This window comes from Ammodytes marinus, assembly GCF_949987685.1.
Source record: "Ammodytes marinus genome assembly, chromosome: 4".
In the NCBI taxonomy this organism is placed as follows: Eukaryota; Metazoa; Chordata; class Actinopteri; order Uranoscopiformes; family Ammodytidae; genus Ammodytes; species Ammodytes marinus.
Genome location: NC_137233.1, coordinates 14,468,125 through 14,529,072, shown reverse-complemented (window position 1 = coordinate 14,529,072; position 60,948 = coordinate 14,468,125). Strand labels below are relative to the sequence as shown.

Below are 60,948 nucleotides of genomic sequence, written 5' to 3'. Positions count from 1 at the left end.
AGATCCCTTTTGGATAATTTCCCCCTCTCTGCTCTGATGGAGGCTGTGAATCACCGGTGATGCAAATGTAGGCCTACACAATGTCAGACACATATTAAAGTGAGACGCACTGCTGTTTCAACGTTATTTCGCCTGACTATAAATCGCAGTTCCGTACATGACCACTGGGAGCGCTGTGGTGTTTTTCTACTGCATTTATAAAGACCAAGGAATCCAGCTGACTGGGTTCAGGAAGTGCAGAAGTTGTTGTGAAGCTGCTCCTGACTGAGAGCACCCTATTTTTTTTTACAGTCTATGAGAGCAACTTCGGAATCTAAAGTAGGCTTTTTTTTTTAAAGTTCTACCTTTAAGCATTAATGTTTGCTAAGTGTTGTTTCTTGCAGGGTGTTGTCGAGTAGCAGCGTTTCGTAGTGTGTTTTTTTCTAGTGTGTGTTAGAGGACTCACCTGCCCTTATCACTAAACATTTGCGGGTAGCCTCCATTTAGAAAATGCCTACCTTATTTTGTCCTTGACAAAACCTCTTAAAGGGACTCGCCCTCCCCCTGTAGTGAATCAGCCCCCACGCAAAGACACTTTTATTACGCAATATGTCAATGTCAAGGTTCACCTGTTAAGCTCACTCAGTGAAAGGTTCATGCATACTGTGTGTGGGGGTGAAGGTTGACCGTATTTATTGAGCAATACAGTAAAGATTCTGTCAAATTTAACAGCTTATTGTCGTTTTAACATCTGTGTTCATAAATAATAATAATGATAATAATCATTTATTACAAAAACTAACTAAAACCACTGGATCCTACACTTCCCATAATGCAAACCAAACATTGCCTGGTAGATGCCCATATCTTTTAAAGCCCCAAATTTGTTTCTTACATGTTCTGTTAAAAATGTGTGGTCTCCAAACCCTAGCTGACTACAGTATATTGCTCAAACTGTTCTCAAATGTTTACTTTTGCACTAAGGATTCAACTGCATGCTATATTTGGCTGCAGCTGATTTTCCAATCCATCATTTTCCATCATCACAGGTTATTTTCTCAAGCTTTCTTCAGGACCATACAATACATCTCACAACTGTTTTAACAGGCAAACTAAACTGATGTTGATGCAAATTTCATGATGTCAAACGTCAGTCACTATACTACACTGCGCTACCCCGAATCCCCTTTGTTTACCCCTCTTTCATCAGGTGATGACCGAGCCCAGAATATCCTCCATCGATGGGAAGTTAGCCGAGGAATTTGCTGTTCCCTCCCATGTGGATGAGGTCAAAGAGAAGATGACTGCTTTCGCCAGGCTTCATGCAGCAGCAGGTCGCAGGGTGGTCCTCATCACGTCGGGAGGCACCAAGGTTCCACTGGAGTCCCGAACCGTTCGCTTCCTGGATAACTTCAGCAGCGGCCGGAGAGGAGCCTCCTCAGCAGAGTATTTCATGGACTCGGGCTACGCCGTCATCTTCCTGCACAGGCATCACTCCCTCTACCCCTACACACGCATGTTCTCAACCATCAACATGCTGGACGCCTTGAAGTTCAACAATGGAGAGGGAGCCTCTGGTGAGGTGGTGGTTAACCAGCAGGTGCTTCCCAACATTGCCAAAGTGCTGAAGCGATACCAGGAAGTGAAAGAAGTGGGTCTCCTCCTGCCTGTGGAGTTCAGCACCCTGTCAGACTATCTGCATCTGCTCAAAGCAGCAGCACAGGCACTCAGCACAATAAGTACAGTCTAACGTCAGCTTACAGGTTGAAGTTGTGACTTGATTTAGGATTTTGTTCATATCTTGTCCTTAAATGTTTTTTTTATTTTGCACTTAGGATCCAAGGCCATGTTTTATTTGGCTGCAGCAGTTTCTGATTTCTATATCCCGGCATCTGAGATGCCTGAACACAAAATCCAGTCTTCCAATGGACCTCTTGAAGTGAGTAGAAACATAGAAAGTTCCAGAAAATGCTGCTGTACCTCCAAGATTTTGTTTAATCCTAGTTGCATGGCTTTAACGATTGTAATGAGTTCCAAATTGCATACTTTTTTTTCTTCCAATCCTCGATACTAAAAAAAGTATATACTGAACATAAAAAGTACGTAGTTTACATCAGGTGACATACAATTGGGGGACTTACTCTTATTTGTTTAATCATAACAATGGACCTTGAACTTTCCTCTTGCTTATAGTACATATTCATCACATCGCTGGCTAATTTAACTTTTTTTAAATTGTCGGTCAGAAATGCAAAAAAAGCTTGCCTATTTCCACACTTAAGTTACGACTGAATGTAGTAGGACATCCGGCTATTTTTCAGCGTGTTGCAGTTAACCACATATATTATGACATCCTTTATCTTTTTCTACCATGCTATTGGAACGCAGCCTCAGTCTTTGGTCCAGATTAAAAAATGTCAATGTTTAATGGGAATTAATGGCCGTAAATGTAGTACAGACGTTCATGGTCCCCAGGAGAGGAATTCCAATGACTTTGACCATCCCCTAACTTTTATAACTAAAGTGCCACAATGAGGTTGGCCTGTTTTTTATTTTTTTTTAAATGTAATATCTTCACTTTGGTGATTGCCTTAACTTTCCATCTATTGACATAATCGGTTTCACATTTTTATTTCATCAGCACTTTTAACCTGCAATAATTACATTCCCATCAACCTCAGCAGCTGTACGTTTTGTAGCTCATTTCTTAAACACTAAACTGACATGGTAAAACTATGAGCTAAGCACTAGCTTGATAGCATTTAGCTTTAAGCACTGTGCACAGGTACAAGCTGAACCATGGCTGTAGACTCTCATCCTTATTAATGTGAATAGAATTGTTTCTCCCACCACCCCTTTTTAGCTCAGCCTGAACATGGCCCCAAAGATACTTTCCCCTCTGGTGAAGGACTGGGCCCCTCAGGCGTTCGTCATCTCATTCAAGCTGGAGACTGACTCAAGCATCCTGCTGGACAAGGCTCGGCGGGCCCTGGATGCCTATAGGCACCAGGCTGTAGTGGCCAACGTGCTGGACTCTAGACGGGGCTACGTGGTGGTGGTGACCCCCGACACTCAAGCCGAGCTCATCCTCTCTGAGCAGGACGTTCAGAATGAGGTGGAGATTGAGGAGATGATAGTGAGCAACCTGACGTCAGCGCACTATAAGTTCATAACTCAACAAGCGGATGACAGTCATTCTAGTCCACCCTGCAAGATTGAGTCCCGTGATGCAACTTGAAGTTATATTGCGTCTGTGCCCTTAACTTGATCCTGAGCTTGCCTTTATACTTAATTCTGATGAGAAGTCACTGTAAAGTCAAGTCTGTTGTATATGGTTGCATTTACCTTAGTAACAACTAGCGCATAACATCTTCCCATGTCCTTTTTAAACCTGCTCTGTAAAGTTTAGTTTATGATGTCATCGCTGAACAGGGACAATGTACAAGTAACTGAAAGTTTATAAAATGTTTATTCACATTGAGCAATGATTCTAGACCAGAAAAACATTTTTGATGTACTTTCTTCAACAATGACACAGTTGAATAATTCCATGATATGCTGCTCTACAATGTTCACCAATAATAAAACATTTACAAGTACACTCCACTGGCATGTTTTCACTCCTGTGGCTAAACTTGGCAGCGTATTTTGGATTCTCCCTCTGTTACTTAAGTTTGACACTCTTCTTGACACCAGCACGAATACCAGAGCGCTCTCCGCCGTATCTCGCGTCCTCCCGACGAACCTCCCGAACCTGAGAAATATAAACAAACAGTCTCAAGCTGGATCTTGGGAATGTGTTTGGCATGTAAGCATACTCTGATTTCAAAAAAGTGACGAGCTAACAGTCTTCTACAGTGTGATAAAATGGTCTCAATGTGTGGAATACAAACCTGGCCCTTTCTGCGGATGTTGGCCCGTCTGAACTTCTCTCTGTGCTTGACTCTTGGATTACGGTCAATTTTCCTCCTCTTTGGTGTGAGCCCCCTGTTCTTAGCCATCTGTAAAATTGGAAGAGGCACATGATAAGAAAAACTGTTCAGAGGTGAAAGAGTCAAGTGAATACAGTAAAATGATTTTGCTTTAGTCTCAATGCCAAAAAAATAAATAAGAGGGAAACACTGATCATAAGCTTGCTCTGATGTATTTTCAAGTATACTGTAGACATTAGCAAATTTACATCCACTGTCATCCACATTGTTGTTCTATATAGATGCTGGTGACCAGAAATACCACTGAGTACAGTTTGCCCTCTGAGATTTGCCTTCCAAATGGAGGCACAAGATATTCAACATACAGAGAACCCACACTACTGTAAAACTAAATGTAATTGTTGGCATAATGTAAAGAAGATTTATTCATGGTTGTTGATCCAGCGTAAAAACCCTTTGGTACAGCTTTCACTTGTGGCCAATAATCACTGGGAGTGGTTATGTGTTCTGTTGATCATGAATAAATACTGAGCAGCCTTCCGGGTTACTCTGGGTGTGTGCATCGGACTGTAAATACTAATATTAATGTGTGAGTGGTTATTAACTCAGTACCTGCCAGGTGATTCCTCTCTTAGCATCTGGATCCAGCTCCTCGACCTCACCTTCATTCGCCCTACAAACAAATTGCCATTGAATCAAATCCCCATGTAGATTTTTTCCCACATGTACCATTTGGAGACTAAACCCTGACAGCACCATGCCATTTCTGAGCGTTTTTTGCTCCCGTCATATTTCTAGTCATGTTGGGCTGATTTTATAAACTGTCTACAAATTCCGCATCCTTCAATAACAGCATAACCATGGCTACAAGCAGGAATATCTTTTGAATGTCTTCATAGCAGTATAACATAGTTATCAATTCATAAATCCTTAAAGACTAATTTGATCATTATTTTACAAAAATAGACTGGGGTTGAATGATGGAATAAATAATTTACTAAAGTGCACCCAAGTATTTCAAATACAGGGGGAAAAGGGTTGGCTTTATATCCAATACATACAAAAACATATTTACATTTTCTACACACTATGCACTCTACACACAGTTGGCCTTTTCCAGTCTGACGTCTCTGGAGGAAATTAAAAATCTTCATTCTTTTCTTTTTTTTCAGCACCTTGAATACAAATGGTTTATTTTTGGCAAATATTTGAAAAACTACTTGTGGTAGTGCAATTTTAGCAAATCTTTGGAGACATTTTACAAAATGACGCACAGGGCTTTCAGGGTGCATTAATGGTCGAAAATATGAGAATCCGACGAATATTACGGTGTTTTCAGCTTCTGAATACGGTCAGACTTTTCTTTTGCCAATTGTTTAAACACACCATGCTTGTTCACACCGCCAGCGGATTTTTAGTTTAAATCATACTCACTCTTCAGCTTCTGGCTCATTGCCCTTTCTCTTCAATTTCAACTTTTTCTCTACGTCTCTGTAGAACTGCAGAGCTGCTTCCTCGTCCAGGTCAGAGTCCGAGTCATCCTCAACCTCAGGCAAAGTTTCTTCAGAATCCTGCAAACCATGTGCACCCATAACCATACAAGTTCCACGGAATAATTCAAATCAAGGGGTCTGTGAATGGAAGCCATCTCTAATCTCACCTTGGTCTTCTTACTGGAGGCTTTGCTTGTCTTGCCCACTGCCAGTCTGCCGGTGGGGTCATTTTTCTCATCTCCAGCTAGTAACAGGCGAAACTGTGGTGACAGTCGAGCGTCTACTGCACTGAGATCATTGATGAGCTGCAGCCAAGTATTGAAGAGTCAGTAAGATGGAGTGTCATAACTAATGTGGATGTGTACATATTCAATATATTTTATGATCTTGTGTGTACCACGACCAAAATAGCTATTGCTGTTAGTCTCAAACAGTAATTATTATTATTTATTTTTTTAACTCACACCGATGGATCCAAAATAAAAGAATACAGTTATCATACATTTACTAATACTGTTGTCGTAGCTGTTCCACTGGCAGCACGTGGTCATGTCAATGTGTGGACTTACATTTCTGTAGGTGAGCAGTCTTTCAATCACAGGATGGTTATGGGCCGGGATTCGCTTCGCTTTTAGCACCATGTAGAAACTGATGTTTGTGCAGTAACTGTGGCAGGAGAGAAATAATTAGTCATTGAATATAGGACGGTGACATGATTTTATAATATGTAATTACCATTCAATTACAACTTACTTGAGATAAATATGCCGTTTTGTCTTGAGATAGTCAGCACCCTTTGGAGAACCGGACAGAAATGTATCAGATACACATAGTTACTGCCGAAGCTACATGACATTTGACATTAATATGTATATATACACTCTCAAATACATATTCTACAGCTACACAAAAGGTACAACAAGTAATAAATTAATCAATCTAATGACATGTTTATAAAAAATTTAAATAAAGAAAATTAAATGTATAATGATGACCAATTTAACTCGTCAATTTAAGAACTCAACTGTGGTCATATAATAGATTTCAATGTATATACTACATACTGCATTATAAAAATGATAATTTTACTTCTATTATTTATAGGCCATAGATGGAATGTCGTATAATACAATTCAACAGAGTGAGGAAAAAGGCATTATGAATATACACTCACCGGCCACTTTATTAGGTACAGCAGTTCCATTTTTTCTTAACACATATAACTAATCAACCAATCATGGCAGAAACTCAATTTATTTAGGCATGGACAGGACAACTTATTGAAGTTAAAACCAAGCAACAGAATGGGGAAGAAAGGGGTTTTAACTGATTATTTACAGAAACAGCTGATCTACTGGGATTTTCACGCACAACCATCTCTAGGGTTTACAGAGAATGGTCCAAAATGAAAAAAATATCCAGTGTGCGTCATTTGTGTGGACGAAAATGCCTTGTTGAAGTCAGAGGAGAATGGGCAGACTGGTTCGAGATGATAGAAAGGAAACAGTAACTCAAATAACCACTTGGTATGCAGAATAGTAATACCATCTCTGAACGCACAACACGTCCAACTTTGAAGCAGATGGGCTACAGCAACAGAAGACCCCACCGGGTCCCACACCTGTCAGCTAAGAACAGGAAACTGAGGCTACAATTCACACAGGCTCACCAAAATTCGACAATAGAAGATTGGAAAAATGATGCCTGGTCTGATGATTCTCGATTTCAGTTGCGACCTTCAGATGGCAGGTTCAAAGCAATGATTTTCAAAAGGTACAGGGATGAGGGAGAGAAGTAAGAAGGAAATTATAAATAAATAAATAAATAAATAAATAAATAAATAAAATAATAATAATAATAATAATAATAATAATAATATATATATATATATATATATATATATATATATATATATATATATATATATATATATGGGTTGTATTGATATATATGGATATATACTGATTGTATAGATATGTATGTAGATATGGATATATTGATTGTATATAAATATAGATATATGGATTGTATAAATATATAAAATATAAAAAATCATAGTATATTAAGTTGTATGTATGTATAGATCGTAAATGTCAAATATGGTATCGCCAATTGTATAGATAGATTGTATAGAGATTATATGGAATACAAGAAGCGAATATAATAAATTTTTTATTTTTTTTTACTATGGAAAAGGGGTAGGATTAAATAAGTGTATACTTCTTCCTGCTCCTTTTCAGGCATATCACATCAATACAGATAATTTGTTTTCTTTTTTTTCCTTTTTGTGAAGTCATTTAAACATACATTTTGTTTATTGTATTTTTATGCTTTTCATTTTGTTTTGTATTGTTTTTGATATGTTTGAAAAAAATAATAATAATTCAAATTCAGAATTTGTCGTAAACAACATGAAAGTATGGATTCATCCTGCCGTGCACCATCAACCATGCCATGTTTAAAGCCCCTTTATTTCCCATTCTGATGCTCGGTTTGACTTCAGCGCTTTGTCTTGACCACATCTACATGTCTAAATGCATTGATTTTCTGCCATGTGATTGGCTGATTAGCTATTTGTTTTTATAAGCCATTGAACAGATGTACCTTATAAAAGTGGCCGGTGAGTGTAGTAAGTGGCCTGGTAAAAACGAACACCAAATTCCCTGTGTTGAAACTAAGGGCGCACTCACACTAGGCAAGTTTGCCTGTTCCGTACGATTGTCCCCCCTCCCCTGCGGTCACACTGCTCCCAAAGTCCGTGGCATGGGCACGATTGCTCCGGAATACATACGTCATCACGTCGTAATATGATACATACGCCATCACCAAGAGTTAGTAGAACAACAATGGAGAACAACAACACAGAGAACAATACTGCTGCCTCTCGCGCTTTTTTTTGCCACACATGGAACGCCTCAACTGCTGCTGCAGCGCTGCTTCAAAGGACGTCATCCAGCTCACATTGTGTATTCATGCGCGTGTCATCTCATTAGCATCTGTTCCGTGCCCGGGCACACCTCTCCCAAGCGTTCCGTGGCCAAGGAAGTGTTCCTGCTGGAATACGGATGGCGTGCTCACGCTAGCCAAACGCTCTAGACTTTAGGATGCAAATGAGCTCGGGCACGGAACAGATGGCCTAGTGTGAGTGTGCCCTAATAATCTCTGATTGAGCTGATTAAACATCTGTCTCAATTTAGCTCTTCTCCAGTGTCAAGAAATAAAACAACCAAAGAAGTGAAAGGATTCCCCTTGTTCAATGGACCATTCCATAAAAATATAAAAGCACATTGAAAAATCTTAAAATCGCCAAAAAAACATTTTTGACACTTGGGGGCAGCAAAAACAAGTTGTGAAATCATTACCGTTAAAGTGTATATGGTGAACCTGTTGCTTATTTAGACTTCCAGAAGTTATTTAGCCACGTGATAATTGAATTGGACCAATCTAAGTTAGTTTGTACTTTAATTAAGCTGTTTTAGTCTCCACCCGCTCCTGAAGGACTTAATGCACTCACCTTTCCTGGTGGAATCTTTCCGTCCTCAACCATCTGTACGAGGGGCTGAAGCTCCTCCTTTAGTTCAGTAAGCTGCACACATCATGCAATAACCAAAACAATTCGCTTCAATTACAAGTCCGTCTGTGATGACTGAGCACGTTTCTTTGGTTTATAAAATCTAAGGTTATTATTTTATGTGAAAGTTTTACCTTTGCCTTGAAGTCCTGGATAAGTTCAAGCAGCTCTGGCGACTCCTTCTTTAAAAGTTTCATTTTTTCCTTCTGGGTCATCTGCTTCAGATCTTTCACAATCCTCTCCTCCTTTTCCACAGTCTTGTTTTCATCCTTCTCCTCCACAGCAAACTCCTTCGTTTAGACAGCCACATAAAATAAAGTTTAAAAATGTAAAAAGAAGAAGAAAAAAAACACCATCATGAACTGCAGGTCTATGGGAGAGTAATGAAATAAAATACCTGAAATAGGTTTAGATCATAATCCTCCTCGCTCAAATTTGCAGCTAAACGATTTTGGATATTCTTAGCCTCTTCTTCTTCTTCTCGTTCCTCTGTTTCCAAGTCGTCTTGCGATTTCTTTTCTGTAAAAACAGTACAAAAAGGTTGCATGAGCAAGCATTAACCCACACAGAAAAATTCAATAAAAGTAAACGCTGCTGGAGTGAGAGAAACGATTCTTACTGGTGGTCACATGGTCACTTTCATAATACATCTTCTTCTTGGTGCCCCACGCCATTTCATTGGGAAGGTCTGAGGAAGGCAGACAAACGGACACTTAGATGGGATGGTATAACAGTTAAGCATAACTCTCGACGTACAACCCATTACTTCCGTGTACCTTGTTCTTTTTTCTCCTCTAGGTCACTCTCCATGTCTGTCCCCTCCTCTTCTTCCTCCTCCTCCTCCTCATCATCATCTGACTCAGAATCGTCCAAGGCCATCACCTCCTCCTGTGAAATTCACAGACCAGCTCATATTTGTAAATGACACAAAATGTATTCTTCTGAAGGTAAATCCAAATGAAAAAAAAACTAAAAACATAAGCCATCACCTCGTCATCCAGTTCCTCCACGTCGCTCTCCATTTGAACTCCGCTGGCGAGAAGTTTCTATGAGAAAAAATATATAAAAAAGTTAATAGAAGATAAAACTTAGAATGTCACAACAACATAAATACTAATGGAGGTTAACTTACTGCGATCTTTGCATCGTGAAACTCGTCGATTTTGTCCTTTGTGTAATTTGCTGATTTCTGTAAGGGAAGAGACAGGAGACGAGATCAACCCAGACTGTTTAAGGTGCACAACAAAAGAAAAGCAAGATTGATGTTGATGCACAACTGGCTCTATCAATATCACAACATGAGGCTAATTGGGTTATTGTGGTGGTTATGACAAGAAACTGTGAAAGTATTAGAGAAAAGCGATACTGGTCCTTTTATTATTTGTCAGATTTAACTGCAATTTCTTCATTCCACATTACAACAGATTGTTTTTTTCTTACACATTTTAACAGCCACTTCTAGTATAAATTTAGTGCAGTGACATTGAAGCCCCAATAATAAAAAGCTGTTTGACTGTTTACAAATCAGTTGGCCTTGAATTTGGGGAAATGAATACCGTTCCTTGTTGGCATGAAGATGCAAGTGTGAATATGCTTATATTGCTAAGCTATGATTGATTTACCGTCACATTTTTTAGCGTGCCCTGTATTCACTGTTTTTAATGTATTAATATGCAGTTTATTATAAAAAAATGTGTTGGTAACACTTAATATCACTAGCGACTTTTAGAGGCATACACTATAACACTATATAGGTTTGCTCTGAGAATGTTGAACCTACAGAAATGATACACATGAAAAACTAGATTTTTTTTTTAACTAGGCCTAATGTTAATAGGATCCCTTTAGTTATTAAAATATAAGATTGAAAGTAGAAGTACATTTAGAAACTAAAATATACATGACAGATACAAGTACTTCTCTTCACTAAAGCACAATTTCTCCCATTTCATAATGTGCTAATTTGTAATTGGAGCATTCATTTTCTTTTAAGCTTTTGTTACCAGTAGTTGCCTCTCTCCTGGGATTCATGTACTTTTTTAGTATTTATAAAATAAACCCTTTCTATCAGTGTAAGAGGTCATACTAGTAACACATAGTGTGTTGTTCCTTCACCTTATCAGGCACAGGCATGTTTTTGTAGCCTTCAGGATCATCGTCATCATATTTCTCTGTCTTCTTTGGCATTTTAAACCTCTTGGTTCTGAGTAGTGGAAGTAAGGAGACAACAGAGGGTTAATCACTGCTCTGCCACATTTCGGACAATTACACACAATACACAATTTTCTCTTTGACATATGCATACATATTTCTTTGTGTTATTCATTCAGAGGATGTTTTTATAGACAGAATTAGTTCATGTAGGTCCCGGTGGTATATGTTATAAGTCCTGGGTTCATGGCATGGTTCAGACCTAGGGACTTATGAACCTCCAAAATGCTAAAATATTTACCATAACACGTCGGAGTCGCAATAAAACAAGCAAACGTGCAGACTCGCTCGCTTAAGCAAAACTCACCTTTGAGTTCGAACCATGATGGAAACGGACAGAACAGGACGGTACAGTGATGGTTTGCAGAGCCAAACAAACAAATGTTTACTACAAATATCCAGTTGTGTTGAGTTGAATGTTCACATTTCTACGATTTTCCACATTTACCATGTGCTTCCGGGATTTCTTCTTCTCCTGCTTATTTGCGGCGGACTAAACAACGAACGACGTAACAGGCGCGTGCCGCCACCTACTGGAATATGTTAAACAATTTTATTTAGTGGCGTTTGAGTTTGAAATTGTTTAGAGGTAAAAATCGAACAAAAATACACATGTAAATAAATAAGAACGAATGTGCAGTGACTGAAAAGTGCAGTCGAAATCCTGTCAAACAAACCCACAAAAACAACGAAAAAAAAAAACAGTTTCGTTTTTTCTCAGCTAAAAATGCTCTGTACAAAATAGTTTTAACCATAGGAAAAAGGAACCACATGTCTGATTGAAAATTGACCTCTGCTTGTTCGATGTTTGTTTAGATGAAGATGTATTGTTCATAATTTTTTACTTGTTTAGTTGGTATAAAAAAAAATTCTACCTCATTACTATTGTTTGTTCGCTATTCCCATCCATTCTTAAAACATGATGATAATTTCAAATTATCATTAAAAAACAATGTTAATTTGGACATATGTCTACATGTGTTTGCTGTAGACCTATGTGTGCCAAAAAGTATTGTTCATTAGCCTAATGTGACTCCATTTTTGACAGTGACTTTTATTGTGACTTTCAACACGATGAGTCTAAAAAGTATAAAAATATGCCTTTAATAAATCTCACTTTTAAAGGTAGTGGTGTAAATGTATCTTCATACCCTGGAATCTAAAAAAAAATACTGAGGACGTTGATTCTTCAATGTTAGCTACAAGCCTGTTGTCACTTTCTACATTTAACCTTTCTCCTCTGTCAGCACATGCTCAATAGTTTCCCTATAAACCTGACATGTGTTCAATAACTTTTCTCTCATGATGTACTGTATTATTTTGCTTTAATTCCAGGATGTTCCAACCTACAAACTATAACAAATAACATTTGCCCAGTGACATCTACCTTTCAACACTAACAAACCTCTGTATTATTTGATGATTGCCATATTTGTTGTCTTAATCCCATATTTTCACACAGTTTATCAGTACCATTTCTCTCATGTGTCAGTATCCAATACAAACAAACAAGTTAATCTATTGCAACTTGTCGACGGTTCAACAAAATCAGAGCTAGTATGAATTTCAATCCAAAGGTCCATCTATAATTACTTATTTTTCCTGTACTACTTGGTTGCATATGCAAGACTGTGACACCCATGTTCAAAACAGATGATACTATTCATGGTGAGCAGCATTGGATGAATTTTTGTTATCTATTTAAACATTTTACTTACACATATTCTGGGCATTGCATCAAACACACTGTATACATCATACAGAGAAACATCTTATAATATTCAGTGAGACATCATATCAACAGAACTGCTTAATGTCCTACATATTAACAATGCCTATATGTTCAGCTATACAGTCTGTTCATGGGCTTAGTTTGAGTAATTAACACTGCAGAGGTCATTACTGTTCATTGCTTTCTACTGCCTTTTTCTCAGTGACAGATGCTGTTACATAACACATTGCATATCTCATTCCTGTTGCGCTTCCAACTCTGCCAGTGACCTCCTCCAGTCCACAAAACTTGAACTACGTGGCCTCTCCATGGGCACAAAAGTTCTTGGAAGTCTGTACAATAAAGGTTTCAGGTCATCGTTCCTCTTCTTCATCAGGGCCTGAGTAGGCGTTACATCCGTTTCAAGGCCCTACAAAGAAAACAAAGATTGACAGAAACAAAGAAAAATTTAAAATCATGCTGCTGTGCTTTAGTTCAATTCTAAGATAATGGAACTTTATCATTTCACTCTAAGTCCTGGTGAGTTGCTAAGCTTCTTTTTGCAAGAAGCAACTCATCCTATGCCACCCTTTATTCACAAGCACAGACATGTTGAAATACAATAGATCTACACACTTACACTGGCCTTAAGCCTTGGCAGGGTGACTCGTCTCTCATCGCGACCTGTTTCAGTGTTGTGAGCGTTCAGATCCCTCCTGAATTGGCTCTCTTCTGACAATACCGCATTGGATCCCCTCTTGAGCCGTCCAGAAGTGTCCTGCTGGGACTGAAGCCTATTTATAAGGTCACTCACAGAGTTGAAGCTCTCAGACTGTGGCATCCTCAGGATTAAAGGTTTCTGTGAGGAGATAAATGCATCTCAGTGTTTGTATCTAGGTTAAATTAAGTGTTTTTTGGGCAGCAAAGTCCAGTTACTTACTCTAGAAGATGGTGTGTTCTCCACTTTGGAGCTAGTTTCTTTTGAGCTGCTCCCCTCTTCCAAAATGGGCTCCCTCCTTATGTGCTCTATTCTCTCAGTAGAAGAATGTGTGAATTTGTTGTATGCTGGCTCTGTTACTATATCTTCGAGTATTGCTGTTGTTTTGTCATTGACATAGGGGCTCTTCTCTATTGAGAGTTGCCTGGAAAGGGCTTTCTCTAATATGTATTCCTTGCTGCAGAAAAAAACAAACATTTTCTTTTGTACATGACATTTAAATGTGAATTTATCCAATTTGTTTCTTTTATCTTTTGTGTGTTACCTTTTCCGTCTTTCTGGAGTTGTCAGGTCTGCTGGCGAGGCACGTGGGTAGCTAGTGAAAAAATAAATATACCAAGGAAAGATTTGTGTAAAACAATGCAGAAAAAAACACATGGAAGCCGATGGTCTTGTATTGTCAAAATTGAATGTTATGTAACAAGACTCACTTGAAAGATTTTGATCTTTCTGGCAAATTATTTGTCACTGGCGAGGTGTTTTCCCTTAACCTGTCATATACAGAAATAGACCAGTAAAGCCCTGCAAACAACTTGTAGCAAATACATATTTAACCATTTTAACCATGCCATTTACAGGGAAAATTACTCAAACAATTATAAAAAACTGAAAACTTCAATATTCTGACAAATAAAAGAAAGGGTAAACTATTGTATGAAAATTAAAAAAAAACACTTTCTATGTAAATCCAAAGTGAATTATTTTCTTAATATTACATGAATACTGTGTGTTGGACCAAAGACATTTAGTTGTTTAATGATTAAGTCAAGATCATCCATGTACCTTGTCCTTTCAACGAAGAGGTTTCCATTGTTACTAAAACCATCCATTATGGGTGCATTTTTGTTAAACAGCATGTTGTTCTGCTGTTTCATTTCCTTGGCCACAATTTCCTCGTGTAGATTAAAAGGATTGTTTAGCAAGCAGCCATCTCTCTGGATAACTCCCATGGCTTCCCAGTCCAGGAGGGAACCAGCAGGTGGGGATGGAGGGGTGGTGATCTCAGGCTCTGAAGGGAGATGTTTTTGAAACCTAAGATTTGAGAAGTCTTTCAGCTGCTGAACTGTATCTACATGAGTTACATCAACCCTCCATGTGTCCAATATGGGGAACGAAGCAGCAAAAAGGATCCTGAACTCCCGGTCAAATGAGTCCACAACTGGTCCGTGTAGAACAGTGATCAGCTGCCGGTGCAGGTGGGCATCTGTCCATGTGAGGCTGAAGGCAGCAGTACAAAGTCGGCTTTTAACACCCTTGTCAAGTGTAGGTACAATACGCATAATGATGAGACATAACTGCTCACCTGTAGCTGCCATTAATCACTGTCTCTAAATCCACCAGAAGGAACTTGTCTTTCATTTCCCCGACCACCATTCGTCCCGTCCTCGAACAGAAGTTTTTCCCTCCAAGAACACGGACCTGCATGTTCTGCCAGATACAGTAACAGGTGACGTCATTAAGTTGGCAGGTATTTGGTCAAAAAACTTATAAATTTGGCTAATTAAAGTTTTCAGTGGATGATGGGGTTAAATGGAATGTAGAGAATGTAGCCTATTTCAATTCATCCAGAGCAGGGCACATGTGTCATTACCAAATGTACTGACATTTAATCAATAGTCGAAACTAAAAACCTCAGATCTCAACCTCATCGTGCTATAGAGTAAAAAGTCCAGAGGACCACCGAGATACAGATTTCATGAACCATGACTATCTGTATCAAATCTTGTGCCAATCTATAATCTAGCTGTCCAGATATTTCACTGAATGAAAGTTAAAAAAAAACGTTGACCTGATGGCGGCTCCAGATGTAAAGTTATGGAAAAACATTTTAGTTTAGTGTTCAATTGAACGGATATTAAGGTTTTAGGTTAGCATTTATACAGTGGAGGAAATAAGTATTTGATCTCTCACCGATTTTGTAAGTTTGCCCACTTACAATTAAATGAACGGTCTATAATTTTAATGCTAGGTTTATTTGAACAGTGATAGACAGAATATCAAAAGGAAAATCCAGAAAATCACATTAAAAAAAAGATTATTTTGCATTTCATTGAGTGAAATAAGTATTTGATCCCCTACCAACCATAAAGAATTCTGGCTCCCACAGATTAGTCCTCATGCTTTAAAAATGTACTCCTAATCTCAACTAATTTCCTGTATAAAACACACCTGTCTCAACTTGTTACCTGTATAAAAGACACCTGTCCACAGAGTCAATAAATCAAACTCCAACATCTCCATCATGGGCAAGACCAAAGAGCTGTCTAAGGACATCAGGGACAAAATTGTAAACCTGCACAAGGCCGGAATGGGCTACAAGACCATTGGCGAGAAGCTGGGTGAGAAGGAGACTACTGTTGGTGCGGTTTGTGGTTGGTGTGAAAATGAAAAGAAACACAAAATGACCATCAATCTCCCTCGGTCTGGGGCTCCATGCAAGATCTCACCTCGTGGGGTATCAAGATCTTGAGAAAGGTGAGGGATCAGCCCAGATCTACACGGGAGGAGCCTGTTTATGATCCCAAGGCAGCTGGGACCACAGTCACCAAGAAAACCATTGGTAACACACTATGCCGTAATGGATTGAAATCCTGTAGTGCCCGTAAGGTCCCCCTGCTCAAGAAGGCACATGTACAGAACCGTCAGAAGTTTTCCAATGAACACCTGAATGACTCAGAGAATGCTTGGGAGAAGGCGATGTTGTCAGATTAGAACAAAATCAACTTCTTTAGTATCATAGTGACTTGCCATGCTTTGAGGAAGAGGAATTCTGACTATGACCCCAAGAACACCATCCCCACAGTCAAGCATGGAGGTTGAAGCGTTATGATTTGGGGTTGTTTCTCTTCTAAGGGGACAGGTGGACTTCACTGCATCGAGGGAACTATAGATGAGGCCATGTACCATGAAATACTGGGTGACAACCTCTTTCTCTCAGCCAGGTCCGTAAAAATAGGTTGTGGATGGGTCTTCCAGCACGTCAATGACCCTAAAAATACAGCAAAGGCAACAAAGGAGTGGCTCAAGAAGAAGCACATTAAGGTCATGGAGTGGCCTAGCCAGTCTCCGGACCTTAATCCAATAGATCTGTGGAGGGAACTAAAGCTCAAGCGACAGCCTCGAAACCTTAAAGATTAGGAGAGGATCTGCAAAGAGGAGTGGTCCAAATATCCTCCTGAGCTGTGTGCAAACCTGGTCATCAACTACAAGACACGTCTGACCTCTGTACTTGCCATTAAGGGTTTCTCCACCAAGTACTGAGCAATGTTTTGATAGAGGATCAAATACTTATTTCACTCAATGAAATGCAAAATTATTTCTATCTTTTTTTTATGTGATTTTCTGGATTTTCTTTTTGATATTCTGTCAATCACTGTTAAAATAAACCTAGCATTAAAATTATAGCCCGTTCATTTCATTGTAAGTGGGCAAACTTACAAAATCAGTGAGGGATCAAATACTTATTTCCTCCACTGTATATGTAAAAAAATAAATAATCTGGCCCTGTCTGCAACAGTACAAGGCTGACTTCTGCCACAGCGCCATCTCCCCTAAACTCCTTGTAGTAATTGCACTGATCACCTTCTCCATAAGGTAACACACTAACTATGCCTAAGTACCCCACACAACCCCACTTCAAAAATACTATCCCTTTAATCAAAAAAGCATCTGTCATGCCAGTATGATCAAGAAAATATTTCAGATCCTCTGATCACTCTGAATAGCCTGTTCCGCAATAACACACTTTTAATAGAATTTGAAGGTGTGTCAATCTATGTTCACATATTCAATACTGATTATTTTATTTTGTTCTCAACATCAGATAGGCCTAGTTAATTTCCCAAATTTAAGGAAACACGTACAACACTGAATGCAGGGAAACCAGTCAAGCTATATGTTGCATGTTACATTCCTAACATAGGTATACCAAAGTAAAAACAAACACTTGCAGCTAGAGTAGGTGTGTCATTATAATCATAGAACAGTCACTTTCAAATGTGATATATGACTGGTGGTGATGATATTTGCCAGATTAAATATCTGCCTTATTCATAGCTAGCATTTCAAACAGACATGGTTGGACGGATAGGCGTGTGCCTTTTTGTAGGAGTTGACTCACCGGATGCCTGAGCCTGTTGAGGGTGAAATTCTCCTGAATGGACCTTTGGTTCAGGATGATGTAGACAGGGACACCCCGAGAGGCGGCAGTATGTAAATCATCAATTATGGCGCCGTCTGTCAATCTGTCCGTCACTATAGCAATTACCTGCATAGGACACAGAATGTCACTTAGGCCCTTGTTGACAGAATTATTGACTGATTTTTGAGAATTATTGACTGTACTCCATGTCTACCCACATGAAAAATGTTTGTGTTTTCATCTATATAAAAATTCAATCCACATCATAATTGCTTACTTGTTTGGCCTTTTGCAAATGCCGCCTTATGATCTCTCTGACAGGAACCTCTCCTTCAGCAGGAGGACTGGTGTGGACTGAAACGCTTGCCTTTGGCACCCAGGGGCTCTTTTCAGGCCAGCCCAACTCTAGGTCTGGTGCTGGTGTGTCTGAGAATGCAGGTATGTATGTGGAACTGAAAGCCTCCACTTCTGAACTGCCCTCCTCTCCATTGACCTCTCTTGGAACATGTAGCGGGTTGACACGATAGTCCTGAGCCCAGCTGGATATCTGGTTGACCTCCTCAGAGGACAGGAAGCACGCGGACCTCTCTGTGCCAATGGAGCTGTAGAAGGCCTCGGGTCCTGCATTCAGGAGTCTCTCAACTGCTTGACGCTCCTTCTCACAATGGAGGAACTCCGGGGAGGATTCATTTACCGGCAGGAACACTGCATTCTCATCAAGGCTCTGTTCTTGAGAGTTCGACATGCCTGCAATCTGGTGTGTCTCTGGGATTTAGTGATTGAAAAAAAAAGTTCCCACTACCGACTCAAGTTGTGTGATGACCAGACTACCCCAAACCAGCTCACCAGATTACATTTCAGTCCAATTATAGTGATCATTTCTGTCCTCCATGTGCCAAGAGATTGTCCAATTTACAAGAGCTTCCCAGCAGACATTGAATATCTTGTTGTACTAACGATCTTGATGATGAGTTCCACTCTGCTTCTCTCTGAGATAAAGCTTGTCCAAGGTTCACAGCTTCAGTACTGAACACATTTTATGTTCTGCAGCCTTGTCCCCCAAGAATATTAAAATATGTTGAAGTGATCGGTTTTGTCTGCCAGCTTTTATAAAAGTAGTTGTGATGACACAAAAATCAAAATACACATGGTAAAAACTCACCTCCTGGGCATTCTGTCTGATCTTTCAGGCTCAAATATTAAAGGCTCAATGGCTCTCGGGAGCTGCAGCTCTTCGGGTGTTCCCTCCCCTAGATGACATCTCACTCATTCCACTCCTTGTTACAGACAGATTCCAGACATTCTGTGCAGTTGACAGATGGGTCCCAATCATTCTCCTACTCCCTTTCACAGCTGCACTAGTACAAATACATAACTGATATCTCTGATTTTCAGTGAGAGGTGAGGTAAATGTGTGCAGGGTGTGTGGTGAATAGTTTTCAATAATATGTTTACTCTATCCAAGAGGCGGCCATTCACGTCACTGTTTTCTTTTTTGGAGTGGTCCAGCCTGACAGGCAGGTTTTATAGGCGGCACTAACACACTCTGTATCTGACTTCATGTCTGAGGGTGTCAGGTGCTTTCAGGGACATTTCTTTTGTATTCCTTAAGAAATGTTTGTGAATTTTGATACTACTAGCCAATTTCCTGTGAGCTGATTATATCGTCTCTCTAACATTCTGTGTTAAATAGCCGGAACATAGACTTACTTTGACAAAGTAAACAATGAATGCTACAAAACAATAAGTGCTTGCATGACAAAGATGGCGCACCCTTTTCACAACCATGGAGTTTTACCAGAGGATTGCAGCTGCACTGCATAACACACAAAGCACTTAGCACAACAACAAAAATAGGCCTAATACAGATTAAGGAAAAAATTCATAAAATGCTTACGCTGTGACAATTTGTGTATTTTTCATAGTTTATTTAGAAAAGTAAAAACAAATATATACAATATACAAAAAAGTAATTTAAGCTCCTTATCGTCTTACCTGAATCAAAATCAACCAGCAAATCAAATTACACATGCATTACCTAGTCAGAATCCGTCATGTAACATATTAACTTTGTATCTTACAGTATGACAACTTTTACTTTTCTTGATCTGGTTCTGAGAAAACAATGAGATACCACCGTTATAATGTTCTGCATACCACAGTGCAAGGTATATGATGGATTTCTAACCGCAAGGAAAACAGAATGGCATCATTGTATGTATTTAATTTAATTCTCTGTCATTTTACTTCCATGTGTGCATAAGTCCTACTGTAGTTTGATTGGGGTGAGTGAACAAAAAAATCACAGTCCTAATAGAAGGTTTTCCATCTGTTTAGCTCACTGCTTCTTGCGCAGGTGGACATACAGGACTCCGCTGACCAGGAGGAGGGGAACACACATCCATGCCAGGATGAAACAGTAGCCAAAGTGTCCTTTGTTCAGATCTCTGGAGTCACTTAAGATCTCCTTTCTGTGAAAGGTGAAGATGAGGCAAGCAGCAAAATCTGTGAAACCTGCAAGAGTAGCATATTAAGAGGTTTGAGTCTCTTCACTCATAACAGTCATTACCTTTTCATGAAATGTTACATTTAACAACACATTAGGAATGAATTAGAATGCCTACCCAAACATTATTATTATTATTATTATTATTATTATTATTATTATTATTATTATTATTATTATTATTATTATTATTATTATTATTATTATTATTATTATTATTATTATTATTATTATTATTGTTATTGTTGTTGTTGTTGTTGTTGTTGTTGTTGTTGTTGTTGTTGTTGTGATTATGTATGTTCAATAGGAACCAATTGGCTTGAGGCTGAGTGCCACAGACAGTTCAGGGAAGTGGGAGAATTGACTGAGCATTGTTGGTTGTGGTCTTTATGTATGGACATTAAGACAAATGTGAAACAATAGTAAATATATTAATAATAAAATAAAGTAATAAAACAAAAAATAAATAAAAACTGTCCATGCTGTACACAAGTACAGCACATAGGCATGAAGAGTAGAATATAACAAATATATGGGAAGAACTGAATGTACGCCTTCGAACACCTGCAAAGGCCTGACAGAAGCCCGTGAAGTAGAAGAGTCCTCCTTTGGTCAAGGTCAACAGCTGAACCAGAAAGACCAGGAAGGAGATGGAGGAGAAGACCACAGAGAGGACCATGAGAGCCTGTACCGACTGCAGCCAGTCTGGGAGAGCAGATGAGGGAGGGATTGTTAGACACTGACTCACAAGCGAAACTACGAGCGTCAGTCAGTTACGAAATATGCAACCATGCAGAAATGCAAATATGCTTTGAGAATTTACCACTTTCATTGGTTGCAGCACACAACCAGGTGCTTGACGCATTATCATGGAAGCAGTTGTACCACAGGTCTGTGATTTCTGAATCCGCCCACACCCACCAAGACTGCAGAAAGAATTAAAAAAAATTATGCTTTCACTTTATTAGCCCTTTATAAGGCCTAAATTAGAAGTATGTTGACATGCAGCATTCTTGTTTTTGGTTTTTTGGCACCTTATGCAAGGGTTAACAGTGACACCTGCTGTAAGAGTAGAAAACCACATACAGTTCAGTAAACTGAAACATTGGCTGGCATGTGACTCACCTTCTCCAGGGTGGAGATCAGAAGCATGGCTAAGGTGATCAGATGCAGCACAACTAGGAATATGAGCAGGAGGACCATGGCTGCTAAAAGACAATGGAATAGATTCCTGCAACAAACATTATGATGTGAATTTAAAAGAGCAGTACGTCTAGAATCCCTTTCTGTAAGGATGACTTGTCACATATAGAACCAAACAGCTCCTTGGCCGCTTCTTAACACCGTCCCCTTTCATCAGTGTCATTAAAACTTGCTAGTGGATTTCTCTAGGCGGTGGCCCTGAGACAGTGTGTCCTTTGTTCTCCTCTCAAGGAAACTCAGAGCACTTTCATCATGCATCTCAACATCTGTACTGACAATCTCTGCCCATTTATCAAGCCACAAGCTTGCCAGGCATAGAAGGGGGATCTCTCTCTCTCTCTCTCTCTCTCTCTCTCTCTCTCTCTCTCTCTCTCTCTCTCTCTCTGTCTCGTGTCTGGGGACTATATGAGGACATCAGCTGAGCTCCCTGTAGCCAATGTAAACAAAGTCTGAGACCCTGCTCATTATCTTTTCAATCACCCTCCCCAACGATGCACACCATAGAGAGCTAATTGTGAAAAGGCTTTTTAAGTCAAATGGCAAACACTCTGAAATGATACTCTTTGAGTGTAGTCACTTTTTCCATCAAGAAACAACAAAGAAGGAAGTCGTGTTATTGAATTATATATATATATATGTTCCTTTTTTTGTGCTTTCAGTTCCCCTAAATAAAGCTATAATTATAAGTAAAGACATACTTTGTTTTGTTGCCTATGAATTATCTTAACTCAAATAAACAGCGTTTTGTTGCTGCAGTGAGTAGAATTTTGGGTTTTATTTCCAGGCAGATTTTGTAGAAAGTAATTATAATATCCATAAGTACATTTAATTTAGTGCATAATAGCTGAATTTTTTATTTTTTATTTAATTTTTTTCCCATGGAAAGGGTCTCATATATGTCCATATTTCTGCATATTTTGGACCAAGGCCTAGTGCCGCCATCTTGAAAGTGTCATAGTTGGAATGTCACCAGGAGCATTGTTTAACATTTAGAATTGTTCTTGTCCTTGAAGGCCACTGTAGCTTCTGTTATTATTCAAAAGGGGTGGGGTTACGCAGGGAGTGTTGCATTCTAGAACTTTGTAGAATTTTCTTGATGATGTCATATTACACACTGCACCTTTAAGTTATAGGTAGCTCTATAAGAAAGGGGTGACATGCAAAAATGAAATGCATTTAAAATTTTAAATGGGATCCAAAGAATATATTTAAAATATCAATAACAGTGCCCTAGTAATTATATTTCTGGGAACAGAAAGTGAGCTTGATGCCATGGTTCCGCAAATCATTGAATCAAATTTGAAATACAAGTGTTTGATGCAGATGTTTCCTTTCCTATATGACTTAGCCTCGAGTGACTTAAGACTTTTAGGAGTGGGTATTCTACGCCTTGTTTGTCTTTCCCACCCACCTCTGCCCATAGAGGGAAATAACTGTCGCCACTAGATTGTGGACAATTCAGAGAGGCATGTGTTTGATTACTGCTACATTTGGTTTGCGTAAGAGTCTGGGGTACCTGGCACGGACAGAACAAAAGTAATGGCCATGGAAAGTTCAAGGATAACACTGGGAAAAATGTAAAAGCATCTTTATAAATGATCAAAAATAGAGACTCTTTTATTCGTACTTGGTCAAATTGGGGTGTGACCTGCATCACATTAGGCAACAGTGACATCATCATCCTGAGCTGTATGTCAGAAAATAAGAGAAAATCAATCCAGCCTAACATAGATGTTCTTACCCTTCAGCTTCAGTCCCTTTAAGTCAGTAGCCTTCAGTGGTAGCCGTCTGTGATTTGTTTTTCTTCTGGTTGCTGCTCCCCTCCCTCTGTGTTCTTGAAGTCCTGATGTTTTAGCTCCAAAACTTTGGAGAGAAATGTACAGAAGAGGAATGTGGAGTTAGATATAGGAGGAGTTCTCAACACCCATTTCCTCTCAATCTTCCCTGCACTCCCCCCTCAATCCTTGGTCTGGACCAACTCAAAACCAGAAATAGCATTCCTCTAGACCGTCATAAACACGGAACCCTTTTCTCAGAAGCCGTACTGCAGACATGCAATTTGCACTTGGATTTGAGACAAAATGTGTAAAGTAGTGTTCGCTTAAGTCCATTATTCAGACTCCACTGATGGACAAACAAAATTGCATAGCTGAAACGTATTTGTTTTAACTCTAACAGTGCTAGATTTGTGCGATGGGCACAAATGTGAATCACTATGCCCACTCTTTTGTGCCATTGTTGAATACTCTGTTCATCCAACTCCTCAGCTCAGCTTGAAAACCACCACAGTATTTCCAGGGCGAGGTGATTGAATGGCATGATAAGGGCTGATTACTGCCCACTTTTCATTGTAAATGTGCAGGAAATCTGCAGACCACCCAAGACGCAACACGCAGTGTTCAATCCTAAATCAAAACCTCGGAAAGAATATCAATTTGCATGAAAATTCACTTTCACCGGTCATGGTAAAAAATACATTTGGTAGTCCCACAAGGGAAATGAAGTTAGTCTCACCAATACAATATACAAAGTAAAATCAATGCAATTAAATACAAAAAAAATCATCAACATTAAAGCAGTTTATGCGCAAAAGGTGATATGACTTTTGTAATGAAAATCTCCCAGCTGGGTATATTTTGAAGATGTTTGTTGATTAGACTTGTTACCCTTAACTGGAATTACATTTTACAACAATTTATGATGGTATATATACAATGAACACACCGTGAAAGCAGCTTCAGAAACACTCCATGCTTGTACCAAATAATAAGTTATATTTGATTATTCAAACTAATTATCATAGTGGAGGAGGAAATCAGAACCTTTCTTTATGTAAAACTAGTAATATACTGCAAAAGTAAAGGTCACGTTACCCAATCAAGTGCATCCAAGTACTAATAGCCGTACCTACTTGAAATTAAAAGTAGGCTACTCAATTCAGGAGGCCACTGTGAGTTTAATGCTATTATATAATCGATTATTATCAATTTGGCATCAAGAATAGCCTACTTAATCACTGATAATCAATTTTGTTTTAAAATTAAACATGGAACAGATTTCTGTAGATATGCACTGAAGGAAGTTGTAAGACTGATTGTATGGTGGAATATAGTCATTGCAACCATCTGATGTAGACTTAGTCGTCCTGTCACCTTATAGTGCATGTTTATAGCATGCTTACAGTCTGCTTAAGGTGCGATGCAGAATGAAATCAAATAAAAGGGTGTAAGCAAGTGCTAAATGTTGTGAACAAAGTCAAATATTTGGGTCACACCATCAGGAATTATCTATATGTGACTAAGCCGATATGCAGCACCAGAGTTGTTAACTCTATGCATAAGCCAATATGCTGGCACACAACTGTAGGCTACTATGTGTACAGATCCTATTCCACTCTATAGCTCACTTGTTGAGCAGCTATGGTTAAGCAAAAATGAAAGTGTTGGGTGGCATTTAATGATGCATTTAAAATGTGGTGAGGAATTTTAAGTATACTTCTCTTGTTTTTGGAAACAATGGAACAAATGAGAAAAAATTACTTGTGCACCGCAACGATGAGTAGGCATATGAAAGTGTACAGAATTTTTTTCTTATACTTCATAGAATACTGATATAGATCTATGTGCCTGAAATAAAGTTAAATTTAAAATAACTTTCAAGTAGCCTAAATGTCGAATAGTGAAAATGTCAACTAGATAATGGAAATAGGCCTAAGTCGCCCTAAACCTCAAATGTGTAGCCTAGGCTTCTTATAGGCTAAATGGATTTGAGTGAATGCAATTATACATTCCATCACTGCTGTTAATAGGGACAGGCTATTTTACCAGTTAATTCTTTAACAGATTTGCTTGATCTAATAGATTAAATAAAACCCATAGTTTCGTTTGTACTGATTTTAACCAGCGAGTTTGAACTATTCACGGTGACCGGGTTGTGTTAACGGTCCCACAAGACCCCTTCAAGGACTGATGGACATCCCACGACCACAGTCGCTGGTTCTGGCGAGACAGTTTCAAGTAGGCTATCTGTTCATCAAGTTTCATAATAGTTTGTGTGGAGAGTTCGGGAGAGTTGAGCACGCATGTTTCTGTTTAGGAACATTCTGCTGTAAACATTGAACATTAACAAGACTTGCGTGCTCACGCTTGTGTGTTTTTCTTGAAAGGCTACGTTTTTCGGCGTCGGACTTTTTCGGGAAAAAAAACGCCAGTAATGAAGGCTTAAATGCCTCCTTAAAACACGGAGGAAAGCTTTTTTCTCACCGCGGGACAAATGGACCAACCACAGGTACCGACAATCCTCTACTTTGTCTTCGTTTTTTTGTTTGTTTTTTAAGCTCACAAAAAACACGACACTTTGGCTTAACCCGAGACTAGGTGACTTTTGAACATAGACTGTAGGCTATATAAATATCTTCACCGCAGAAGAGCTGTCCCCCTTCAATTTAGTTAAACCTGTTGCCCCCTCCTATCGTCTTAGTCCACACTGTATCAAGCACCAGCATCAGCTTGTAGGCTACGAGCAGGATGTTTACACTGATTGAATTATTGTTTTGTGTATTTTTCCATGGATGAGCCATTCCATCAATTGGGAATACTGTTCACATCCTCTTGTGCATCACTCCCAACTAAAGTTATGCTTATATTTCTTTCCATTTAAGATAACACACAAGGTAAAGCGTGACCATCTTTTATTTTGAGCGACTCTTCAGTCCAGGGACTTGAGACAGAAGCAGTCAGAGCAGGAACATAGTGGCAATGCCAGCTGTCTCTAGCCAGAAACAGCTGTGGTTCCAAACAACTTAAACCACAGCCAAAGGGTATAATGCCAGTTATCTCAGTCTAGGCCAGTGTTGGAAAGCATGCATTGATTAAGATTACTTTGAGGAGCACATTACCATCTTGAGATATAACATATGAACATTATCATTCCCATAAAAAAACATACGTTTGATGACTTTAGATTTTTATCATAATTTGTATCAGTTTATTATACACTTAGTTTACTAAGTCTGCATTGTGAGATAAAAAAACCCCCAAAAAAACATACGCCTTCTTCAATAAAGATATCCTATCCACACTGGTAAAATAACATAATGACAGCTAATACAGTAATTCAATGTATCCTCAAACAATGCAAGTAGAGAGAAACGGTAAGCTTTTTCTTAGTGACCTTGAGTGCATGTCAATCACACACCATCACCAAAAGGACCTGGAGCGGCTGGCCACATGGTTTGGCGAGGAGGGACTTGCTCCGGACTCGCCTACAGAAGTCCGGCTGTGTGTGCTATGGCGTGCCCTCCAGCACACAAGAAGCCTTCTGAGCACTGTTAAACTGGACCTGGACAACCAGCGCTCTCAACACCTGGCAGAGATGGCAGACGTATGTTATCATTGATTGCTGCATTTAACCAATGACAGAAGAACTTGTCAAGAATAAGTTGAAGACCTGTGTCTGTCGGTTAAAGACATTGGCTATCTGTCTTTCTGAAAGGTGCGCAAGTCCTTGGAGCAGATCCGAATCTTTACAGAGCACAAAGATGTTTTGGCTCAGGAGATTCAGGACGAAAACGACCAGCTCAACGAGCAGCTGCAGCACGTAATATCCCTTCAAGGTTGGAACTTTTTACCTTGGACCACCTGCAAATCAAAAATAACCCAACAGCATGAGCAGTAGAGACAAAAAATCCGGATATTTTGTATATGTATGTACATTTGCCAAACCAAACAGTTAGTCTTCATCTTTAATGCCGTTCCTCTTTTAGATGGAGAAAAGACGATTTCTGATAAAGCATAAGCGACTGGTGTCTACTTCACCTCATTGTAACCTGCCCTAGCGGTTGTTTAATCCCCCAGTGGCCCCAAGTAGAGTGGCCCTCAGAGCACACATGAAAATATGTGCAGCATTCGCAAATTGAGAAAACACAACCAGATAGAGAAACAAGCTGAATGTAGCATAGACCACACCATAAACTGTTACCAGGAGACACTAAAAAGACTTGAGCAAAATGTGCACCAGCTGTGTTTGTTTTTTTAGTGTCCCCATGAAAACAGTTGATGTTGTAGATGATACTTACAGCATTTTAGTATTTGGTTGTGTTCTCTCACTTGTGTGTCTCAGATGTTTTCAAAATGTCTTAACCACGAACAATAAACCCAAATTGCACTCGGAAAACTGACTCCAAAAATCAACACATAATTGACATCATGGGTTATTGGAAGTCGTTTTAAATTAGAAAGACTTAAAGGATGATGACTATCTGGTTGGTTTTGCAGGTGTATGCCACTTCAAGTTCCCCATCATGTTACAGTGGATAAGAAGAATGATGCTATCTTGGGGAAGTGGCACTTCTGTGGGCAGAGCTGACTTTATAACAACTCTCTTCTCGTGAAGAGACCACAGATAGCTTCAGACCACATATTTTATGAGTTTTAAGGCTTTTTTCTCTTTCAACAATTTCTGTTTGGATAGATGCCCAGATTAGCGAGGTGGCCAAAATGCTGTACCAGCAGGGTCTCACAGAGTTGATTCACAGCAGTCCCAGTGAGCAGGTGGCCTACCTCCTGGTGGAGAGAACCTCCTTTCTTGAAACGAGTGACGACGGCAACAACTTGTCGGCAGATGGAAACACAGCCAGCCCGCTAGTGGCCGTAGCCCAAGCTGTAAACACCAATGCACACCAGGTTAGAGGAAAAACATCTAGACTGAGTTTTACTCCGTGTATCTGTCTTTTACTTATTTGAAAACTTAGTTAAGAGAGATGGGAATGTTCCATTATATGAGAAAATAAAGCCAACACCAGAGAGAGAGAGAGGGGAATTTACCTTATTTCTCATTGTTTCTGTGATCCTTGGTAGTATTTAGTATCAAGTATTTTTGAATATTTAGGAAGGCTTGCTGTTTGAGGTTTCTGTTTTCAATAGTCTCGTTTGAGAAGGAGCCGTCTTGCTCAGACCTGCGCAATTATGACGCGCCGCGTCTTGCAATGCTGTGCCGCACTTTCTCAAACGAGGCTATCGACTTATTCTGTGATTCTTCCATGTGTTTCCACAGTCTCTCCACAAGGGGGCACCACGTCACAGCCAGAGCCCATGGAAGAGACTCTTTGGACACAAATCTACACAGAGCAAACATACTTTTATTCCAGTATGTCCTCAACAGTATTATTACTGCATCTCATACTAACAAAGACTAAAAACTGCACAACAGTTAGTGACTGACTTTATTTTGTGAATGCCATCTTTTTGCATGTTTTCATTTCAAAACTTTTTTACTTAAAGGCCTATTTCACCGGTGGGAATATGAAGGTGTATTGAATTCTGAGATCTTATGTAGTATAAATGTGCAAAAAAAATTGAAATTGGTTCATCCTAGCCTGAGAAAAGGCAGAAAGAGTGTTTTATGGTCTCACTGTCTAACCCTACATTTCTCTTTCTGTGATGTCACTGCAACCTCTGTTTTTTTCTTGTTCCAGTGTTATTAAGCTCTGTTACCAGCACGGGTTAGGGAACTTTGCATGGCAGAAGAAATGGCAAGATACTACTCACCCCTCGATGCAAATGCACTTCTCAAGGTCTTGTGTCTGTTCTTGCATGCATTTATAAATGTTCTTGATAGTATTCGCCGCTTCTCTTTACGGTACAGCAATCCCTTTTAATCTTGTTCATTTGCTCACTCCTTCTCTCCCTCTCTCATCAGGCTGAGACCCGGCTTACAGCTGGCCAGGCCATCAGCGTAGACAGGGCATGTTCTCGTCTGGAGCGGGACCTGGAGGAGGGCTCCCGCCGCCTGGCCATGGCCCACAATGAGATCCGCCGTTTGACCGATGAGCTGGAGTCTGCTCATCTGACCCAACGAGCTTATGGTGAGAAGTATTAATCAGCTTCTCGCAGAAATGTCTCATGGGGATGATACAGTAGCGTTAATAATAATTGTATATTGCTAGCTTTCAGAAGTTAGTTTATCATCAAACTAGATCCAAAACAGACTCTAAACTTAAACTGTTTTTTCCACAAAGTTCCACCAAACATGATCCCAGTGACTTTGTGTGGGTTACTGAGCAAAAGGTTGGTGTTTACGTCCCCTTGTGTTCTTTTAGAGCCAGAGCTGCAGGCAGCAGAGCAGGAAGTTGAGCAACTCAGGCAGGAAGTGGAGAAACTGAAGAAATGTGGTGAGAATGTTTAGTTTTTTTCATGTTTAATCTTGAAGCCGTTTTAGAAAGAAGTGTCATATGCAATTAGTGTATATAAAAGGGAGAATAGATGTGTGTTACAATCCTCACTGATTATATTCCATTGTTTTGTGTACCTGATTATCCAGTTCAGGGAAGGGGATTATTTCATTACCCTATAAACAAAAACATTTACACTCAAAAAGACAACTCCCTTAAAATGATCCTCCCAACAATGCCATTTTCTTGTTCAAACAGAACCCTTTAAAGTGTCTAAGATTGCGCGGTCTTACTTCATGTTAGAATTTTGAAGCAGTTCACAGACTAGTAAAATATATTAAACTTATTTTATTTATATAGGCCATTATCACAAATAACAATTAGCCTCAAAGGGTTTTACAATCTGTACAGCCTACTACACAATCTGTCCTTAGACCCTCGATTCAAAAGAGGAAAAACTCCCAAATAATAACATGATAAGACAAGAATGTATGATTACATGAAATCCTTTATTATGTATTATTAACACTCTAATGAACACATTGTTGGACCTTACTTTAAAAGAAATGGTGGAACTGCGAAAAGCCAAAGACCTAAATGATCGTCTGGATGTTGAGATCAGAGCCTTGCGGAGCAGGGTACGCTCCCTGGATGCTGAGAAAGGCTCTCTGCAGCAGACGGTAAGATTCCTGAATGAATAAGGTATTTTATCAGACTTCACTGGCCACTTAATATTTACTGTATATTTTTTACGATCTTATAGTTCTAATCCACAGTTGCTGAATAATTTGTTATATTTTCAATACTTGCTTATTTTGAATACCTGCGTGCATTTTTCACTTTAAAACCTAGCAGTTTTTTGTATTTTTGTGTTAGCACCTTTGGTCTGTGAGAAACAACACTTTGTTTTCGTACGCCAACTTTGCAGATGAATGACAAATAAATGACTTGATTTTGAACTTCAAGTTTCAATGACAGAAATAGTTTAGACCCAATTCTTCATTCTTAATGATACATTGAGTAGGAAAAACTTTTAGTTCCCAGGTTGCATTCAGTGAGTTTTATTTTTGACACACTTTTTACACTATTAACTTTTTACTAAAGTCAGTCTAATATAGCAATAACCTGCTTTAAAGCTGGGGTATGTGATTTCTGATTGGTCAAAATTAACATGAGTGGTACACTTTGACCAATCGGAGCGAGGCTCCGATTCTTAAAAAAAAAAAAAAAAAAAAAAAAATCCGATTCTCTGTTCTTATTGGCTGTTGGGACTGTCCATTCTATTTGGCACCGACGTTGTTGGTGTAGATCGTGTCAGGGAGGGACCATAGGGGAGGGACCAAAGAGAACAAGTGGAGCGGTTGAGGTATTTGGATTCAAATCTCTATCCCAACTGGCAACTGCTATTTTCTCCCCAAATTCTCCACCCCAGCTTTAATAAGCACGCGCAAATGTTACAGGGCAACAACACCTTAAATCTTCTAAGCTGTCTCATAAATGTGGACCCTGGTCAGAGACTATGAAGCAGCATTTGACATGTTTGATCATATGTATTTTAATGTTTTTTTTTCTCAGGTTGTATCACTACAGAATGAGGTGGGACGGCGGCAGCAGCAGACTGACCGACAGCTCCGTGCTGTGCAGGTTCAAGCTAATGAGTTAGCTAATGTAATTCCCAAATCCCTTACATCTGACACTGTATGCAGGTCATTCTGCACAGTCATTATTCTTATACAAAGCAGAATAAACCTAACAACTAACAATAAAACTGACTTTATTTGTATTAATTTTAAATTACAGTATATATGCAAGTTTAATTTAAGACACAGGGCACATTACAGACTGGTTGGATGGACTGAAAATATTGTACTAAATAACCAGCAGAAACCTCTTCTTATTTATCTTATTTTTGTTATGTCCAAAGTGTGAAGTTACTGAGTTGACACAGAGCAAACAGACCTGCAGACATTTAATGGAGGATCTCACTGCCCAGGCAAGATTCCTTGAGAGGAAGGAGGAAATTGTGAGTATATAAAAACAGGAACAGATATGAAACTAGTGAAAATGAACATGGTTTGTATGACTGACAAATATACAAGCCCAAACATATACATTTTCAATGAGTTAGCAAGACTTTTATAAACATGTTTCACTTTTATCGTGGGTTACTGAGTGTAGATTGATGGGTAAAATCAGTTTCTATTTAAAATGACTTCCACAATGTATAAAGTTTGTAAAAGTGAAGGGGTCTGAATTCTTGAGTACTGTTTACTGTAGGATTTTGGGGATTAGCCTACAATTAAATTGCTTGGAGACAAGACATGTATTGTATAGTTATAATGGAACTCCAGAGAGAAGATGCTTCACAGATTGAGATGTCCACAGTTTGGTGGCAGAGGTTGTGGAACACAGAATGTGTCCGTATCATACACTTTGAATGATGCAGAGATATTTGTTCTGCAACGTCTATTTGAATAGAAATATCGAGGAAACCCTGAGTTCTTTCAGTTTAACCACAGTAAAATGTTCCATTTGATGGATCGTTTGCGAATCGCAAATCATCTCCTTTTGCAAGCATTGGTGCCTGTATTGTTATCAAATGTAAAAACTCCCATTGGTTAAGCCTCTAACATGCATTGTAATGAAACAGACATTGGGAAACTAAATTGATCTTTGTGTAATATTCCTCAGGTTGTATCTCTGCAGAAGGAGGTGGAGCGGCTGGAGTTGGCCCTGCAGGAGAGGCAGCAGCTGGTGCAGCAGCAAGCTAATGAGTTCGCTAAAGTAGGTTTCACTGTACACGTCACACATGAGCATTACATGAAATTAAATGTATCACAATGCAAAGAAAATTAATTTGTACTAAAAATGATTGTATTGCTGACACAGTCTTTTAAATCATTTAATTCTAGTTTAAACAGTGTGGATTGTTGCCTGCAAACGGAGGCTCTGGAAATGATATTTTGAATTTTGGTTGTGTTTCCAGTCCCAGGCAATTGAACTGATTCAGAGCAACGAGGTATACGGAGAGTTAGAAAATAAGCTCAACACTCAATCCGGTTGCCTTTTGGAGAAAGACTCAGAAGTGAGTGATACAATATATTTAAAAAGTCTGCCAAGAGGTTTTAATATAATTACGATAAAGACAAATTCATAAACGGATACTATACTCGATACAATGGCTTTTGTTTGCTTTTAAATGATGTCAAATATTTTCTTATCCTTTCAGATACATGCCCTTAAACAGCAGCTTGATCATTTCCATAAAGATCTCAATAACCTTATCGCTATCATCTGCAGCAAAAGAAACAATGTTCGAGAAAAAAGGTAAGCTACCTCCTTACACCATCCAGCGATTATTGTATTTGCATGCCAAGTCTCATGCTTGCAGTAAGACATAGGCAAGTGAAAACTTTCTGTGTGTCCATGTGTGTGTTGGAAGGCTGTGGAAGCAAAAAGATGCACAGCATTGTGAAAACGCTCACTGTCAGCTGCAAGACTCCTTTGAAACAGGGGATAAAGAGCTACTGACTCAACTACTTCACAACAAAAAAAACACACTGTGTAAGGTAATTTCAAAGAAATTCGTCACATATCAGGACTGTGTGCTTACATATTGTATCTTACAAACACTGTACAGAAACCCCTGCCACCAATGTTATACACTCAAAGAAACTTAAAGATCTACTTCATCGGTGGAAATATGAAGGTGTATTGAGCTCTGAGATCCTATGTAGTATAAATGTCCAAACATTTTAGAAATCGATTCATCCTGGGATCCTAGAAAAGGCAGAAAGAGTGTTTTATGGTCTCACTGTCTAACCCTACATTCTCCCATGTATGACATCACACATGGTAAAATGTAGGGTTAGGATTAACAGGACAGCTGGGCCACAGGAAGAAAAACCTAAATCATTATATTATAATAGCGATTTTATAATGATAGAACGCGGGTCCGTATGGGTGAAGTATTCCTCAAAGCTGTAAATGAATTTGAATAGTGAACTGAGAACATTAATTGATTCCTCAAACTGCTGATTATAATTTGGGCCGCAGGAGTGTCCTGATTATCAAGAAGCAGTGAAGACTCTGTTGGCAACCCAAGATGAGTGTGAGACCCTCAAAAAGGAGATCTGTGAAATCCTTATATGCCTCGACAAAGAGCGGAGGTACAAAGCTTGTAATGTTGCTTTTGGCTGGATAATAATATCTATAATAATTATAATAATACATTCTTTGATGTATATCATGTACCTCTCATTACAGTTAAATCAGCATTTTATATTATTGATTTATTATATATGTTGTTTTTCATCCATTTCTGGAAGTAAAAACCATGAGATCAAGGAAAAACACAAGGCAAAACTGTGTCGATCCAAACTGAAATTTGATGAAGAAACCACATGGCGTGATGACAGGTTAAAAGATCTAGAGCGGGAACTGTCTTTGTGTTCCCATTCATTAGCAAAGGTAACTCTACTTTACACCGGTTGTATTGTTTTGAGGTGTGTCCTCAATTTACTATCAATTGTTTTAAATTTAGTTGAATTTATTTTCAACTAAATTTTCAATATCAACATTTACCCTTACCTGTGTCAATGAAATTATGTTTTTTTCAGTGAAAATATGAGCTAGCAAAGTATTTCCTTACTGTAACTACAGTATTTTAATACTGTAGTTACAGAAATAATAAGGATGCTAACAGCATCAATAAAGAGTGGCTGTGCTGATTCATGTGTATTATTTCCTGTATTTACGGAAGTTTTACTCTATGTAGGCCTACTGCTTTCATATGAATGAGATAATATAACATTGGATTATTGTTAATGGTATTCAGATTGTTTTTCTTCTTCAGGAAAAAGAGGTTACCATAAGTATAACTGTGCAAAATGACGAACTACTTTCCGAGAGGAGAAAGTTACTTCGACAGCTGAATGAGGAGGAGCACATTAAGAAAGACAGCAGTCTAACTTCTTCTTTATCCAAACAAAGGTACATATAGTGTTCAAAGGAAAAAGCCAAAGTCATTTCTGCATTTTTCACTCAATTACAACCTGGTAACATAATTTGTAGTCACTGACAAAGAAGAGATGTTTGCTTTGATGTCAAGGGTGGATTTTCGAGAGATGGAAAACAAGAAACTTGGAAACAAAATACTCCCCATGTCCAATCAGCTAACTGTCCTGGAGCGCAGCCAGCAAGACAAGCAGTCACTTCACTTTGCTGAGGTACTGGACTGTTTAGTCCACTTCATCTTTGTACACTGGCTATGATCTGGAGTCACTGCTGTTGTTTTAGTTTTAGTTGGGGCTTTCGAGCTACCTTCCTATCTAGGGACACAACCATGAATCTGTAGCCATGCTAGCTAACCGATGAGACTGTGAAGCTTCAGAGACACCAGACAACAACTGTTTAACAGACTCGCAAGACTAGACAAGACTTACCTGGCCTACAGCCATGCTAGTGCTCTGAGCTCAATGCTAACATCAGCAAGTTAATATGCTCACAATGATAATTTTAACATGCAGATGTTTAGCAGGCTTCCCCTCACGCCCAGCTGTACTCTATTAGTAATTAGCCTCAGGTGTCCTTGAGTCAACTGTGTTTCAAACTGTATAATGATAGCATTAGCTTTTTAGCGTTATAATTCACTTGCATTTAGCATGATAACGTGTAAAGTAAACATGAGGCTGGCAGCTATTTATTGTAACTGAGGTGTTGGACAAAGATAAGGAGGGTCAATACGTTACAATGTTTCATCATCTGGGGACCTTATATTTCTGTACCAAAGTTAATGGCATTGGCAATTCATGCAGGACTCAATTGTTTTGATTTATTGGATCTTGAGCAAAGTATGTGACAAATACTGCTGCTGTTGGTAGAGTCAGTCAAATAGGAAAAAGACCAATTCATTATTCTATAAAGATATAATATTTATTGAACATTTTATTTAATAGGAACTGAAGAAAATATATAATCCTACACAGGTTTCTTCAACGCTTCGTATGGAAACTTCAAGGTAGGTCTGATCACAATTGGGAACTTTGCTTTCTAAATTAAAAACAATTAAATGTCTATGAATTTTGTTTGCTTCCGTAGTGTGAAGATGTCTGAACCATCTGAAATTCAGGGCTTTTTGGACAATACTCCAGACATGACTTCTAACCCCCATTTTTTCATCGTTGGGCCCCTGTCTCGATCGGCAGAGAATGGCTACCTGAATTTGACCTCCACTCAAACCACTCAATCCCCCCCCCCCCAGCCGCCCTCAGCAGCTCAGATAGAACATGTTCCTGAGATTCTCTGTCTGTTTTCAACATGAATAAACTGTGTATAAACTGTTCTATTAACTCTTCTATTTGTAATAAAAATAATCTATAAATGTAAAATACATTTTCAAGTTCATACAAGAGTGAAAGATGTGAATAGTTTCTCACATGAAATATTTGCTGTATTGTTTTAACTGTTCCAAATCCAGACTTGGAACTTGTCTTAGGGCCTTTAAACCTGACCTAACTTGATTAATCACATTTAAATGACCCCTCAGTTGATGAACACAACGCACAAAGAACTTAACTGTCTCAGTTTTTTGTCATGAGGTTTACCTCTCTACTTTTTCTTCTTGTTTCTTCCTTTGTACAAACTAAAACCACTCATTTGGCCAAACCAAAGTCCAATCAAGCAATGCATTCTGAATTAGTGCTCACATGTTAATTGGTTGGATCTTACAGCTTGTTTGGATGTTACAGCTTCTTGTGAGTGGTACCTTCACCCTTTACCCCCATGTCAAAGTGTGATACAATATTTAAATCAAGGACAACATGCAATGTGTTTAGCGTCAGCAATGCCATTTAATGTGTCAGACCACATGCTAGTGTTGCAACATGGTAGAGCAATCACTTGAAAGTATTTTTTGATAGAGACTGTATGTACATTTACAGTCTCAGCAAATTTAATCTTAATTGTTTTCACATTATTACAGAGTTAGGTTTCCTTAAAAAAATTAAAAACATCTCTGATTTTGTGGGATATCATAGTCATCATTGAAAGAGGCTTACATTTAGTCTCTGCAGAAAAGCATTCCATACAGGCTTAAATTTGTCTATCTGCCCAAAAAGTCAGTATGTCTGTTTACAAAATTACAAAATGCATTGCATTTGTACCTGTACATCATATTCAGATCATGTGAATGTAGAAAGATGTCAAGAGATAACATAATACAATACAACTCCTGAGGGAATCTCAAGTTTTATCTCTAGCTTTTTCAGACCAATTCTAAAAATACATAAATCAACAAAAGTAGCATAAACGGCTTACAACATTTTTAAAACCTGGAAATGCACAGTATGAAGCAATCAGCAGATTGACAATAATTCCAAACACAAGGCAAAGTGAAACCTGAAATTACATGCTGTTCAGATGCCAAGCAATCTCATAATCATCATTGCAAAATCTAAACATAAGTTTACCTTTCATAATTGATCAATCTCTAAGGATTTGTCAATGCAATCAATTTAAAATTGAGTCCAAAATAAAAGAACGTGGGGAAACGGAAAAGAAACTAGGCAACCTATCCAGTCAAAAAACAGAAGTGGTTTCTCGTTTCATCTTTCTTTACAAACTGGAAAGATAGTGTGAAACTCTTCACATCCTGTGTGAAAATTTGGAGTGAAAGAAAGAAAGAAATCCAGTATACTGTGATAATGAGATAAACGTTGTTACTGTGTTTTTTTTAGTAATCCATTTCAAAATTATTATGAAAGCAACCATTCCTTGCTTTGAGAGTGCACACACATGGAGGCTCAGATCAGTGCAAACTTTTTATTGAAGTCAGGTATCTTGCTTTACATAACCATATCACCAGGAGACTACAGTCCGATACAGGCACTGAGTAAGTGCATTGAACAAATCAATGATTGCATGTGCCAAAATTTCCTTCAATTAAACAACGATAAAACTGAAGTAATTGTCTTTGGTGCCAAAGATGAACAATTAAAAGTCAGCGCACAGCTTACATCCGTTATGTTAGAAACCACACCCCAAGCCAGAAATCTTGGTGTTGTTGTAGACTCCGACTTGAATTTCAAGAAACACATAAAATCAATTAATAAATCAGCCTACTACCACCTAAAAAACATATCAAGAATTAAAGGGCTTATGTCTCAGCAAGATTTAGAAAAACTTGTCCATGCATTTATCTTTAGTAGACTTGACTACTGTAACAGTGTCCTTGCTGGCCTTCCAAAAAAATCTATCAGACAGATTCAGCTAATTCAGAACGCTGCTGCTCGAGTCCTCACTAGGACCAAAAAAGTAGATCACATTACCCCAGTTCTGAGGTCTTTACACTGGCTTCCAGTCACTCAAAGAATTGATTTCAAAATATTGATGTTGGTTTATAAAGCACTAAATGGTTTAGGGCCAAAATACATTACTGATATGCTGATACGTTATGAACCGTCCAGAGCCCTTAGGTCGTCTGGGACAGGTCTACTTACAGTCCCTAGAGTTAGGACTAAACAAGGAGAAGCAGCTTTTAGTTATTATGCACCAAAAATCTGGAACAAACTCCCAGAGAACTTGAGGTCTGCTGCAACTCTCAGCTCTTTTAAATCGAGTCTGAAGACTTTTTTGTTTCCATTTTAACCTGCAATTTTCATTTTATTTGCTTCTTTTATTTGCTTTTAAATGTTTTTTTTTTCATTTTATTTGCTTCTTTTATTTGCTTTTAAATGTTTTATAATGTGTTTTATGTATTCTAATCTTGCCCCTGTAAAGCACTTTGAGTGGCCTTGTGTCTGAATTGTGCTATATAAATAAACTTGCCTTGCCTTGCCTTTAATCAGGGTGGTGCCTGAGACAGTCAGTATTTCCGATACATAAAAACTTGAAAACTTGTGTACCTGATCTGTCACTTAAATTCCAAAAAACACTATGGTCTGCGCAGTGTGTTATAATGTTTTGGTGCCCACAGTAGTCGTTTGACTCGTATGTCACTACTGTAGCCAATGCTGGTGTCCCAGCAATACTCTGGAGAGAGCACCTTACTGGGTTTGTGAAGCCACAGGTACCTGTTGAGATGGCTCTCATCATGCCACAGGGCCTCCACATTATTTTGTTTATCCTCCATGATGCCCTGATAGCAGGCCTCAGCCAATGCTTTGACACTTTTGCACGTGCCTCCGAAGACAGCAGCATGGTAGTAGAAATCCCCAGTTTCCATGTACGCCTTAGACTTTGGGTTGCGGTCGTAGGTAAACAAGATTTTTGGAAGGAGGTAGTAGTAGGCGTGAAGAAGAGCCACAGAATCCCCCAGAGCCTCTGAGCCAAATCTCCCGGTAAACACCTGATCCACATCGAAGCAGAAGACGTGTGTGAAGTGGTAGTAAATGTCCGACTCTATGACATCTGATATCGTTTTCATTCGCATCATAGAGATGTCCTGCCACCTTGAGTGCTTCTCCACTTTGATAACCTTTATGCTTCGCTGAGGACCGAGTTTGATGTCTGGCACCATCTCTGGCATGTCAGTAAACACATAATACGTGACAGGCAAACCCAACATAAAGTGATTCTCCGATGAGTTTATGAAGGTATAAAGGTAAGCATCCAAGTACCTTAGGTGGGAAGTGAAGAAAATATATATTTTTTTAATTTGAGGTTAGACGGTTAAACATAAATTTACCACACAAATGTAAATTGGCAGAGCAGGGTGTACTCGGGGTGATGGCAGTTTATCCAAACATTTTTACCTGCCCACCGCAAACACCGTTAGAGCCACAGAGGATCCTTCTCTCTTATGTGTTTTATCATACAAGTCCGGATCAAAAGTCCCATCCCACATGATAGGGGCTTTCCAATATGTGCATGTTTGCACATCTTTTCTGGCCCTGAATTTAAAGAAGAATTGAGAGATAACTGGGCAAACAACTTCCAATGATTGTATAGTAGTTGTGAAGTTTTCAGGGGACTCTTAGTTAAGCTTAAAGGAATAGTTCAACATTTTCGACGTCTTGTTTACATACTGATAGCCCATCTGTGTTTTTTTTCTACCGGTATGTATTTGATTCTAAATTGACGCATTGTGCCTCAAAAATGCCTCAAACTCAACATACCATGGTAAATAAACGAGTCACAACAAGCAAACAGGAGCATTTAGTGATAAGAAACAGGAGCGTTTAGTGATAAGTTTAGTTTATCTTCTTGCTGCCAGCAGAAGCACGCTATTGCGTCCATTACCTATTGGTGCGTGAGCTAAGCTAACCTGGATGAGCAACTTATGCCCCTTACTTCCTAAAAAATACAGGCACAGTTAAAAGGAAGGTTTCTGTCGCCTTATATTGAGCCGGAGAGTGAGGCAATCCGCAACATTTTAAATGTTGAACTGTTCCTTTAATTATTACTTAATAGGTTCCATGCATTTTTCCTTTTTTTGAGGATTGCAACCAAATGATAAATACATGGATTATTTTCAAAACATTTGTTTTAGCCATGGGTCTCCTTTTTAATTTTGAATCTCTCATCATTTGGTCTTTATAGTTTTTTTTTAACCAGTAACACATTTCTTTATTCTAAATTAAAGTGGCTACGAGGAACTTTGACAGATGGCGGCCCCTTTGGACAAAAGCGCTAGTATTTTTACGACGCCAGCTGTCGTAAAGCTGTTTTCTGAGCGTGCTGAGCTGGTGCAAGTGTCAAATGATTAGGATGCAATATAGTGGATGTCGGTGTTGAAAGTGTTAGGGCACGGAATCTTTTCGGCTCTGTGAGAGTTGTTAGTGACACTGCATCAACTCAATGCCAGTCAGTGCCACACAGACCTGATTACAATGAGTTGATGCAGTGTCACTAACCACTCACACGGAGCTGAAAGATTCCGTACCCTCACAGAAAGCGAATGAACGAGAGACGGCAGTGGATCACGATGAGGTAATGTGTTTATGATGAAGCAAAGTAAACTTTGTTGTAGTACCGTTCATTCACTTAGGAATAAATACTGCAGGACTAGTTCACTCCCGTTAAATTGTTTACACGTTGCTTGGCAACGCCCTCTTCCCGCCCGTCTATCACTCTCCCTTTTAGCTTTTAGTTGTTCTTCATTGAATTTTCTTTTTTTCTTTGATGGTCCTGCCCCGGTATCAGCCATTATGACGAAAAATAACTGTCTCAAACAAGGCTCCCCTTCCCTTACCTGGAGGGATAGGCTACTCAAATCGCGTTGCATCGCTACACTGAAATCTGCGACCAATACAAATATGTGACCATAGAGCCTGCATGCGCAAGTCGAAAATCAGACTGAGTGTGCGACTAGACCAGTGGTTTTCAAACTGTGGGGTGTTATGGCAGATTAATATGTGAAAAAAATTAAAATTAAATTTGAGTTTGTGTTTTTGATATTAACATCATATTAAGCAAATGTAAGTTATCATACAACAAAAGGAATACAATGTTTTGGTCTAAATAGTTAATAGCCTAATAATTGAATCAGACCATCTGGGAGATAATCCGAGGTTAACTGATCACGTCACGTTCACGTCCTAGCACGGTGTGTATTGAGTTTATTTAAAAACATTTGGAAATGGGGCTGCCTTCAGTTTCCTATGCACTGTATAGCAGGGGTGCCCACTGTTTTTCAGCTTGTGAGCTACTTTGAAAATGACCAAGTCAAAGTGAGCTACCACCTACTATTAGGGGTCAAAACTCACGGTTCGGTATGTACCTCGGTTTTTAAGTCACGGTTCTGTTCTGTACGGTACGGTTCTCAGTTAAAGAGGACCTATGATGCTTTTTGACTTTTATGACCTATAAACGTTGTTATGATGATTCATAGTCATGCTTAACCATACTAAATTATCAAATAATGACTTACATGCATTTCGACGTATTCCCTGCTGACCGTCTGGGGTGTCTGTGCAGAGCACTAAACACTATTCTAGCCAGTCGAGAAGTCGTCTTCAAAGCGGTCTAACCTTTCATAATTTGTGACGTTGCATAAAAATTTGTGACGTGACCACGCGGATGTTTCCATGTATGGTAATGCTGTCACTTCCCTGTTCGCGTCTGCCTCGCGCCCTTATAGGTCCATGCTCGCGCTTCCCGCCACTGAAAGTGTTCCGGAAGGAAGGTAACCAATCACAACGGAGTGGGGTTTGCAGGAGGGGGAGGGGGGTAGCGGAGATGGCCGATGCACAGGTGGAGGGAGCGGAGATTGACGAAGCACACACACTCAAGTGTTGACAGGACGTGCTGGATCGCCAAAATAAGAGAAAGAGCTTCCCGAAAAACTACATAGTTTTTTGTGATGTGATTCGTCAGGTTGCTCTATAGCAGTGTAAAACAAGAAATTAAGACCAGAAAAGTAGTATAATAGGTCCTCTTTAAGAGGAAAAATGTGTGCAGAATTGCAGCTTAAAGGTATTTTCCAGTATAGAAAAAAAAATGCTGCATACAACCAAAGTCTCCAATAAATAAAATACTTCTTAAATAAAAGTGAAAGTTCTGCACCGCAAACCAAACAAGCATGAACATATTTATTTAAACATATTGAAAATGAATGTACAATATAAGTTGGTGTACCGTGCATAACTGCATGAACCTAGGGATGCACCGATCCACTATTTTTAGTTCCGATCCGATTCCGATATCTGGGTTTTGGATATCGGTCGATACCGATACTGTCCAATACAATATCATAATTGTTATAAAAAAATGTGTTGGTGGTTATGTTATGTATTAGGCTAGGAAGGCTTAAGCAATTCTAATGTAAAAGAGCAAGAAATATACACAAATGCATATAGGTTTATCTTAAAGGCAGAATTATAGTCATACAAAAAAAATCCTTCTCAATGATCACTTCTGTCCCACTAGAATATGTGGTGGTCTGTTTGTTTGAACAGCCTTTCTCTCTCTGGCTGTATTTTACATAGTAGAATGTGTCACTTCCTCTCCACTTCCTTGACTTGGGCTGTGTCTGAAATCGCGCACTTACGTAAGTGCACTTACATTGAGTGCACTTTATTATCCCTACAGTACACTTACTTATAGACGCAGTGCTCTCATTTCTACAGAGCACTGTCCAAACTGCCGTCGCGCACCTACCGGAAATGACTTTGCATTTTGACGGTTCTTCTTCGGTGGTATTTTTTTCTGCTTGCGTTACCGATAGCCAAAACAGGCACATTAGTCGCGGAAAAACTAAAACAATATATAATTTAACTTTTGTGGAGCGCGTCCGTCTCCACGGTTGCTTCAAGCTCCTCTATTTTGATTAGAATGTCCCGTCCTCTCCGTTACGTAGGCAAGATGGCGGCCGTTGAGTGTGGAAAGTGTCCATCGCTCCACACTCAAGTTTTAGACCGTTTTGAGTGCACGACAGAGGAACTTACAGTGCACTTCATTTTGGCACACTCTCCGGTTTTGCGCAAAGTGCACTCAAAAAAGTAAGTGTAAGTACAGAAGTGCGCGATTTCAGACACAGCCCTGGATTAGCTTTGGTTAGCTCACAAACTGATATGTACTGTATGTCAAAATAGAAAGTGGTGTCCTCTCTCCCTCCACCGAACGTCGGCGCATGCTCGCACGGCTCGTTCGCTCTTTCATAGTAAAAAAAATAAAAATGAAATTAAATCTTTTTTTTTTTTTTTTTTAAGAATGCCACGCGATTTTTAAGAACCCACACTACCCTCGCGATCGACCGGTCGACTTAGTGGGCAGCCCTGGTGTATAGTCTATAGCCTATTTCAGCTTCGTCTGTGGAAATAAAATATTCACTAGGCTATATTACAGAGAAATATGTCTTGTTAAAGAAAAAGAGCTCCAAGCCCAACCCAGAGGACCCTCCATAATATTTTATTTAAAATTAATATTTTTATGGAAAATTCATGTCTTTCTTCAATAGCTTCTAATTCATCCGACCCAGTGTCTCCAAATAATTTGTTCAGACTAATTTTCCTCTCAAAGTGCACCAGATTCATGCATTTCACTTTAAAAAGGTGAAAAAAAATCTCGGGGGGGGGGGCATACCCCCGGACCCCCCTAGGAGGGTCTGGTTCTCCGCTGGCTACTATTTTCACCCAGCAGGACATTGGAGGCACTAGCGAAAAAACACTAGTTGTGTGTGAAGGACATTTAACAATAGTCAATAATTGTTCAGCTGAAATTTGTTCTCTGAGAGGGGGCTCACTCTCTCACACTTTGAAAACCCCTGGACTAGACCAAAGGCATTAATAAAACGATATAAAAACAGCTTTCTTTGCACTGTCTTGTTTGCTGTTAAAGGTAATTTATGATTATCAGAGGAAAAATTAGGCCGTTTTAAAGATATTTAAATGTTCCTCGTAGCCACTTTAACTTCAAACTTCAAAACTCCTCTTTTAAGTTCAAGTTCAAGTTTTTAGTTGTCTGTCATTTGCATACTGAGTTTATGGGAGCAAAATATAATTTCTCTTACCAAGATGCTAACACAAAAATACAAACACTAACAAATAATACAACAAAGATATCATTGCTCACTATATTCATGGACGCACTGCTGGCGTTGTGCAATATGTAGGCCCGTATGTAAATAAGTCTAGGAAGTATAATTATATATAACTGACATGCTCCTCTATTATAATGATTCGTCTTATTTAATGTAGTTGTGTTTTTCATTGTTGGCATCTTGATGTCCGTATAGGATAAAACAAAAGCCATAAATAAAAATTACTTCAGATTTTATTCAACTCTTCATTTAATAAATGCAACGTCAGGGATCTTTCCTTCCGTCTTTAACTGAGTACCAATGTATCAATCATATTATTTTCATTATCAGTTAACCTACTGATTATCTTCTTGATTAATTAATCTTGAATAAAATATTAATATTTCATAATTTTCTTATCCGTTTGTCATACATAAAAAGGCCAAAATATCTGTAGAAATATAGCAGCGGAGGGGTTGAGAATGTTGCTGTAACTTGAAAAGATCTATCAATCAAATATGTCCCTTTTCATGGCAATGCAGCCAGAATTGAAGGTCTTAATTGTCTTACCGAAGGTCAAGGCTGGCATCCACAATGTTGTCCAAAGACAACCCCTGTCCACTTTCCAACGAGCATTGTTCCATTGGTAGGAGCCTGATTAAAAATCTGAAATCAAAAACGTGTTTTTATAAATCACAACTAACTTATAATGACACAATGTTTGTATTTAGGCTACATGATACTGCAATAAATGCTACATTGTAAAACAGTGTTTACCTTCATTAAATGGGCACTGTGTAACATTTTAAGTAATTTATTAGCTAAAATCAATATCCTTATTTATAAGTATGTCCTCATTGGTATAAAATCACATCTGCCAATAATCTGAATTATCCTCCTGAGCGGAGAATTACAAATATTAATATTACATTTTGTACATTGAGCCGGTAAGTCTTATGGAGGAATCCATGTGTTTGGAATGTCATCAGGTGCATTGTTTAAAATTTAGAATTGTTCTTGTCCTTGAAGGCCACTGTAGCTTCTGTTATTATTCAAAAGGGGTGGGGTTACCCAGGGAGCGTTGCATTCTAGAACTTTCTTGATGATGTCATATTACACAGTGCCCCTTTAAGGAAAATGTATTGCAGGAATATGTTTTATTACACTGCATTTTTTTTTTAGCTATAGGTGAGCCTACAGTTATACACTGGCACCTTAGTGCATGTGGTATGCCATATAATTAAATATGGACTTGTTCTGGTACTCACCTAAAAGTTGGATATGTAAAGTATAGAAGACAGAGCACGACAGGAAAGCCAAGCAAACATTTCAAAACACACTTTTTCTTCTGAAGGTATCTGCTGGACAAAGGCCAACACAGTCAGATTAAAATGGTAAACAAAAAGTTTTTTTTATAAAAATGCACAATAGTGTTAATAAAGTGGTTTTATACCCCATTGTTGAAAAATGTTAGTGACCCAGTTCATTAAAACATGAAGAAAGTGAAGGCAGATGCAGGTTTGTGGATGAGAGGGAAACTCTAAGGAGAGAGAAAGGAGTGCCACACATTACATTCACAAAATGATTCTACCTACAAGCCCGTATGTAGTAAGTAAAAACAAACCAGGGGGAGGGTGTAATTGTGTAAATATCCAATGGCAAGTTTCTCCAACCGACACACAATTTCTTTTAACATAGGCTATAAATCAGCTTTATTAATAGGAGACAAATAACAGTGACGGACTGTACAATAATTTTAAGTGGCCGTTTTGCATTGGTGTCAGATAAAGTAAAAAATATATGAATCAAAATAAAACCAGCATAGATTTCTTATACAGGTTTAAGATGTATTTATTATAATTTATGAGGAATTTGCCATTTTTAGAAATGTTGTTCTAATCACCAATATTTTATTTAGATTTTTTTTTTTTAAAGAACACCAATATTTTAGTTTTTCTTCATGTTTCTTTTTATAAGGTGTACTTGTTAATACAGAGTAGATTGCCTCCGACATAGTAATCAAAGCAGAGGTGTGTGGCGTTCACTTTGTCTGGGACATAAAAGTGATGCTGCACCTCTGCATCGAAGAAGACTGGGGTTTCAGGCTAACACCTAAATGTACAGGTCGAAAAGAAGTATACTTAATTGCATAAAAAATATACTGGGAGTTCAAATAGTATGTTTGAAGTACATTGGTATTTCTAAAGTACAGTACTTACTTGAAATGCATTAAAGATACCCTTTCTTGCACTTTAACATACTAGTCAAACGTATACTTTGATTAGTGTATTAAATATATGCTAAATTATGCTTCTAAAAAATATACTAAAATGTAAGCATATTATTTTGAACATTTTAGTGTACTTACCCAAAACATATTTATTGTATGCTTATTTATAGTGCTATTTTATAGTGCTTTGTTTAAGTACATTTAAAAATAATTCCACTTCAAGTGTTATAAATGTATAGGCTACTTATAGCATGTTTGCTTTAATTGGTACCAAATTATATTATTATGTAATGTTAAGTGCTTCAGTCTTCTTATCAGAAGTAGGATTTTTGAAGCATGTTTTTCTTATACATTTTAAGTATATTTTTATTAAAGCATATTAATTAATTTAAACTTCATTATACTATACTGTAGGTAGCTATAATCAGTGCAGGTGTAGTTTAACAAAGTGCACTCCTAATGTATTATATCTCAGAGTATACTAATGTAACTTTTAATCAAAAAATTCTGATTTTTTTTGTACTTATACAATGTATTTTATGTAGCACTGTACATTATAGTTTAGTTTTATTAATTTCTGTACATTTTTCTTCTTTAAATATGCTCTGCCATACCAGAATATTTGCATTTAATTTTGGTCAAGATATAATACTGTACTTGCTGTACTCTTGCCTCCACCCCTCCCTTACCCCCCACACTGCCACCATCCTTGTCCACAGTCTCGTCACTTCCCGTCCGGATTATTGCAACTCTCTCCTCCTTGGCCTACCTCACAAATCCCTCCATAAACTAGTTCAGAATTCAGCTGCCCGCATCATAACTCGAACCCCCTCCATCCACTCGTGTCCTCCAACAGCTCCACTGGCTCCCGGTCCAGATCCCTATCCAATTTGAAATCCTACTGAATACATACAAGGCCATCCCCATAATTGTCTGATCTCCTCCAGATTCCCACTGGCTCCTGTTCCCTCAGTTCGTCTTCCTCCATACACCTGTCTGTCCACTCTGCCTGTCTCACCTCCATGGGGAGCAGAGCATTCAGCCGCTCTGCTCCCCGTCTCTGGAATTTACTACCACCCCAACTCAGAAACATTGGTTCATTTCAAGTCACAACTCAAAACACATCTGTTTAAAACTGCCTATTTAATTTGATGTAAATTGCTCTGCTTCTCTCTGTTGTTTTTATTGCTTTTATTTTATATTGCTCACTACTGCTTTTTAAAAGTTTTAAATGTCTGTATGGTGTCTTTGAGTGCAGTCAGTGAAAGGCGCCTTTAGATAAAATGTATTATTATTACTCTGGAAATATTTTGTCTATTATGTTAACGATCTCTACATTAAATTCAGTAAAATGATGATCTCTGTGTGTGTTGGCATTTAAATACATTTTTTACAGCGTAATATATTTAAAATGCATTATTTTAAATGCATTATTAATGAGCTATAGGCTATATTAAGTTGTGTTAAAGTATGTTTTACTGTATGTTTTATTATACTTTTAGTGGCTCTTCAAGTATACTTATAATAATATCATGAAAAAAGAGCAAATTTAAATGAAATTAAAGATCTACACAGAGAGCACTTCAAATGTGACTGAAAGGGTATTTTAAATATAATTTAAAGTAATACACTAAATTGCATTAAAGATCACTTAAAGTTGTTCCAATTTAACACAACTAAGTACACTTAATTGTATTTCTGTTCATTTAAAGTTGAACTTTAGCATATCTAAAAGAGCACTTATCATACTTAAAGTTGTTCCAAAATAACACACTTAGTATGCACTTAGTATTAGAGCACGCAAAATGCAATAAGTATGTTTGGGAAAAGATCTACTTAAGTATACTTCTTTTCGACCTGGGGTGGCTGACCCTCAACATGCAAACAGGTGCATAGGGAAATTGTGTTATTGGCCACAAGCTATGTTCCTCACATATGGAAACAAATCAAGTATTCTTGTAAACACGTCACACAGGCGCGCTCTTTCTTTCAGACCAAATTGTGCCAATGGCGATGGCAGGAAATTAAACTGTTGGTAGAGATGGAGAACATTACGTGACTAAATCGGAGCACCCATGGCCATATCTCTAGTCAATGTTCAAGATGTCGGACATGAGAAATTACTCTTATTGTTTCAAATGTTTAGACTACTATTTGTACAGCAACCAACCCGCACCTGGAGCCCGAGTCCAACAAACAAACCATTTAAAACTTTTGTACTTTTGAATACCTTTTCAAATGTAATACACTTGTAGCGTTGATTTGAGTAAAAATTCACTGGGCAACTTTCACTTGTAGTTGAGTAATATTTGACCAGGCGTAACCTATCTAGGCCTACTGGGGTTGAGTAGCCTAGGCCTAGTCTCCATTTATTGTACAGTATTTATTTGCTCTCAGAGGGTTGGCCACATGTTTAAGCTCTAGTGAGCTGTCGGAGTAGCCTACAGCCGTTACAACTGAAGTATGAAGACGCACGAGCTCACATCCTTTAATGACAAGTGAACTTGATTTTTTTTTTTAATTACTCGTGGCGTCGGCAGAGCTATGTCATTGCTTGCGACAGGGAAATTACTGCAGGCTAGTCTTTTTTGATTAAGCAATTATGAAGCTGTAAAAAAGTTTTTTAAAAAAAGCTCTAAAATTAGCCTACACTTTCTTTTTAAACCATCTACCCATTAATATCCTGAACAGTGGCCTGGGCTATCCTAATTAATCGAATAGGCTTCTTCCCGTTAAACAAGCAGTAGCAGCACAGAAAGTTCAAACTCACATAAAACAAACGGGTTGTTGGTAAACCTAGCCTACCTGTCAGTCGCTGTCACCCGGAGGTATCCTTATATCGTCCGAAAATTAAACCAAATTAAAAAATGTCTCACGCGAGTTGAGTGTGAGAAGCTGCCCCTGTTCGAACTCGGGGTTAAATGGGCTCAAAAAATAAGGGAGCGGCTCTTTTAAAAATGTATTCGGTTTTGCTTGAGCTGCACACAGAAGGTCTTCTACTTTAGCCTACCTATTGAATTGGACAGTCTGCTGCACAGGTATTTTTCTTTGTTTTTTTAATCATAATTTTAGCTTACATCGCTTGGCGCATCAGATGTAGGCTATTCACCTTCCTCCTTAAGTCTCCCCTTCTCTTCTGTGGATGTCCGAGGTTCCAAAAATAATAGTCAGATGAGGAAGTGTGCGATGTAAGAAAAGCTGATGTGGGTGTGCACTGTAAAAACTGTTTCAATGGTACGGTGGCGCTGAGCATTCACCAAATAAAAAAAAGTTTCACAGCGAGATCCTGCTGTGAAACTTTTTTTTATTTGGTGAATGCTCAGCGCCACCGTACAATGGTGAAGTCCGTATTACTCTTTTTTTTAAAGTAAATTTCTTCCACTAAATTAGTTTCCTTTTGTATGTGGTTTTAATTAAGTCGCACGTAGGTAAAAACAGTAACTGTTTTTAACAACTCAATAATTTCTTAAGATAAATGCTAGGGGCCCTAGCATGCCCAAGGGCAAGTCCACCTCTACAGCCACAGCTGCTTTCTGCTTTGGCTGCGACTGCTATACATTACCCTGTTTACGGATTTCACCGAGCTCCTGCGCAAGAGAAGTAAGTGTACACATTTTGTATTTGTTCATTTATAGTCGGATATGATAACTAAAGTGGCTATGCCTTTTTTTGTCTTCTGCTTCAACCTGGCCGAGTTTTCTGTATGTGTCGCGCTGAAAGCTCTGGCGCCATTGTCCGTTAGAAACATTCAAACCTTGCACCTAAAATTTAGCACCCTATGTTGGAGTGTACTATGTACAAATAAATACTTATTTATTCTTACAGTCTGGGAAAAAATGTGCCTTTGGCTGGGATGTGTAGCCACATTCTACCGTGTTAAATGTGGATTTGGTTGGGGGGGGGGGGGGGGGGGGGGCGCCAGACAACATGCAGACATATGTTGTCTTAGCTTGTTTAAGCTGTTAGCTGCCGAGCTACGTGCTAATATTGCGTATCAGTTATGTGCTCAGTGGACAGATTGAGCGTTTATGCATGTTGAACAGGTGTGTTAAGATGCAGCCGCCTATTCTCTCCGCGTGCATGTGTTCATAAAAAAAAACGGAGCGTGGAGGCGGCGATTTGCCGCGCTGCGGTGGGAAAGGGCCTTTACTGTGTTTTGGTAGCCTACAGCAGGTACGCAAACTAGTCAAAGTCGGCTAAATTCGCCATTTTGTAAACATAATTGGCCACCTATGTGATTAATGGAGATCCGCTGATACATTTTCTCGAGGGGGGGGGGAGGGGGTGGGGAATTTTGCACGTGTGTGTGTGTGCGCGCACTTGTGAGTGTGTGTGCGCGCGCACTTGTGAGTGTGTGTGATCACAATAGAAAATATGGGTGACTAGAGATTGATGGTTGAATCTGATGTTGACTGTTTACAGTTTTTCATCCTGCTGTGCATCCTGGTGGAGCTGTCCTTGACCTGTGTGTTCCTGATCTACAGCAGAGAGGTAGGAGATGTAGCCTTTACAATTATAGATGTTTATTTAGTATGTATTTATAGTTGTGGAGGTGCACACACAATGGGACCCTTGCTAAAACATACTTCATATTTTGAACAGCAAATATCCACCTTTCAAAAAAAAAATTGTCCTGTGAGCACTCAACTCTGGCTTGCTTAATCTCTGCTCCCAAGCATTTGTGCAGTGTCTCTTGTGTCATCTCATGTGCACTAAAACATGATCAAAACAGACATTGTGTATGATTTTTACCTGCTCAGCCATTGTAGCTGGGTAAAGATTCACCTCTCTGCACATACTTGCCATCCCATAGAGCAATGATTGAGCAAGTGTAGGCAGAGGTGGGCGCACAGGACAATTTTGTTTGCTCAGATTATTTTTTTCTGTTCAAAATATATAGTATGTGCTTATTAGAGTCTCACTGAGTTTCTTGTTCAGCTATATTGCCTAAATTGTTTTTTATGTTGTTAACAGGTTGTGTTTTTTTCTCTCAGCTGGTTATATTGTAAACACATGAGCTAACAACACATAAGCTAACAATACACTTATTTTTTTCATATTTACTCTAGGACCCATGTGCGTCTGTGGTGAAGAAGAGGGAAGTCCTTCTGAGATGCCTCATAGAGTATATGGGAGAGAGTGGGAACGAGCTCATCTCTGACTATCAAGTAAGTGAAGTAGAAAGAGTTTTACATTTTGTGAAATTCTCTGAACGAGGTACCTCTTGTATATGTGGTAAAAGAGACTGATATATTCTAGCCTGGCCAGACCAGGCTGATATCGTGCGGGTTTCACATTCGTTTATCTCCCTCATATCAGTCTGGTCATGTCACAAGTTATGAATTTCTCCAAACTCTGTTCGTAGGAGCTGATCTGAGGAGCCAAATTGATATCGCACGAGCGTCATATTTGTTTACCACACATCAGTCTGGACTTTCTCCAGTCTCTGTGGGGAGGAGCTGATCAAAATATGATTAGTCCGTGTTACTAACTAGGCATGTTAGATCTGAACGCAGGCCAACCATTTTTTGATAGGCTCCTCCCCAGGGAGACTGGAGAAAGTACAGAATGATGTGCTGTAAACAAATGTGAAGCTTGCGTCAGTCTGGTCCCGCCATGCTAACATTGTGCACATTTTCAGGACCATATTTTTATTCTGTGACTATTGGATTATCTTTGTGTGCTTTGCAGTTAACAGAACCTTAATGCTGCTCTTTGATTGTTTAATGTTTTAATTAAGGCATCTTCCTTGAATCATTTCATAATAAAGGATACCACAAAATAGAAAATTGATTTTCTTTGCTATAAAATGACAGTGCATTTAAAAAAATATATTTTTCCCTTTTTAAACTTTATTGAAGCTGTAGAATTCCTCTCAATCTTCCCATTTCTGAGCACTGCTCTGTTATTTGTTTGTGCAATAATTGGTGGTATCAGGCTAAAAAAATCAAAGTGGTGTATTCACCATGTTTTGTTGTGGACTAGAAACAATGTTGAAACTACACTAAATGTAAAACCATCTGCACATTAACTATCAATTTATTTAGAGCTTGAATAGATGCACGTTTCATTGTCTCATTATTGTGATCTGTCTGTGTTTTGTACAGGGAAAAGAGGAGGTTGGCGTGCAGCAAGATTTGAAGATGGAAAGCATGAAGATCTATGTGTGCCGGGAGCCAGATGCAGTGGGCATCATCATTGAGGGTGTCCCAGTTCTTACCAATGTCGGCAATGTGGCCAGAGCATGCTGCCTTCTTCTAGGACTGGCATATGCCCTGAACCTCGAGTATCCTCCAAAACTTGGAAAAACCTTTGAAGTGTTTCAAAGACTCCTTGTGAAACTGGACACACTGGCGCCCAAGCCAACTTCAAGGTTCACTACCCTAAAAAACAGGTTGATGACCTAGACAGCTCTTGGCATCACACTCAGATCTTGCTGCATGTTGACCTCTTCTTTTCCCTAGTTTCGCAGTTCTCAGACAATTGTTCAGTGTGTTTTGTATGTTTTGAGTCATTGTTAAGTCTCCACACCATGTTGTAAGGTCAACAAAAGCAGCTTACTTTGTGACATACTAATCTCACACACACACACACACACACACACACACACGATAAAAGTGCACAGATCTTCGTTTCATATATTAAGGAGAAATGCAGCCATGTCAGAGGCAATGAGTATGTTTTGGTTAACTAGTGATTGTGGACTATAAGTCCATGGCAAAGCAGTCAAATAGTCCGAAACCGGACCAAGCCACTTTCCTTTCTGCTTGACATTTTAGACTAGACAGCTCTTGGCATCACACTCAGATCTTGCTGTATGTTTTTCCTAGTTTCGCAGTTCTCAGACAATCTTTCAGTTCTGTTTCTGTCAAAGCTAAATGAGTCTTTAGGAGCCTGATGTATAGTGTTGAGTCATTGTTAAGTCTCCGCAGCTTACTTTGTGATATACTAATTACACACACGCACACACACACACACACACACACACACACACTTGTTCTAAAATTATGTCCCATTGAATGGCAGTGTTAACTTTAAATAAATCTATTGACATGCTCTTAAAATTCCCTTTTCTATTCTTGTTTTTTTTAATACATGATGGGTCAACACTTTTAACCATTTCAAGGATTAAAATTAAAACGGAAAGGAGTGAGTTAAAGTGTTAAGTTAGTGTTAAGGTTCATGCAAGTCAAACACTCATTTTAATTCAATCAAATCCAAACTGACTTTTTTGACATTTGTTTCACTCAATTTCTTTACTGTTTCTTTTAGGCTGTACTAAATTTTTGTGAACAGTAAAATATGTATTAATAAGTTGAACCAACTCAAATTTTGCAAAAGTTCACAGAACACCTAGAAAATGCTTGGAAAATGTTGCCTCAATTTTTTTAAGTTTTATCAAAGCAATATTTTATTTTGTATTATTGAGTTATCCGAACTCAATTTTGTAAAAAAAATTGGTAGGCTGTACTCTTTTTTTTCAAGTACAGAGAAAGACACATAATTAGGTTTCACCAACTCAAAATCGGCAGAGGTTCACATTACTACTAAAAAATGCTTGGAAAATGTTGCCTCAATTTTTTTAATTTTTCCCAAAGAGATAGTTTTTACAGTGTGTGTGTGTGTGTGTGTGTGTTGTGTGTGTGTGTGTGTGATCCAGATCGTGCACGAGTTCCATAATGATGGGGATTAATACAAATGTAACCGGTGTGTAATTATATTTCACCAATAATCCTTTTATGCCTTTAATTTAGTTATTTTTCCTTTATACATTTCTTTATTAATGAATATTTGTTTTGAGAGCTTTTATTTTGATATCTTGTGATGTGTGTTTCTGTTGTTAGTCGGCGATTGCCATACTGAAGAGAGGTAAGAATGTACAGTGCTCCTCTGAATGAGTGTATAAAAGTGATTAAACACGGTAAAACTTATAACAGATATGTAAATAATATGCCTTGGTGGTTGCAGTTGCTTTTAGTGACGTAAAGACGCTCGTTTTAGTGTGTAAATGTACTTTAACATCCAGTACGGCAGTTTTTGTTGTATGATGGAATCTCATGTTGCGCACATGTCTCTTTGTGTTTTAGAGTGCATGTGCGAACGGACATCTTGTTATCGCTGTACTGATATTTATGTGTTTACACACAGGTATGTGAGCTCTCTTTTTGTGAATCTTTTTGTGTATTTATTAAATATATTTTTATTTAATTTCATTTGTGTAATAAGCACTTCAATGCAATTGTTCTAACTGTTCATTTATAAAATATAAAATCTTGCCACCAGTGAAGGGTAGGAACACATTTGGGAGATATTGTCAATTTTACTATACGATCACAATGTATAAATGTTTACATTTAATAACATTGCAAGTAACATGCTCTTGAGTCGGCGATTGCCATACTGAAGAGAGAGTGCATGTGTGAACGGACATCTTGTTATCGCTGTACTGATATTTATGTGTTTACACACAGGAAAATAAAGACTCCCTCGGCAATAAAGCAGTTGTCCCGACTCACGTTCATTAGCCTACACAACGCAGAATTGGCCGAAGCAGCAGCAGGCCGGCTACACAAACATGTTAGTACCATTTTTAACGGACTTACAACTGATATTTAGATATTTTTTTATTTGATAGCCTTTTCTCAACTTCGTATTCTTTGCCTTTATTGGTCCTGAGGTTGTTTGTGTTCTACTCGTCCACATCACATGCACCTTGCGGGACCGCGCATTGTTAAGGAGAAATCCACAATAAGTTGTAATGATTTTTAAGGAAAACTACCGCCTGAAAACAGAATAATTCGATTTGTAGGGTTCATCAATGATGAAATAGGATATGCAGTATAGCCTAGTTTGTGAACATTTTGTACGCCAAAGTTATGTTTTATTAGACTCAATAAAGTCAGTGGCGTGGCGTGGGGATTTTTTTTGAGGAAGCCAAGTGAGACAACACCTTTAATCTACATGTTTATTGGAAGGTGGGGCACAGAAAAGAGTAGGCTACTTCGCAGCTTGTATTTAATGTAACTACAAGAGCTATTATAGTATGGAATTAAATCAGTCTCAATATTAATGAATGCACAGAGAAGGATTCACACTTGTATTTTGTGATTTATATATAAATGACTCTCTTCTCACAAATACATTTCAATGCACACACAAATGAAAACCGTCATATATAAATGTAAAATAAATCCATCTATAAGAAAAACGTTTCACAAACACATTTCCGATCCACACACAAATGTGTATTGTTTTAAATAAATGTTATATAAATCCATAAAATTTTCATCAAAAATGTGTTTGGATGTTGTTACATTTATATACAAACTGTTACATTTGAATTTACAAAATGCTTTTAAGTTGTGAACTTCCTTGCATTCATGTGTGAATTGGTCTGTATTTGTGTGTGGAATTTTGAGACTCCCCTGACGTCGCTGGTTTCACAAATGTGTTTTTTTCAACCAGGAACTACCTTTAGCCAATCGGATGTCTTCCTCGTTTTTAGCCAATCACATGAGCGCAGTCTCACAAGGGTCCGTTTACGCCCAGAGACAGAGGACGGTACAGCACGACTGAATGAGCTCAACCTCAATGCATTATTTTTAAAACTGCCGTGGAGTTGTTTTGCCGCAGTGGACCACGTTTTTGGTGAATCATAAACGAGTCACCAAAAATTCCAGCATTTGCAGCGTCCATTTCTCCAAAGAAGAGTTTAGTAACTTTGGCTAGAAGGCTGCTGGCTTTGCAGAGCAGCTATGTCTAGCTGATGCCTGCTGGAGCTGCTTTTCTTTACTTACTACCGACCCCGTGCTGATTGCCGATCATGTAAGTCACTTATCAGCTTAGCTGTACATTACATTTTATTGTCTCATTAGCTTTAGTTATGCTACTACAGTGTATTTCACTTGTGTGTGTTGCTAACATTTAGCCCTAGGCCCAGTGTTTGAAGCTAACGTAGCTAACGTTGTTATCATAGTAGCCCCGGGGGGGCGCGGACACTCTACCGGGGGGGCGCGAGGGGGATGAAAAAAAAAAAAAAAATCTTAATTTTTTTTTTTTTTGTAATTTCAATTTTTTTCCTGATATGTAGCCTAGTTCAGAGATGATATGTATTTTTTTTCTTTCTTAACTTTTTTTGATAGGTAGTTGCCAAGTTCATCACACAAACACTCCAATCCACTGATATGAGATCAGTTTGCAATTTTCAAGTACTGAATTAATGGTAGGACTGTGGCCACTAGAACTGGTCTCTGGTCAGCAAAGGTCTTGAAAACAGCATAAGTGTGCTTGTGACATGCGTGCCACCCATGCATGTGTATGGGCACGTGTCCCAGCAGATTTTTGAAATCTGAATAAAAAAATTTGAGTTTGTAGTTAGCAAGTGTAACATGTTCTTAGGGCAGAATTTCATAAATAAAGGTTTATTTTTTTAGCAAGATATTTGGTCAAAAGCTAGTGGTCATCCGTCCCTCTGTCCAGTTGTTAGGCATCTGGCTGCTAACAAGTTATGTTGTCTTGCTAATTTTACTATTCATCTGAACTGAAATAAATATTGACTTTTTCCTTTATTATCTTCGCCAGAATGCACCAGAATGCTTAGATTACATGTTAAAAACACAAAAAAATCTTCTGGGGGGGATGCCCCCAGACCCCCCTTCAGGGGTTTAGTTTTCTGACAAACATTACAATGGATACTAACATGATTTGGGCATTTGGGATTATAAATCATCTTTGAATTGGTTGTACAGCATCACATGCTATTCATTCAGGAGTGCGATGGCCACCCCACTCTAGCTCTGTGGCCCACCTTGGCCACCCCCAGTCAAAATGTCCTGGAATCGCCACTGATACACACACAACTCCGCGTTCAGGCTGCACAGCACATTAATCGCAGGTAGCATTTTGAGCTAAATCTGGCCACTTTCCAAATCCAAGACTCAATAGTTGAAACATTCTCTGAACTGGGTTGTCAGACAGCAGTGTTTCCCATTGATCATAGACTTTGTTTTGTGAAGCTTTTTCATAACAGGTATACCTATTGTAGAATTTATTCTGTGTATGTTCTATTTAGGCTACTATTTTCTTCTCTTCTAAGGAGATTTAAAAAAGAAAAAAACATTTCCTCAGTGTCTCATTGATACAATCTCATAATTAGCTTTTAAAGTGCACCATAATTTAACGTTAAAATATAAGAAATTTCCGGACCCCAACCCTAAACCCAATGTTCAACTCAAAGGTGCGCCACTGGCCTAGCCCTTGTGATAATAACAATAATAGATTATCTATCTATCTATCTATCTATCTATCTATCTATCTATCTATCTATCTATCTATCTATCTATCTATCTATCTATCTATCTATCTATTATCTACCTATCTATCTATCTACCTACCTACCTACCTACCTACCTACCTACCTACCTACCTACCTACCTACCTACCTACCTACCTACCTACCTACCTACCTACCTATTTATCTATCTATCTGTGTAGGGTGGTGTGTGTGTGTGTGGGGGGGGGGGGGGGGGGGGGGTTGTTAGGGTCGGTGGGGGGGCCCAACTGCAATGACCCAGCTTTGGGGGGGCCCAGCTTGCAGAAGGTTGAGAACCCCTGCCCTAACAGAATATCTCTGTATTACAGCATTACAGCCAGCCTATGCCAGAGTGAATGCCATGTGTTGAGGGCTAATGCAACATTGAGCCTGAACCTCTCATCTCAACCCGGGACCCTGGAAGACAGACGATGTGACCTACACATGCAGTAGTTAAAGAACCATGGAGACGAAAAGGAACAGAGGTATGATGAAGAATCTACTCATGCTAATGTAATTAAAGATATCCTAAACTGCATAGAACTCTCTGTATATTATATTTGATTGTTTCACTTAATAAGCTTATTAGGTGAACAAGCAGACTGCATTTATTCTTCTCATAAGGACTGTTTTCTTCAGTGTCATCATTGTAAATATATTCAATTTCTTCTTAAAAGCAGAAACAAGGTTTTACTCAAAGACATCTCGAAGTGCATCTTCACAATCTCACAAAACTATTCATACCCCTTAGACCTTTCCACATGGATAAATCACACGTACATTTATTTTATTGGGATTTCATGTAATAAACCAACACAGCATTGCTTATAATTGTGATGTGATGATGAATAGTTTTACATTTTTTATATTTAAATAAATAAAAAAAACTGAAAAGTGTGGCTTGTAAAATAAGTTCAAGTGGTATGAATACTTTTGCAACCCACTGTAGATCATTTGACAACAGTTAGCCAGGCCTGTGTGTGTTAACCATAAGCAAACCTTTACCTATTTTCTGTCCCTGTGCTTTTGTGTTGCAGTTATCAAGAACTGGACAAGAAAGGACAAAGTGTTTTTGTGGAAGTGTCCTGCTCAAAGACCTACTGACTTCAAACTCTTTAAATAAAGCCTCACATATTTTCATTCAACGCTGTGTGCATGTGTATTTATGCATTTTAAAATAATTATTTTAATTATAATATAATTGAAGTGTAATAAATGATGAAGCATTTTCAAATAGTAGATACAGTATTATTGAAGAATGATGGATATTGAGTTATCTAGTAAGCTGCTTTCCCTCTCAAAGGCAGGGTTCCATAATGTGCCCTGTAGAGCAGCTTCTAAGGCATAAGGGTTGAGAAACATTTGGTTCAAGGCCTTGAAGAAGCGTCCTGCACCTTGGAGGCTCCTGAAGCACCTCGTTCCTGACCTGGAGAAAGTATTATTGTACAGGGACATGCACTGGTACAGCAACAATGTTTTTCATAGTAAAAAATAATTTAGTTTATGCTCCTTCAGCCAAGGTAAGTCATCACAGAATATAGATAAAGAGATTTGAGAGGTATAATACATTTATTATTTACTGCACACCAATGTTACAAACTGCGACATACAATTTCAAATAGTTACTGTCGTCGTCTGGCACTCTCCACGGGAACACCTGCAAGTACGATATGTTGTTTGTTAATTGTTTATTGGGCATTTATTGTACATACACTATAAGATTAGCATATGTATTCATAAGTACCTGATCTGCATCCAAAGTATGAAAATGAGACAACCAGAGGACACTCCTGGACAACACCTTGACGACTTCCAAGTTGGAGGTCTGGTACAGTGGGCTGAGCTTCAAGATGTCGTTGAGTAAAACCTTGTTTCTGCTTTTAAGAAGAAATTGAATATATTTACAATGATGACACTGAAGAAAACAGTCCTTATGAGAAGAATAAATGCAGTCTGCTTGTTCACCTAATAAGCTTATTAAGTGAAACAATCAAATATAATATACAGAGAGTTCTATGCAGTTTAGGATATCTTTAATTACATTAGCATGAGTAGATTCTTCATCATACCTCTGTTCCTTTTCGTCTCCATGGTTCTTTAACTACTGCATGTGTAGGTCGCATCGTCTGTCTTCCAGGGTCCCGGGTTGAGATGAGAGGTTCAGGCTCAATGTCGCATTAGCCCTCAACACTAGCATTCACTCTGGCATAGGCTGTCTGTAATGCTGTAATACAGAGATATTCTGTTAGGGTATAATACAATTCTTAATTCAGTGGTTATATTTTGTGTGATTGTCATCAAGGTAGCTAGCATGACCTGCTAAAAATAAACATTTGGTAGTAGGCTACTATGATAACAACGTTAGCTACGTTAGCTTCAAACACTGGGCCTAGGGCTAAATGTTAGCAACACACACAAGTGAAATACACTGTAGTAGCATAACTAAAGCTAATGAGACAATAAAATGTAATGTACAGCTAAGCTGATAAGTGACTTACATGATCGGCAATCAGCACGGGGTCGGTAGTAAGTAAAGAAAAGCAGCTCCAGCAGGCATCAGCTAGACATAGCTGCTCTGCAAAGCCAGCAGCCTTCTAGCCAAAGTTACTAAACTCTTCTTTGGAGAAATGGACGCTGCAAATGCTGGAATTTTTGGTGACTCGTTTATGATTCACCAAAAACGTGGTCCACTGCGGCAAATCAACTCCACGGCAGTTTTAAAAATAATGCATTGAGGTTGAGCTCATTCAGTCGTGCTGTACCGTCCTCTCTCTCTGGGCGTAAACGGACCCTTGTGAGACTGCGCTCATGTGATTGGCTAAAAACGAGGAAGACATCCGATTGGCTAAAGGTAGTTCCTGGTTGAAAAAAACACATTTGTGAAACCAGCGACGTCTGGGGAGTCTCAAAATTCCACACACAAATACAGACCAATTCACACATGAATGCAAGGAAGTTCACAAATTAAAAGCATTTTGTAAATTCAAATGTAACAGTTTGTATATAAATGTAACAACATCCAAACACATTTTTGA

The 60,948-nt window shown here is 38.6% G+C and overlaps 7 protein-coding genes across 11 annotated transcripts; 3 read left to right on the top strand and 4 right to left on the bottom strand.

Moving 5' to 3' along the window:
• Positions 1 to 229: 229 nt before the first annotated feature.
• On the top strand, positions 230 to 3,289 carry ppcs (phosphopantothenoylcysteine synthetase). Its single transcript, XM_080027040.1, has 4 exons — positions 230 to 318; positions 1,190 to 1,718; positions 1,815 to 1,918; positions 2,843 to 3,289. Exons 1-4 carry the CDS (start codon positions 295 to 297, stop codon positions 3,215 to 3,217), a joined length of 1,032 nt encoding a protein of 343 aa, XP_079883166.1. The 5' UTR covers positions 230 to 294; the 3' UTR covers positions 3,218 to 3,289.
• Positions 3,290 to 3,429: 140 nt separating this feature from the next.
• Positions 3,430 to 11,657, bottom strand: utp3 (UTP3 small subunit processome component). Its single transcript, XM_080027039.1, has 16 exons — positions 11,494 to 11,657; positions 11,091 to 11,178; positions 10,108 to 10,164; positions 9,965 to 10,021; positions 9,752 to 9,863; positions 9,595 to 9,663; positions 9,373 to 9,494; positions 9,110 to 9,265; positions 8,919 to 8,990; positions 6,158 to 6,198; positions 5,974 to 6,070; positions 5,572 to 5,709; positions 5,346 to 5,482; positions 4,524 to 4,584; positions 3,873 to 3,980; positions 3,430 to 3,733 (listed from the first exon to the last, which is right to left on the bottom strand). Exons 1-16 carry the CDS (start codon positions 11,508 to 11,510, stop codon positions 3,644 to 3,646), a joined length of 1,422 nt encoding a protein of 473 aa, XP_079883165.1. The 5' UTR covers positions 11,511 to 11,657; the 3' UTR covers positions 3,430 to 3,643.
• Positions 11,658 to 12,449: 792 nt separating this feature from the next.
• fam83e (family with sequence similarity 83 member E) lies at positions 12,450 to 19,441 on the bottom strand. 2 transcript variants are annotated; one of them, XM_080026009.1, is made up of 9 exons: positions 18,313 to 19,441; positions 18,015 to 18,161; positions 15,198 to 15,322; positions 14,678 to 14,926; positions 14,326 to 14,385; positions 14,160 to 14,210; positions 13,838 to 14,072; positions 13,538 to 13,756; positions 12,450 to 13,327 (listed from the first exon to the last, which is right to left on the bottom strand). In XM_080026009.1, the coding sequence occupies exons 1-9, from the start codon at positions 18,778 to 18,780 to the stop codon at positions 13,154 to 13,156; spliced, it is 1,728 nt and encodes a 575-aa protein (XP_079882135.1). In that variant the 5' UTR covers positions 18,781 to 19,441; the 3' UTR covers positions 12,450 to 13,153. The 2 variants fall into 2 exon arrangements, with proteins under 2 accessions (XP_079882135.1, XP_079882134.1); XM_080026008.1 differs by having other exon boundaries at positions 12,452 to 13,327; positions 14,678 to 15,112.
• Positions 19,442 to 19,955: 514 nt separating this feature from the next.
• Positions 19,956 to 23,744, bottom strand: emp3a (epithelial membrane protein 3a (MAM blood group)). Its single transcript, XM_080025555.1, has 5 exons — positions 23,486 to 23,744; positions 21,667 to 21,772; positions 21,365 to 21,467; positions 21,106 to 21,246; positions 19,956 to 20,549 (listed from the first exon to the last, which is right to left on the bottom strand). Exons 2-5 carry the CDS (start codon positions 21,742 to 21,744, stop codon positions 20,374 to 20,376), a joined length of 498 nt encoding a protein of 165 aa, XP_079881681.1. The 5' UTR covers positions 21,745 to 21,772; positions 23,486 to 23,744; the 3' UTR covers positions 19,956 to 20,373.
• A 3,181-nt stretch (positions 23,745 to 26,925) lies between these two features.
• Positions 26,926 to 36,236, top strand: LOC307249690 (coiled-coil domain-containing protein 30; the record flags this gene model as incomplete). Its single annotated transcript, XM_080026540.1, has 17 exons — positions 26,926 to 27,126; positions 27,238 to 27,358; positions 28,216 to 28,427; positions 28,798 to 28,890; positions 29,443 to 29,608; positions 29,843 to 29,914; positions 30,479 to 30,594; positions 32,606 to 32,698; positions 32,901 to 32,999; positions 33,144 to 33,241; positions 33,357 to 33,483; positions 33,971 to 34,083; positions 34,243 to 34,384; positions 34,770 to 34,906; positions 35,025 to 35,142; positions 35,872 to 35,933; positions 36,014 to 36,236. 17 exons carry the CDS (start codon positions 26,926 to 26,928, stop codon positions 36,234 to 36,236), a joined length of 2,193 nt encoding a protein of 730 aa, XP_079882666.1.
• Positions 36,237 to 36,754: 518 nt separating this feature from the next.
• LOC307249363 (N-acetyllactosaminide alpha-1,3-galactosyltransferase-like) lies at positions 36,755 to 49,745 on the bottom strand. 4 transcript variants are annotated; one of them, XM_080026035.1, is made up of 5 exons: positions 49,408 to 49,745; positions 45,641 to 45,912; positions 44,943 to 45,038; positions 39,667 to 39,804; positions 36,755 to 39,531 (listed from the first exon to the last, which is right to left on the bottom strand). In XM_080026035.1, exons 3-5 carry the CDS (start codon positions 45,014 to 45,016, stop codon positions 38,847 to 38,849), a joined length of 897 nt encoding a protein of 298 aa, XP_079882161.1. In that variant the 5' UTR covers positions 45,017 to 45,038; positions 45,641 to 45,912; positions 49,408 to 49,745; the 3' UTR covers positions 36,755 to 38,846. The 4 variants fall into 4 exon arrangements, with proteins under 4 accessions (XP_079882161.1, XP_079882160.1, XP_079882163.1 ...); XM_080026034.1 differs by lacking the exon at positions 45,641 to 45,912; XM_080026037.1 differs by lacking the exon at positions 45,641 to 45,912 and having other exon boundaries at positions 49,680 to 49,745.
• A 321-nt stretch (positions 49,746 to 50,066) lies between these two features.
• On the top strand, positions 50,067 to 53,660 carry LOC307250117 (uncharacterized protein). The gene is made up of 4 exons (XM_080027077.1): positions 50,067 to 50,202; positions 51,025 to 51,093; positions 51,672 to 51,770; positions 52,710 to 53,660. Exons 1-4 carry the CDS (start codon positions 50,095 to 50,097, stop codon positions 53,007 to 53,009), a joined length of 576 nt encoding a protein of 191 aa, XP_079883203.1. The 5' UTR covers positions 50,067 to 50,094; the 3' UTR covers positions 53,010 to 53,660.
• The last annotated feature ends 7,288 nt before the right edge of the window (positions 53,661 to 60,948 follow it).

Coding starts and splice junctions, on each gene's coding strand:
- ppcs (XM_080027040.1), top strand. CDS start 295: ATGAGAGCAACTTCGGAATCTAAA. Junction 319..1,189: donor GAGCAACTTCGGAATCTAAA/GTAGGCTTTTTT, acceptor CTCTTTCATCAG/GTGATGACCGAGCCCAGAAT. Junction 1,719..1,814: donor ACAGGCACTCAGCACAATAA/GTACAGTCTAAC, acceptor TTTTGCACTTAG/GATCCAAGGCCATGTTTTAT.
- utp3 (XM_080027039.1), bottom strand. Junction 9,495..9,594: donor AAGTGACCATGTGACCACCA/GTAAGAATCGTT, acceptor CTGTTTTTACAG/AAAAGAAATCGCAAGACGAC. Junction 9,266..9,372: donor ATGATCTAAACCTATTTCAG/GTATTTTATTTC, acceptor GTCTAAACGAAG/GAGTTTGCTGTGGAGGAGAA.
- fam83e (XM_080026008.1), bottom strand. CDS start 18,780: ATGTCGAACTCTCAAGAACAGAGCCTTGATGAGAATGCAGTGTTCCTG. Junction 14,386..14,677: donor CTCTTCGTTGAAAGGACAAG/GTACATGGATGA, acceptor TGTATATGACAG/GTTAAGGGAAAACACCTCGC. Junction 13,328..13,537: donor TGCCAAGGCTTAAGGCCAGT/GTAAGTGTGTAG, acceptor TTTTCTTTGTAG/GGCCTTGAAACGGATGTAAC.
- emp3a (XM_080025555.1), bottom strand. CDS start 21,744: ATGGTCCTCCTGCTCATATTCCTAGTTGTGCTGCATCTGATCACCTTA. Junction 21,468..21,666: donor TGATCTCCACCCTGGAGAAG/GTGAGTCACATG, acceptor TTCTTTCTGCAG/TCTTGGTGGGTGTGGGCGGA. Junction 21,247..21,364: donor TGCTGCAACCAATGAAAGTG/GTAAATTCTCAA, acceptor CTGCTCTCCCAG/ACTGGCTGCAGTCGGTACAG.
- LOC307249363 (XM_080026037.1), bottom strand. Junction 39,805..44,942: donor GATGCCAGCCTTGACCTTCG/GTAAGACAATTA, acceptor CTTTAAATTCAG/GGCCAGAAAAGATGTGCAAA. Junction 39,532..39,666: donor ACGGTGTTTGCGGTGGGCAG/GTAAAAATGTTT, acceptor TTCCCACCTAAG/GTACTTGGATGCTTACCTTT.
- LOC307250117 (XM_080027077.1), top strand. CDS start 50,095: ATGCCCAAGGGCAAGTCCACCTCTACAGCCACAGCTGCTTTCTGCTTT. Junction 51,094..51,671: donor TCCTGATCTACAGCAGAGAG/GTAGGAGATGTA, acceptor TATTTACTCTAG/GACCCATGTGCGTCTGTGGT. Junction 51,771..52,709: donor AGCTCATCTCTGACTATCAA/GTAAGTGAAGTA, acceptor TGTTTTGTACAG/GGAAAAGAGGAGGTTGGCGT.